Source organism: Arachis ipaensis, chromosome B9 (assembly GCF_059453495.1).
Source record: "Arachis ipaensis isolate K30076 ecotype BB chromosome B9, ASM5945349v1, whole genome shotgun sequence".
NCBI classification, from domain to species: Eukaryota; Viridiplantae; Streptophyta; class Magnoliopsida; order Fabales; family Fabaceae; genus Arachis; species Arachis ipaensis.
In genome coordinates, this window is record NC_142444.1 from 25,649,542 (window position 1) to 25,721,630 (window position 72,089).

The 72,089-nt window shown below is 34.8% G+C and overlaps 5 protein-coding genes and 1 pseudogene across 31 annotated transcripts; 3 read left to right on the forward strand and 3 right to left on the reverse strand.

Moving 5' to 3' along the window:
- The first annotated feature begins 11,930 nt into the window (after positions 1–11,930).
- On the forward strand, positions 11,931–14,070 carry LOC148544064 (zinc finger BED domain-containing protein RICESLEEPER 2-like; annotated as a pseudogene).
- Positions 14,071–14,637: 567 nt separating this feature from the next.
- Positions 14,638–21,584, reverse strand: LCD (Pyridoxal phosphate (PLP)-dependent transferases superfamily protein). 5 transcript variants are annotated; one of them, XR_002354767.2, is made up of 3 exons: positions 20,078–21,584; positions 15,905–16,012; positions 14,638–15,774 (listed from the first exon to the last, which is right to left on the reverse strand). XR_002354767.2 is itself a non-coding variant. In XM_088499867.1 (2 exons), exon 1 carries the CDS (start codon positions 21,515–21,517, stop codon positions 20,096–20,098), a length of 1,422 nt encoding a protein of 473 aa, XP_088355993.1. In that variant the 5' UTR covers positions 21,518–21,584; the 3' UTR covers positions 16,517–16,806; positions 20,078–20,095. The 5 variants fall into 5 exon arrangements, 3 of the variants coding, with proteins under 3 accessions (XP_088355993.1, XP_016175961.1, XP_020968187.1); XR_001615227.3 differs by having other exon boundaries at positions 15,905–16,025; XM_088499867.1 differs by lacking the exons at positions 14,638–15,774; positions 15,905–16,012 and adding an exon at positions 16,517–16,806.
- A 1,087-nt stretch (positions 21,585–22,671) lies between these two features.
- LOC107617617 (Ribosomal protein L7Ae/L30e/S12e/Gadd45 family protein) lies at positions 22,672–26,005 on the forward strand. Of its 3 annotated transcripts, none has more exons than XM_088499870.1 (7): positions 22,672–22,775; positions 23,322–23,387; positions 23,587–23,634; positions 24,043–24,103; positions 24,186–24,320; positions 25,227–25,394; positions 25,512–26,005. In XM_088499870.1, exons 2-7 carry the CDS (start codon positions 23,359–23,361, stop codon positions 25,554–25,556), a joined length of 486 nt encoding a protein of 161 aa, XP_088355996.1. In that variant the 5' UTR covers positions 22,672–22,775; positions 23,322–23,358; the 3' UTR covers positions 25,557–26,005. The 3 variants fall into 3 exon arrangements, with proteins under 3 accessions (XP_088355996.1, XP_088355998.1, XP_088355997.1); XM_088499872.1 differs by having other exon boundaries at positions 24,192–24,320; positions 25,512–25,805; XM_088499871.1 differs by having other exon boundaries at positions 22,696–22,775; positions 23,287–23,387.
- Positions 25,568–40,865, reverse strand: AGY1 (Albino or Glassy Yellow 1). 2 transcript variants are annotated; one of them, XM_016319419.3, is made up of 20 exons: positions 40,222–40,865; positions 39,807–39,879; positions 39,493–39,699; positions 39,081–39,184; positions 38,796–38,975; positions 37,614–37,832; positions 31,922–32,035; positions 31,725–31,838; positions 30,665–30,832; positions 30,240–30,415; positions 29,612–29,678; positions 28,287–28,433; positions 28,024–28,119; positions 27,877–27,945; positions 27,617–27,718; positions 27,287–27,538; positions 27,133–27,200; positions 26,463–26,580; positions 26,067–26,306; positions 25,568–25,968 (listed from the first exon to the last, which is right to left on the reverse strand). In XM_016319419.3, exons 1-20 carry the CDS (start codon positions 40,633–40,635, stop codon positions 25,831–25,833), a joined length of 3,066 nt encoding a protein of 1,021 aa, XP_016174905.1. In that variant the 5' UTR covers positions 40,636–40,865; the 3' UTR covers positions 25,568–25,830. The 2 variants fall into 2 exon arrangements, with proteins under 2 accessions (XP_016174905.1, XP_088355994.1); XM_088499868.1 differs by lacking the exons at positions 39,493–39,699; positions 39,807–39,879; positions 40,222–40,865 and having other exon boundaries at positions 39,077–39,095.
- LOC148544065 (uncharacterized) lies at positions 32,411–34,644 on the forward strand. Its single transcript, XM_088499869.1, has one exon. The coding sequence runs from the start codon at positions 32,550–32,552 to the stop codon at positions 33,486–33,488; it is 939 nt and encodes a 312-aa protein (XP_088355995.1). The 5' UTR covers positions 32,411–32,549; the 3' UTR covers positions 33,489–34,644.
- A 3,275-nt stretch (positions 40,866–44,140) lies between the features above and the next one.
- On the reverse strand, positions 44,141–50,398 carry LOC107618168 (Pentatricopeptide repeat (PPR) superfamily protein). Of its 20 annotated transcripts, none has more exons than XM_021112534.2 (5): positions 49,962–50,398; positions 49,359–49,424; positions 47,275–47,396; positions 46,250–46,511; positions 44,141–46,018 (listed from the first exon to the last, which is right to left on the reverse strand). In XM_021112534.2, the coding sequence occupies exon 5, from the start codon at positions 45,965–45,967 to the stop codon at positions 44,324–44,326; it is 1,644 nt and encodes a 547-aa protein (XP_020968193.1). In that variant the 5' UTR covers positions 45,968–46,018; positions 46,250–46,511; positions 47,275–47,396; positions 49,359–49,424; positions 49,962–50,398; the 3' UTR covers positions 44,141–44,323. The 20 variants fall into 20 exon arrangements, with proteins under 20 accessions (XP_020968193.1, XP_020968191.1, XP_020968192.1 ...); XM_021112532.2 differs by having other exon boundaries at positions 49,335–49,424; XM_021112533.2 differs by having other exon boundaries at positions 47,275–47,420; positions 49,335–49,424.
- Between the last annotated feature and the right edge of the window lie 21,691 nt (positions 50,399–72,089).

A 72,089-nucleotide genomic window follows, 5' to 3' on the forward strand; every position in this document is an offset into this window, starting at 1 on the left:
CTCAATAAGATATTTAGGTTGTTTCCTCATTGAGCAAGGTTAAACAGGTATCATATATACCTTCTTATTAACATCATTTCCCGGTAATAGGCTGTGTATATTAACTCTAGCTGCCAACTTGTCTCCAATACAAACAAGTTCCTCGTTACATGAGGCAGAAAATGTTAAGGCATTAATAGATCCACAATACACGAGTTTAAATATCGAGGCATGAAGGATTACCAGGAGTCAAGACTCCCGTCGAAGATATAAGTGAATAAGGCCAACTCATGGTTGTTGAAGTCCATTGCAGGAGTGATCCTAAACTTCATCTACGACACAAGTTTATGTTTAGGGTTAGTCCATTGTTGAATTTCGGTTCTCATGTATGGAGTCTGTAATGCAGTGGCATCTTACATAATGAATGATGACTCTATGCCTAAGCTGACAACCCGATATATAACTATAGAATGCCATAAAAAAGTTTTATTATCCTAACTAACTTTTTATTTTCATTTTAATCGGTATATAAGTTAGCGACATGTTTACCTTCTTGCTCGTTAATTGAGTTTACTTCACGCTGCTCGAGTCTGTCTGCACAGATATTTCTGTTCCTTCACTAGGTCATGGCTATTTCGCGTTCCTAGTTGCCGACGGTGGTGTGCGGAACAACTTTTGCATGATGCAGTCGATGTCCTTCACAGTTGGAGTACTTTTCCTAGCCAAATTTGGGGCTACAGGTATTCCACTTGTGATGCGTGACCTAACTTTCATAGACCACTGGGTTGACTATTCATCCGTCTCCCTGTCGGAGTCTAGTATGACAATGGTATTTGCATGGCTTTCACCAACTGGTTTGTCCGTTTCCTTTTCAAAATCTCTCTGTTAAAGGTCGCACATTAAACCGCTTAAGATACGTGACACATACAAGACGAGTGATATACCAAAACAAGTGGTTAAACCGAACCTGAACTTTTTCAACTCATCAAGTCCTTGACGATGACGTCGATCTTCAAAAATGACCAGTCATCCTCGTCCTGGTCTTGAACATCTTTGATAGCACTTATCTCTTTCGGCTGTGGAGATTCATCCGTGGTTTCGGTTGCAACTTTGGCTCCATGGGGAAGCTGCGTATTTTGTACGAGAAAAGGATGCGAAAAATTAGTTGTTTATTGAAAATTTTTATTTCTAATGGAGAGTTCGTCTACTTCACTCATCTGTTTACATATACTAGAAAAATGTTTACCTCAGAAAGTTGCGGGTGCTGCGATAGGTCAACGATTTCTTCGTCGAAGACCTCGTTGCCTACGTTCCTGCATGTACACCATACGTGGTTGTTATGGTGAATATTCGTCTAGCATGCATGTGTAACGTAATGCATTTTGTTATGTTCTAAAGGGCATAAATGCAACTTATCTAACCTGTTGTGTATGTCGTTGTCGGAGGTTGATTGTGAAGCTTTCTCGCCTATTGTTCTTTGTGTTTCAAGTAATGATGGTTTAGAAGGGTGGGTGGGTTTATTCATTTCGAATGCTTCCTATTAATGTTGATAGATTTGTGGTCCATTTGGTTGTGTGATAGACTGATAGTTGAATATCGTTGGTGGAGTCACGGGAATTCGTTTTAGTCGTCTCCTATGAAACTTTCACCAGTATGGTACCTTCGTGTGCCGGATCATTCAACGATTTGTTCCATTTCCGATTATAAAAGTTCTAAGTGCTTTGATATTATGAAATTTCCTTTTGCAATCACTTATTTAGAGACGATTACGGTCAAACCCATAAAGTCCTATCAACAGGCTTCCATTATGGCACAAACTCTGACCATGCTTTCGGCCTAAATCAATACATATGTGCTTTATTTTAATGGGTTACCTCGTAGTGGCATGGGACTGTGAGCTACATATGCCATAAGCGTAATGAACTTACCTTGTTAAAAGGCATCCGTTGGGAGTTGGGACAAAACAAAAATAGTTGGTATCAATATCGATGCTTTTTGCCTTTCAATGGCTTTAGCGATCTAATTTCCTTCCCATTGTACATGTTAATCGATTTGTCCATCGCTTGTCCCATACTTGTTTAACATGTAAATACAATATATTGTCCCATAACATATACAACATCTAATAGTTTCCCATGCTTTTAGTCAATGCATTATAATTTTGGCATCGTGAGCAGAATAAAGAAATTAAAAAATAAATTGCTTTTCACTATTTAATAAAAATATGTACAGAGGTTCATGTTAATTTAAATACTGACGCATTTTCTACATGATTATAAGTGTGGATGGTAGCGGAAAATATGTGTACAAGAGGCGACATCCTAAGAATACTTATAATTTAACAAATTTATTTAACAATTTTCTTGAATCGAACAGTCAGTGGTATTTAACTATTTGGTGCAGGAACCCAATCAAAAGAAAAAAAAGTATAGGGACTTAATTGAAAATTTTGCGAAACTATAGGGACCAATAGAGTAATTAAACCTAAATAAAAATAACAAAAATAAAAGATAAGATAACAATTAAAAGCTAAATTTCACTAAAGATGCTCCCTTGGGTGAGGTTGACCCGTACTACTCGCGTTTAGCGCCAGAATTGGCAGTGAGTTGGGCGCTGGTTTTGTTTTTCTGGGTGCTTAATGCCCAACTCGATGTTTAGCGCCCTTCATGGTAGTGATTCCAGAAAAAAAAAAAGTGTAGACTATTATATATCGTTGGAAAGCTTTGAAAATTGGCTTTCCAACACTGTTAGAACTGCGTCAATTAGACCTTTGTAGGTCAAGTTATGCTTGTTGGAATGTAAGGAGGTGAGGGTTGACAGCATCCACTTTCTTCCTTTGTTTTTGCACAAAACTCTGCCAAATTCGCCTGAATTTCACCTGAAATAATTAAAACACCAAAACATCTCAAATTAGCATCCAAAGAGGATTTTAACACTAAAATATAATTAAACTTACTAAATTCTAATTAAATTTAACTGGAAAATAAGCAGAAAATGGTTATAAGATGCTCACGCATCACCCAACAATTGAAAGATCCAACTGACACCCTATGCGTACAGGTGGTTATTAAATATGCATTTGAATACCGGAAAAGAACTGATAATTACTAAATTATCCATGGGTCAATGAGGCACATCAGAGACAAGTTTTTGCACTACAATGTCCTCAACTCCGCAGATGAATGATGGAAGCATGGGTACATAAATGATGCACGTCTGAATGATCTGGAAAGGAACTCACTTTTCCACCTTGAAAAGGCTATGCGGATCAATTAGGGTCGCCGTGACAAAACAGTTGCAACACACGTAGTCATTTTTTATGTAAACAATTTTTGTCTGGAAACGATTAAGATAGACCGTAGATTAATTCAGCACGTGCAGGTGATGGGGATGCACGATGGCAATCCATATCTGATCGAGTATGAACAAATCCACTTGGAATGACGACCATATGGTGCATGATTGACTTGCATTCAATGTGCGTTGCGCTATTCATCAAGTTAAAAGATGTTGGACAGTTTGGTGTTTCATGGAATCCTGTAATGATCAGGGATCATTGTATGATCATACTGCGTGAGATAAGAGGCGCGTAAGACATTGTATGAGACATGCTAGTTCCTTGATGGAGCGGCTGCTTGTGTGCGCCGATATCATACGCGGCGACTAGGCTGTAACGTCGTAAACTCGTCGTCGATATTTTGCCTTCAAGACTAAGTCATATGTATCCCATACTTATGCGGTAAATGTCATTATTGTTTGCATTCTGAGTATGTTTTATGCTTTTCACAAGAACGAAACATATATTGTGTTTTGCCTGATGTTAATCATACCATGCATGGGATACGGCTTCTCACACCCGCATAAAAAAGTTGACAATCTAATTATTCTTCAATAGTTAATAACATGCTTCCGCAAATAAGAAAAAGGTATATCTGATTCAAAAGATATAATGCTCACACAAACAACTTCACGTTACACTTTAATTCTGAAACACTAATTTCAAACATCCCAAAATTAAATTACAACATATCGATCTAGAAAAAAGGACAACTAACGACATGTAGTCAGAAAAAAAACGAACGCCAAGATCACAGATATCAACACGATCGCTGCTATTCCACGCCTCCTTATGGTCGTGACACTCACAAACATGTTCTCCTCCATGGCCAAATTTGCAGCAACAATAAAGTCGATTTCTGATGTCAAGCCATGCACCCACTAGTGCAAATAACGCACTTCGTCTAGAAGTTCCTGGCTTTTCTTCTTGAGCGCGATGTTCTCACTTCTTATGCCCCTGTTGGTTTCCATTGAAAGAACCAACATATCTTTCTGCTTCCATACCCAGCACACATCTGTAAAACCTTCTACATGGATAATTATATTTCCACGTAGTTCTGATGGGTGACCTCATGCCACAGTGACAGCGAGGCATCGGCGTCTCGACGGAGGATGAGCTCATGGAAATGAATTCCTGCATTGTGTGTTCAATGTTCACGGCGAGAGTGAAAGACTACCAAAAAAAGGGTCGCGCCATGTATGTTCATATTTCGTGTGTCTACCAACAGCAAGTTATTTCTTTAGTCCAACGGTCTTCTTTTAGACTGACACGTGTATCACTAAACGCGTTAAGAAAGGATTCAACATGAGTCACGATTTAAATCATAAATTTGAATTACTCCTAACAAGACAATAATAAAATAACTTCCCGTACCGTCGTGTGGAGAACCAGAGCATTTTTGTCCTCAATCTACACAATTAGCAACCACAGTCTACGTAGGGACCATTGGATGACATCCTTACCCATGCCACAAAAGATAAAATAAAGATGATAGGGGACGGATTCACTAAGGGAATCGTAATATAAAACTGTCATTAGCTTAAATGTCAATCCTATATTAGGCCAGCTTTTGCAAAAGGGTATACATGGGATGTCCTCAAAGTTGCCAAAACGGTGTAATTTCCTTAATCCATGTCATGTATCTTGTGTAGATGGACAACACTCAATCTAGATATCGTTAAGAAACTCAAAAAAGTGTTTTCATTTCCAATTTTTTTACTGGAGAATAAAGAGACAAGACGACCGTCTTAATACTGTACACGCTCAACGAAACACAATCAAGTGCACAACCAACGCGCACCGACATATTGAATGGCAACGATCCATACTGCCAACAATGCCTCAACTGATCCGCGCAACAACGTTGCAATAATGGACGAGCCCACTACGCCTGCTGCAGCCAACTACAGGATCGAGGTGATAGCTCAGGTACAGTTGTGTTGCAATGGCATGGTTTGCATATTTTTTTTTTATTATGCTTATGCTATTGGTGATGCTCAGATAGTTGATAACCACATGGTAATAACTCAAACTTAATGCTAGGAGGATAAAACACCACAAGGCCCAACCACCAACACTTCGAACAACGCATTGATGAATTTAATGCGTAAAGTACTTTAGACCACAAAGGTAGTAAGACTCATAAGCAAATAATTTGTCAACTCGTTCATTCGCATTTATATGTTTATATACGTAGACATTGGGCATACCAGTTGCCATCTATACATCTCCATACTCAAAAACAAACAATGCAGTTGCATGAGAATATAGTTCTTCATATATAAAATTTAATACCTTAAGAGTATCACCGATACACCCTAATTGTTTGGATAAATCAAAACATCTGACACATCGAATTCAATTTTTTCATGGAAGAACATGCGATGCCGAATGGCGAAGGTAGAAGCGAAAATCGTCACATTGCAAAAGTTGGTCAACGGTCTTAGTGAGTTTGTCGCTCATGTGCAAAATGGATTTGGTCTGCGGGAACGGTCACAGAACATCAACACCACGGCTGATCGAAATAGGATAGATAAACAAAAAATGTCAATGGGTGACAAAGAATGTGTATACAATGCATTGACACACGCCTCCAATTCAACGAAAGATAGGGGATGCTTCCTAGAACGATGAGGAAGAGACTACACCCTTTGTCGTCAAAGAACTGCGCTGGCGACGTCAACACATCTATTTTCGAGCACGATGACAATCAAAGACGGGTCGTGCATCCAAAGATATCCAGGTCAAACACGCAGAACGAGAACATGTACCAAGGGGTGCCGAGGCCACATGCTTCTTCAGCAAATTCAAGGCAAAGGTATACGGCGGTAACAAAGAGACTGTATCGGCTCAACAGAACAACAGTGGATACAACTCAATGGGGCATAAGGGAATGCCGACAACAAATAATAGAATTCGTAGCTTTCCATTTAACACAAGGACGTCATCGAACGAGAGCTCATTGATAAACCCCATATTTAGGGTTTATCTTATGCTTCATTTAAGGAATTTTATCACCTTTTACCCACATTTATTCAATGAAATATCATGGTTTCATGATTGTTTCCCAACTTGTGCTTAAGTGTGAAAACATGCTTTCTAAGTCCTTAATTAACTAAATTTGATTCACCTTTGATTCCACTAGATGCCTTGATTTGTTTGTTAAGTGATTTCAGGTTGAAAAGGCTAGGAATGAATCAAAGGAGTGAAGAAGAAAGCATACAAAGTGGAGAAATCATGGAAAAGCCAAAGAATTGGAAATGTGCATCCACGCGCACGCGCATGGTACACGCACGCGTGGATTGCAGAAAACGCAAGGGACGCGCACGCGCACTGTACGCGTACGCGCCGATGGGCGCACGTGATTTTTTTAAATAGAAAATGTGCCTAGCAATTTCTGAGAGCTGTGGGGCCCAATTTCAACCAACTTTGGTGCCAAAATGCATATAAGGACCAAGGATTGAAGGGAAAAAGAGAGATTCACTCATTTTTACTCATTCATACACTTTAGGATTAGTTTTAATTAGTTTTAGAGAGAGAAGCTCTCACTTCTCTCTAGGATTAGGTTTAGTTCTTAGATCTAGGTTTCAATTCATGCTTTTTTCTACTTTTTGATTCTCAATTCTTGTTGTTACATTCATCTTCCTCTATTCTTTTGTGGTAATCACTTCTATTTTGTTTCCATGCTTTGTTGTAGATCAACTTTTGTTCCTCCTCTTATCTTTCAATTCAATTAGAGGTAATTCATAATAATTGTGTTCCTTTTTATTGTTGTTATTGATTTCTTGCAATAAGTAGTTGTTAGATTTTATTGTTGTTATCAATTTACTTTGCTTTCCTTTTATGCCTTCCAAGTGTTTGATAAAATGCTTGGTTGGATTTTAGTATAGGTTTTATTCCTCTTGGCCTAGGTAGAGTAATTAGTGATGCTTGAGCTATCTAATTCCTTTGTTGATTGACAATTAGAAGTTGCTAATTGACTTGGATACCACTAAAGCTAGTCTTTCCCTTGGGAGTTGGCTAGGACTTGTGGAATCAAGTTAATTCATCCACTTGACTTTCCTCCATGGTTAGAGGTTAACTAAGTGGTAGCAATGAACAATTTGTGGTCACAATTGAGGAGGATAACTAGGATAGTACTTCTAGTTCTCATATCTAGCCAAAAGCTTTGTTAGTTGTTAGTTTATTTTCTTTGCCATTTACACTTCTTGTCTAAAATCTTAAAAACCCCAAATATAACTCATAACCAATAACAAGATACTTTATTGCGATTCCAAGGGAGAACGACCTGAGGTTCAATACTTCGGTTTATAAATTTAGGGGTTTGTACTAGTGACAAACAAATTTTTGTATGAAAGGATTATTGCTTGGTTTAGGAACTATATTACAACGAGCTTTCAATTGTGAATTCTAAACCATACAAAAGTCTAATCATCATTTATCGAAGACGGAAAGTAGCTCCATGCAGACATCCGTCGTCGAGAAGCTAATTCCGAGACGGTTATCGTCAAATCTGACTAAGGCGGGAGTAAACACCATGAATGGTTGGCCCATTTCTCAGCACAATTTGGACATATATTGGTAAGTCTACAACAAAGATGCTGACCCCACGTGTATCATGAAACATGCCGGAAGCACCTGTTGAAAGGGGTGAGGTGTATAACATCTTTCATTTATTAAACACAGAAAGATCGTTGTACCAATTGGAATGCAACGTGCAACTCGTTCTGACATGGAATGCCTGGTAGAAGGGCGGCAACCTACCCTGAAGGTACATAGCCATCGTATCTTCGTCGAATTTATGCATTTGTTAATTGACGCAGTTATAATTTTTTCATGCGATTTGTAAGACTTGTGTCATTCGATGATTTGCAAATAATGGAGTTGATCATGCTCATGGTAACATCTGACGAGGACACCGACGGAAATCACCCTCGGGCGGTATGGTGCCTGCATCCGAAGTTTGCGATATGATCAATACTAATTGTGTTGATTGATTGGAACCCATAGAGATGCTTTAACATTCTCTCATTTCACATGATCCCTAAACTGTTGACATGCATGATTACGTATTTGATCAGCTGACTACTAGCTATATAACCAGGCCGATGTCATGGATGGCGTCTCCTTTGAGATTTTGGCACAGCGATATGGCAACAACTACATGCACCCAACGAAGGACCTGTGTCTTGTAAGTTACCTACCAATCTAACTGTTGTACCCCGAATTCGGACCGGGGTGGAAAAAATTATTACTATCTTATTCGGCTTATCTATCAATCACAGGTCTATATGTCAATATTAGACGAAAGTTGTGACATGCATTGTTATCTGGCTGTGGTGGACCTATCGGACAAGCAGGTTTTTCAATTTGACACGAAAACAAACAAAGAATCCAATACAATGCATGGTAAGCGAATGACATCGATTAATCCAGTGAGCTATTTGAATACAAAAATAACATTTTTGGGGAATATTTGGCAGTTGACTGCGTTGGATGGAATCATTGGAACTGATACATATCGCATGTTACGTTCTAAAAATGCCACCGAATTTGCCAATTTGGATATCATGACCGCTCCGGGAGTACCAAACAACAGCAACAGTACAGACTCCAGCATATGGTTCATGCAATGGATGGAGATGGAATCGTGGTTCACATATGCAATATTGGCAATCATAAGTGAATACATGCATAAAAAATAAAATGTTTAGCGTAACATGAGTGACACCATCACTTAACGTTCAACTCGAACAATATAGTATTTTATGCATTTATTTATGCATCTGTGCATTTCTAATTCGATGGAACAATTATAATTACAGCTTGATGAAGAAAAGATCAGAATCAAAATTGCTGTTGAACTATTAATGGGAAAGTGCAACAAGAAAAGGGATACATTGCTTGCAAAGGCAACAGATTCGGTGAAGATGTGTGATCCGTCTTTAATCTATGTGTAAAGTAGCCCACTGCAACCCTTTTTTTTTTGTTAACCACTGCAACTTATGTCATAGAAAATTTTTTGCTAATAACCCGAGTTGACCATGTTGGGCCTCTTCAATAGTAGGACAATCTTAGTGGGCTCATTATATTATTATATTATTATAATATATATTATTTACCATGGTGGTGATGAGTATTGGTCCCTTTCACTCAATCGTCGAGAGAGATGATTGGCCCTGACGTGTTGGTCCCACTGAAGTTGCTGTTAACAAAACCAGCCTACGTGTCACTATCAGAGTAGCATAACGAAGGAATCTCCACGGTTACATCTAGATCCCCGGACAGGTTATCACAGAGCTGACACCAATGTAAAAACCAAATTATTAAGGCATAACAGTTAACTAAATCAGCTTAAAAATGATTAACCCACCATTTCAGTATCCATGAAATCCAGGTCATCTGCAACTACGCTTGATGACTCTAATGTGCAACAGTCTAGACACGTCCTATTGTGTCCCACCTCCCGGCACAAACGACAACGTTGGGTTTTCTTGCCACCATTAGCACCTTACCCTTTGTCTTGGCTTGCAGAGATTTCGTGCTGACTTCGTGCCACCTTCATTGGAGGGCCCCTTAGATAGAAAACTGGTGTCGGCTACATCTTCGTTCTTGAAGTGCTTCAACATCAGCATGGCAATGTCTCGTGCAAACTGGAAATTTTGAGTGCTGTGACAAGCAATTTTTTGCACACTTTCTATACTAATCCATCATGTACCAGTGTTGTGTTACTCGTACAGAATTCCAAATTACGCCGGTCGACTGCATCGCCCTCACTTTCGCATCCTTAGTCTATCTCAGCAATATCAGAGACCTTAGGCTCTCATGAACATTGTTAAGAACAAGCACCACAATTATATGTTCGCAAGGGACCCCGAAATATTCCATTCTCATACACGTGCATCTGACCTCACTCATTTCATATGTTGCAACCACACGCCAATCTTTCTCCGAAGTGCCTATCTAAAGACGATGGATAAAATACGAACCGTTGTCTTTAGAATTAACCATCCTCATTGCACAGGCCCTATTAAGAATGGGAACAAACAAATAGAATATTAACCAAGTGTAATTCTCAATTGCATAACCCTCCAACTGTTTCAGGTTAGTGGTCATCACAGGGTCACCCTTTGCACACTCAAAATCAGCTTCCACTTCCTTTGCACAAACAAACATCAAGCGTCGATGGTAATGATGTAAAAAAATCAGTGTAACTGTATCGATACTTGAGTATATCACGGCGTGCAAACCCTCACACCTTGAGGTTGTGCGAAAGCCAGCAAAAAACTTTTCTCGTATGTGTGCGGTTGTCCGACTATGCCTTCTCTCGTACATGTCTTGTACCCATCTCTTATCGCCTACGCCAAATTGCTCCAGCATCTCAAACCACTTTCTCTGGATTGTTCCGACCTCGTACTCGCCAAGCATGCAATTCTTAAACATCCTTGTGAAGTTAGGCTTTCCGATGTTGCTCGAAGTGTTTTAGAGGATGTGCCAAGCACATACTCGATGGTGTGCTTTTGGAAAAACTTGCTCGATCGCAGACTTTATTTGCCTATCACCATCGGTTATTATGGACACAAGAGTTTTCCCCTTCATTGCTATTTGCAACTGTTGAAGCAACCAGGCATATGTCTCTTCTTTCTCATCGGCCACGAGTGCAATGACAAAGACAACCGTTTGGTTTTGGTAATTTACACCAAAGAAGACTACCAAAGGTGAAAGTTAAACGTTTTTCTTGTACGTTGCATCAAATGCAACGACATCTCCAAATACCTGGTAATCAATTTGGCTAGTGCTATCACACCAAAACAAATGTTGTCACACCTAGGGTGAAAATAGGCCAGGCGGCCTGCCAGGGGCCTGCATCCTGGCCTGTATTTGGCCTAGCCTGACCTGGCCTGATAGAAAATAGGTCCAGGCTCAGGCTATTAAAAAAGCCTATATTCTTTAAAAGGCCAGGCCTAGGCTTTTAAAATAGCCTGTTAGGCCTGCAAATACATATATATAGTTTTATTATACTAGTAAAAATGCTATTAGAAGGAGTTGAACTTGGGTCTTCTATCATATGAAGATACCTTTATCCACTAAGTTATTTGTCTCTTTAATAATATATGTGTATTTTTATTACTTAATATCTTTAATCTTTGATGTTGGAATATCAAAAGTCAATCAAATAAAATAATTCTAAAAACTTTTCCTCCACATTAATAAAGAAATAAACATACACACAGTCATTCTCTTATCTTCTCCACTTTACACGCTCTTCTACCAGACTACAAACCACCATCCTCTTCATCTTCTTCCTTTGACTGCAGGTACTTCTTCTTCTTTCTCATGTCATTATTTTTTATTTTGTTGTTTTTTATATTTTTTGTTATAATGTTAATTATTTTTTCATCAATTAGGGTTTTATTCTGTCAAAGATCTTTTTTAAGTTTAATTTTTTCGTTTGTATTGTGATATTGTTTCTACTTTTTCGAACATAAAATTTTATCAATTTTTTTTCATTAAAAGGTTCTTACTTTATGCCATTGATATAATGAAAGTAAAAAAAATCATGAGATAATGTTATCTGTTAATTTTTGTTTAGGCATTACAATAGGTTTTAGAAATGGCTGAATCTGTAACTCCAAGTGATTCGTTGACCAATTCTATTTCTTTAAATGGAGAAGAAATTAATTGGTCAGTACCAACAATGCCAACAACAGATACACCATTACAACACCAACAACTACATCAGCACCAACACAGACAACAACTATTACAAGTCAACCAGTCACTGAAGAAAATGGTAGTAATGAAATTGTTATTACAAAAAAAAGGAAGAAGACTTCACCAATTTAGGACGATTTTGACCAAGTTGAAAATTCTGAAGGTACAAAAGCTATTTGCAAGTATTGCAAATCTGTGTTTTCTTATGCTGGAAAAGGAGCTAGTACTTCACATTTATGGAGGCAGTCTAGTAGTTGCTTACAAAGGAGATTGCATGTTGCTGCACAAAAGAAGCAACCATTGATTCCATTTCAACCTTCCAATTCAAGTGTTAATCCATTTGTGACACCAGGTGCAAGATATTCTCAAGAGAAGATGAGACAAATAATTGCTATAGCAATTATGGTTCATGAGCATCCTTTTAGCATTGTTGAGGATGAAGTTTGGATGTGGGGCTTCCAATACGCTAATTCTGAATTTCATAAAATTCCTCGCAAAACTGCTCGAAGTCATTGCTTGGCGATATATGAGGCAGAAAAGAAACAATTGAAGACTTTGTTACAAGGTGTTAGGAAGATAAATTTGACAACTGACATGTGGAGATCAAGCCATCAAATTTTTGAATATATGGTTATCACAGGTCACTTTATTGATGCAGGGTGGAATCTTCAAAAAAGGATTTTGAGTTTTGTTCAGGTACCTGCTCCTAGACGTGGCATCGATGTTGCAGATGCTATTTTCAAGTATTTGAAGATTTGGGAAATTGAAAACAAAGTCTTCTCAGTATCTGTTGACAATGCTTCCTATAATGATTCATGTCTAAGGGCTCTTAAGGATACTATTTCAGATAACAACTCATTACCTGTTGGTGGTAGTTTGTTTCATGTTAGGTGATGTGTACACATTCTGAATTTGTTGGTACAAGATGTGCTAGGTAAAATTAAAGGTATTATTCACAAAGTTTGTGAGAGTGTCAAGTATGTTAATTTTAATGATTCAAGATTTAAAACATTTGTTGAGATTGCTGAGAACAAGCGTTTGAAGGAGAAAAAACTCATCATTGATTGTCCCATAAGATGGAATTCTACTTACAACATGTTATCTGTGGCTTTGAAGTTTAAATCTGTGTTTGCTGTTTATAAAAAGAAAGAAAACCCCACTATAGTTACGAACCATCATCAGAGGATTGGAGGAAAGTTGAGAAGATTTGCAAACTTTTAAAAGTTTTTAATCTTGCTACTCATGTCATTTCTGGTAGTGAGTATCCTACTGCAAATTTGTACCTTCCTGAAGTTTGGAGAGTGAAACAAGTAATTGATGAAGCTATTGAAGATAGAGATTCCTTCATGAGAGAAATGGCAACCTCAATGAAAGAAAAATTTGACAAATATTAGGGAGAATGCAATATGGTAATGTCTCTTGCTTGTGTTTTGGATCCTAGGTGCAAGTTACATGTTATTAAATTCTGTTTTCCTTTAATTTACAAACCTGAGCATGTGGCTGCTGAAAATATTGAAAAAGTGAAGAATACATTGCAAGAAATGTATGATGAATATGCTGAAGAGTGTCATGGTGATACAATAATAAGTGGAGTTAACACTAATGGTCTAGTTGCTTCTTCTAATTTGGTTAGTTCTGAAATTAGTGGAATTGATGAAATGTTGAATATGGTTCGGAAAAAAGAAGCCATTCATCCAACAAAATCAGAATTAGAAGTTTATCTTGATGAGAGTGCTTACATTCCTGAAGGCAATTCTAAGTCTTTTAGTGCTTTGGAGTGGTGGAAAAACAATAGCCTCAAGTTCAAGATTTTATCTAAAATGGCAGCGGACATATTAGCAATTCATGTCTCAACAGTGGCTTCAGAGTCTTCATTTAGTGCTGGAGGAAGAGTTATTGATTAATATCGTTCTCGACTAAATCAAGAATCCATTGAAGTTCTCATTTGTGGAGGAGATTGGCTTCGGAACAAGTATGGTTTGAAGAAAAAACCAAATGTAAAAATCAACTTTCTAATATTTCTCTTTTTGACTAAGTAGCTATGTTATAGAAAATATTTTCTCTTTTTAAATGTGAGAACATTGATATTGGTATGATGTGAGTAGTTAGAATAATAAAGTTGAATTTCATGATATATAAATGAGGTATCATATAATTTATACTAAGATTATGACCACAATTTTATTTTGAACATTCTTTTTGTTACTAATAAAAAAAGTATTTGTTGCATTTATATTATTTAAAAATCTAATGATATGTGTATGTTTGCTTTTTTTTTCAAGATGTTCGAACAGGAAGATTAAATCACTTTCAAGTTTGGAGGGTTAATCCATTAATTGTTCAACATTTTTTTTACTGTATTTTGATTTAAGTAGTTATTAGCTTTTATTTGATGTTATGTTTAGTTGGTTTGTTACAACTCTTGATATTGATGAAGTCTTTTATTTTGATATGTTATATTTTAGAAGTAGCCAAGTAAGAATATATTCCATATATATTATCTTTTTTTTAATCAATGATAGTTATTTATCGATATTTTGTCTTTATTTTGTATTAATATTATCCATAAATTTATTATTTTATATTTTATAATTTTAAAAATTAAATTATATCTTAAATTTAATTATTATAAAAAAAAAAAAAAAACAGGCCTATTGACAGGCTTCAGGCCAGGCTAGATTTAACAACAGACCAGACTCAGTACTCATTAAAAAGTCTATACCAGGCTACAGGCCAGGCTTAGACCAATATACTCTATTATAGGTCTGGCTTGTTAAAATTAAAGTCTGGCCTGACCTAGCCTGTTTCCACCCCTAGTCACACCCTCTCCCGGTCAACAATTTTGTAGTACAATGCTGGATCATTTGTCTTACACTCGCAGATATACTTTAAACACGATTCCGCATCTAGACCACCCTCCCTTCGTTGCTTCACATTTACATTGTGCATCTCCCTTGTTGTGTAGGGGACATTATGATACCCGCCGGCTAGACTCACTATAAAACCGTGGATTCGTGATACGGAAATATCCCCTTTGTGCATGTCGTTCATTTGCTCAATGTCCTCTTAGCTCATCCTCCGATGGCTTGGGAGCATGGAAGAAAAACACAAATAGAAAACGGGGTGGTTATGCTCGTTTGAAAAGTACGCAACGTACCAACATCCTGATTCATCGTCCATGCGAACATGCATCCTTGCATGGCATCCACACCGTGTCTCGGCCCTTGGCCTCTTTTGCCGGTTAGGAATTGAGTAGAATTTCAGCAATCTGAATTCTTCTCGGTGGCACACAAATTCCTATATTATCCTTACTTCGCTACATTTTTTGCTCCTGTAATGTCTCCTGCTAAAACCATGGTGCTTTGCATATGCCTGGTAGAAGTCAAATGCAATGTTAACATCTGCGAAATTAAAGCGACTTCCACCCTACTCAGGTTCACAAAATCAATTGAACCTAGCAATTCGCCAGAATTATCAGCGTGTAAGTCATCATCCGCAAAATTGTCATACATTCCTCCGATACCGTCCAAATTGTCTTCCAATTCAACCCCATCTCCATTGTCGCCATCGGTCTCTCCAAGATAGTCGTGTTCTGTTTCATCTTCGTGTAACTCATACTCGTCTGACTCCATCCCTACAAGCCTTCACCCTCGACTGATCCAACTCCATGGTCTGCTCCGTCGTACAATTCTGCTTTGTCGGCGAGACGCAAGCCCGCAGGGATATCTTCATGCACAGCAACCCTTTGCCAAATAACAATACAGTAATTCAGCAAAACACACACAGGAATATCCTTGAACAAAGTTGACAAAATTTGGAAAAACAAAAGGGGATATTTAAAAATCAAGTGTAGAGTAATAATACAATATATACCTTCTTTCCATTGAGACGACGATGCCATCAACTACCAAAGACTGTCGAGAATGGAAGTCAGTACCGTTGTGTTCAAATATGTAGCTGGAGGGCGTCACCTTACAAACCCTATGGCCAGTTACTAAGCAGAACTAATTAAATTGGTTTATCAAAAGTGAACAGACATAAACTGCAATTTAAAAAAAATTAAAAAATAACCTCTCTATTTTCTATGCAATTGCAGAAAAAACCCCATAAAAACATTCTTATTTTACACTACCTAACTGACCAGTGAGCCAAATAAATTTTTGGCATTTCGGTGTCACAAACGTATCTCACGTACCGATTCCGTGCCCAACAAAAACCTAAAGGAGTCATCGGCTGCCATCTTATTGAGGGAAAAATATTAAAAATAAAACCCTGAATTTTGGGTTAGAAAAATCAGAATTCGTCTATTAAAAAAATAAAAAAGAAACAAAATAACACCTGAATTTTTGGGTTATGAGATGAGATTGCTATTGATCATCTTATATCACACTCAGTGGGCTTAAAGGTATGATTTAAGTGAGGGAAACAAGCAAATAACATCGGGGGAGAAAAAGGGAAGGGCTAGGATACAACTCTCTTTAATTTCATAATGATGGCCTTAATCTTTCCTTAGTCAAGAATTGATCGATACAGCAGGCAAAAACTACAAGTGATGCCAATGATCATTTCTGAATTCCCTACTTGGTTATGCGAATATGTAGTACAACCATGCCTCAGACCTTCGTACAAAACAGTCGCCAGTTTCGGTAGAATTCATCAATTCAACCACATGCTTTGCCCAAAAATTATCAAGCAAACCCCAAACACATGCTGGTTAAGCATGGTTCCATTAACCAGGAGAGAACAATGCCTCAAAAATATCCGGTATCTCAATTCTGTAATTAATATCTCAGTAAGATCCCATTTTATTCTTCAACAAGTACGAAATTATCTGTCAAATAAATAGCAGAAACACTTTTGGTTATCAACCAAATGCAGAGAGCAAAGAGTCAAAAAACGAAAGGTTTCAAGTACTTGAATTGAAGCTAACTCAAGGATTCAAACATAAACAGGCGCATGGTAGGACACATTAAGAAATTAAGAAATTAAGAAATTACACCTAATAACTCCTGCCTCTTGTCAACACATTAAGAAATTAAGAAATTAAGAAATTACACCTAATAACTCCTGCCTCTTGTCAACACGTAAAAACTGAAACTACAGGAAAAGTAAAACAAAAAATAAATAAACCAGCTAACCACAAAAACAGCCAGGTCAGAATTATCTTTACTATGGTCACAGCGTAAACAGGAATTGCAAACCATGTTTTGAATAGATAATATATCTATTAACTCAGAGGACAACATTCTCTGCTCACCTTTAGCATCATCTACCAATTTATACTGGTCTATGTCGTATTTACTTCTAGGATTTTGTTGGGGGGGGGGGGGGGGGGGGAAGTAATAGAATTCTGTTTGCATTTCCCACTCTCACCAATAACTTAACAAAATCCTGAAAAAACTAAAAATATATAGCAAATGAATGTAAAAACCAAACAGGTCCTAAATTTCATTTTTCATTTATTAATATTAACAAACCAGCTTCACTCTATTCTGAAAGTAAATGGTAAAGAATGAGATAAGTTATGAATCGACCAGTCAGTGTTGACATAAATAAAAGGGAGGCACCACTTCGAAGGACAATAAATTTCATATACTTCAGGAAACATCAACATATCCTGGCCAAATACATCAATTGCAACTGATGTCAGATACGACCACAAAATCATCTCATAACTTTGTGAACCCATTTGATGCACAGGAGGGAAAGGCCATAAGAAATCATTACATAAGTCATGATGCAGACTACAGAATTGGAAGCATCAGGAAACAAATATGGGTTTATTGAAGATAATTCATTTACTATAGCAATATGAATGATCCTCTTTCTAACTATTGACAAAAATAATAAATGCTCCATATAGCGATAATCAAACAGACACAGTTAAGGAAGCAAAGATTTCTATTAAGTGGCTAATTGGGATCATAAGTATCATGACTTATAATCATCTAGAGACCACAGTTATTAGAAAAACTGCATTAGGTCAAATTTTCCAACTGCATTTGGGTTTGGTTTGCCTCAAGATTCTCAAATCTCAGCAATGATTATCTTTTCAGGTACTAACGGATGGAGTGTTGACAATCATCTAAGTCACATACAGTCCAATTTATTTCAATAAAATTTCTTTCATTTGTACTAGGGTTGTGATTTCCTTTTGCCAATGAGTTTTAGTAACATCTATCATTTAATTATTTAAGAATATGTTAATTTGTGTTATAATAAACTTAAAAGAAATTACAGTGTACAAACCTGTTGCCTAACATATGAGAGTTAACAGGAAACAGGATATTAACTGGAAAGTTATTGCAACAAAATTAAGGGTGCGAGTATCTAATGACCACGTTATAGTATTGGGTTTATACGTAATTCACCTTAAGACCAAGCTGGAGGAGTATGTTTGCAATTCACTCCTATATACTATATAGTATATACTACAATTCAATTTAGTCATAACGAGGAGAACACCTGCAATCTATGTCTTTTTGGGAAGAGGTTTCTTTATTGATAGAACGTTTTGAATTCTTTGTTTATAAACTTACTATATATTATAGATATTATACACAATAAATGTTTGATACAAATGCCTAAGGAATAAGGCTGACCATTTATTCATATGATGACTTTAAAACTAATTGCAAATCATGTATATTCAATTTCTTAATCCACATTTCCCCTAGACGTGCTAAGAGAGTTATGTCAGGTAGGCCACAAGGAAGAATAGATTTATGGCCTTTATTGTTATTAACTTATTATTACTATTCCTATAACAGTAAAAACCATCTATTATGGAGCATGTTAAATAATTTTAATGGTCTTTGACTCTTTGTACGAAAAAATGAATTATCCTAGTGCATCCACCAAATAAAAAATTTTGCACGAAGTATTGAAAAAGGTATTTTGCACACATGTTGCTCTTCTTGATAGAAAGTCATGATCATTCTACAAGGGAACATATCATCAACAAGCAAGCAAGTTGCATTAAACAAGTAATCAACATACAACCCACCATCTGAATGTGGGTGCAAGTGTGCAACAAAAGGAACCACTTATAGACTGTAATTCATTCCACCATGGTAACTATTTCTTCCATTTAAAAACACATTCTCATAGTCCTAAAAACAGACACTAATTTAAACATTTCTATTTTACACGCAGATACATGATGTCTAAAGAAAACAGATAAATGCAAATATAATAACTAGGTAAACACCAATTCGCATGTTTCTTTATTTCTCCATTTACAATGTAAATGCAGTTTGCCTGTAGCACAGAGGACCCATATCCAAAAAATTTATATGAGCTTCAATGTAACTATAAAGTAGTCAAAGTGAATGCATCCACCAAAATTGAGTCATAAATCGACATCGTATATTGCTATCGTTGTTGCTGTGGCTAAATTTATGAGCTCCAATGAACTATACAGTAGTCAAAGTGAATACATCCATAATTTTGAGTCACAAATCGGTGGCTATGGCTCTTGCTTTCTCTATCGCTATTGCTATCATTATCACTATCCCTATCCATATCACCATTACTATTATGTAGTTATGTGGCAATTTTATCAGAATTCTATTCCTTATACTAATGGTTCAGTAGAAAGACCAAATTGAACTGAATTTAAACTGCAATTTTGGTTCAGTTTCTTAAAATAAAATTGCTTGAAGACAACCAAACTAGTTCTGAACTGGTTAAAAACCCAATGGCCAGTGGATCCTTAAATGCAAATGGTTCTTTGACGGGAAAGTTTCTCAAACACCACATGATCATTAAAGGATGTTGATCATTTGTACACTCCAACAACAGCTTGGTTTAATGGTTTCTTTTAACAACTTCAATCATAGGTACAATCAATTATAGACATACAGAGATCAGAAGCTATCAAGCTATGCTACATGTTAAATTGCAAAGCAACTAGGTGGAATACTTGTTTAACTCCAAGAGAACACAAAACAGGAAAATTGGGTATACTCATAAAATGTGCTCTTCAAGCATATGTTAGTTTAAAATCGAACAATTCAAAAGCGGGTGTTGTCATGGAAAAAATACCTATTCGCTCTTTTTGGATCACTCAACAGGAAGCATGCTGCAAATTTTCCCATCCTCCAAAATCTGATTAATTGCATTCTTAAGCCTATGATAATCCTCATCTGTGTTATAAATTTGACGAGATATCCTAACATAACCAGTTATAAACCCGTCCTTGTCCTTGGGATCCCTATCTTCATTCCTCAAAGCCTGGTAATATGTAGGAACCTCAATCCTGTGATACACCCTCAGGTGCGTCCTTAAACTCATGGCATCATCATCACTCGTCACACATAGCCTAGACGGCAATCCAACCATTATCATGCTTGCGCACATCTCTGGCGGCGACCCCAGCATTGTTCCCCATGATTCAGCCAGCATAGTCCCCATCTTCACAACCCCATCATGGTTCCTCTTCATGATCCCCTTAATACCACCTTCGAACCGGTTCACAAACTCCAAAATCGACGGCACCACGAGCTGGGGAGTATAGTCTCTGTTCCCAACCCAGGAGCTCTCTAACGCCAACCCTTTCCCATACTCTTGAGACACGACTGGGTGGTGCAAATCCACCAAACCTTTCGAATTCTTGCAGTGCAAGAAAGCCACAGCAGGCGGTGCAAAGAACCATTTATACAAATTGCTCACGTAGAAATCAGCATCAATTTCCTTCACGTCGACAGGCACGCTCCCTATGGAGTGGGCGCCATCCACGAAGACCTGGTCCACACCTTCCTCCCTGCAAACCCTAATCAATTCTCGAACGGGAAGAACAACCGAAGGCATCGAAGTTATGTGATCAATCATCGCAAACCTAACCCTTCCGCCATTAATCTTACCTCGCTCAAGCCCCTTCTTGAACTCCGCAATAATCTCCTCATCGCTGCGAACTGGAAAGGGAAGCCGAACCTCCACGACGGAGCCACCAGCGGGGCCGATGTATGCGCCGATGGATTTCTTCACCGCCGGGAACGCGCAGTGGAACATGATGACGGCGTCGTTCTTGCGGAAGCTTCCGTCAGCGAACTGGCGGCCGACCTGCTGGAGGACGATAGCGGCGGCGGTTGTAGCATTGTCGACGAGTGACACGTCATCGACGTCGTCGGCGTTGATTAAAGCCTTCACGGCGGCGCGTGACTCGAGGATCCCCTTTCGGAGCGAGTTGAAGAAAAATTCATCGGGTTGCTGCAGGAATCGGAGATGCCACGTGTTCTGGGCAGAGAGAACTGACCGCGGGCAGCTCCCAAAGCTGCCGTTGTTAATTCTGGCAAAGCCCTGTTGGTGGTGGGAGAACTCTTGCAGAATGTCGGGTTCAGAAATGGGTCGGGTCAGTCTGGGCTTCTTTAAGGGGCTTTGGTGGGCGTGGTCGTTTGCCTCTACGGCGCCGTTTCGAGGGTCTTCATCGTCGTCCTGAGGCATTGGTACTGGGTTTAGGGTAGGGTTATTGGAAAGTGTGATCATCGGTGATATTTTTAAAGCTAGGGCTTTTTGAGTAAAAAAGTGAGTGTCCAAAAGCAAGAGCTGGAAAAATAAAATAGTGGCGAGAACTGAGATGGGAAGTTATCAGCCTAGTGTTTGTCGTTATTCTGTAATCCGTATGACCGTATCCGATGAAACACCTGTAATTTTTTTTTTTTTGGACTTGAACACGTGTATTTTCCAGTTTACTTTTTTATTGGCAAAATGAATCTTGGGCCTAAAACAGAAAAAGAACCCGGAAAAAGTACTTATACCTGGCCAAAAAACCGCCAAAAAAAAAAAGGAAAGAGGTAACTAGGGTAGGGTTCATTTTCTGGCCTTAAGGACTTATTCGATGGTCAATCATATATGTCTTGCAAAAAGTATATAAGTACATTTATATTGGAAATTTGACTAAATCAACTTGTGGTAACCCTTTAGAGCAACTTTAATAGAATTAATTTTAGGTATTATTTTTTATTTCAAAAATATTATTCGTACATTAAAATTAGCCACTAAAATCAGTCACCACTATATTTGTATATAAATATGTGTATAATTTATTTTATTTTCAATCTGTATTTATATTCCAGCATATATTTTATATTGATGATTAATTTTAGTGGCTACTTTTAATATATACGTAACATAACTTTTTTATTTTTATTGTAATTAAAATAATTTAAAATTAAAACATACATTAAATACCATCTTTAAAATTATAAAAAAAAGATGAGTAAAATAATACTACTTATATAATTTATTAAACCTCTATTAAATAAACATTATAACTTTATAACAAAAAAATCTCACATTGAATTTTCAAGTTAAAATGAGACAAAACATTAGAGTAATATAATTATTGGAGATACTCTTAAGCATAGCATGTTATAATACCCTACCCAAAATTGAGGATTATCCCATTCATGTGACAAAAATAAAATTATATATGAGAAGTGATAGGAGGTCAATAATTTTGTGATTTATAACCATCAAGTAGTATTAATGATAATTTTAATGATATATATACTAACTAAAAATTACTCATTTTTCTTTTACTGATTATATACTAACCAAAATTTAATAAAGTTGCTGCGCTAGACCTTTTCATTATATATATTACCAATTAATGTTATTAATTAAGGAAAATTATATAAATATTACTCTGCCCAGTGCTTTGTGCCTCACTATCTCTGTTCTTCATATTGACGCTGCTCTCTCAACCTTGGCTTCGGCGGATTGCTGTTGTCTCGCAGTTCAGGTAGGCTCCTCCATCTCAACCTAGTCTTAGGTGGATTGAATCTGTTTTGAATGAATGAATCTGTTCGAAGCTCTTTCTTTTTCTGCGCTGCTCGTGTAGTCATGGTTGTTTCTGTCTTATGAACTTGTGACTCGTGACTGGGTGGCTTTTGAGTTAGACTTATTATGATTCAACATCATTTATGTGTTAATTGGTTTATTTGAGACTTATGAAAATACGAGTATATTTACTTTCCTTCTACACCAGCTTTCTGAATCTGAGGTAGAAACTACGAGTTTACAGCCTTGCACTCTTGCTTCCTTCTTCATTTTCTTTCCAGCGTATTTGTACAGTTTTAATTAAGATATTTATATTTTCAGATCTTTCCCCCTGTTTTGCTTCTTCTCTTCGTGTTTATTTTGTTAATATTATTGAGGAATTTACCCGCATTGGTGTGTTATTGGAAAGCAATGAAAATTCTTTTAGCTATTTACACGTTTTGTGAATTGATTTAATTTTTCTTTGTTGTTAGTTTCCTTTTCTGAATATAGTTTCCTGTTACTGAAGGCACTCAATGTGAGTCTGAAAATTCTGAGAGTAGAAAATGCCCAGTAAAGCCAGTACCGAAAATAAGTATGCAGCACTCCTTTTTCTTGGTATATTATATTATATTATATAAGTATCATTTTCCTATTGTATATGTTCAGCCTGTAAGTTGTAAAAAAATTCTAGCTAGTATATTTTAACTCATAATTCTATTGTTGTTAAATGTCCTTATGCATCAACGTTTTCTTGGACTAAACTGTAATTTAATCTTTGTTGCAATCTGCAGCTGCTATGAAGGAGAGCAACTTGCCAGTCTGCTGCAATCAACTAAGAGGTAGAATTCATCGATTTTCTAGTGCCTTCTCACCTGTGCTTTGATTTACAATTTCTGTCCATCTTTGTGTTCTGTGGATTAAGGAGAATGTTTAACGGTAAGAAAGCAATCAGTACAAAGTCACTCACAAAAACACATACAAAACTGGTACAGGTGCTATGTGGTTTTTATCCTTACCTCTTTGTTCGTCTATTTAGTCTTTGTACTTTGTATTTAAATAGCAAAGCTTTCTTCCAGCATGATTTTCTCGACAATACTGTTTAGTGAAGCCAAGGTTATAAAACCACCAATGATTTAATGTTATAATGTGTGAAGTACTGAATTGCTTCCTGCTTATCGCGGAACTAATCAATAAATAGTACATATATTCTCTCAGCTATTCTGACATGTGGTTACTTCAATGAGCAGGGGGATCGAATTAGCGAGATGCACGGATGGAAATTCTTTGCCAGAAAAGATATGGCTAAAGGTTTGTCTTTAAATTTGTTAATGGGACCTTAAAATGTATGACAAATTTAGCATGAAGCTTACATACCTATGGTTCCTTGCAGCAACAGTTTTCTATTGGGGTTAATGACGTAACCCGGGTCCTTGAACGAATGAGACCATGCACTGAGCTGGGAAAGTCTGCTCAACTTCCCCCTTTAATCAGCAGCACTCATAGATCACCTTTGGTTAAACTTCAGGTTGAGTTTCTGTATTCTGCTACGTAGATCATATGAATGGTTAACTTTTTCTTTTAGGAAACGAAAGTTGAAGCAAAACCCATAGGAGCTGTATCCCAATTGATGATTGGTTTGACATGATGTCACCCTTTCTCTATGTTAGATTTACTCCACAAAAAGACTTGGTTGATATGGTTTGACATGATGTCACCCTTTCTCTATGTTAGATTTACTCCACAAAAAGACTTGGTAGCTTTATCAACCTCATCACAAATTGATCTAGGCACCGAGTGAATAGGAAGGCATGACATAAATTGGAAGAGATGATACAAGATATTTAGCAAGAGTCAATTTTCCAGCCTTGTTAAGTAATTTGCCTTTCCAAATGATTAATCTTTAATTTTGTCAACAATGAAAGAAAAATTACTTTTATTAGGCCTCCTGGTTAATGAAGGGAATCCAAGATGGTCTGTTGCAAAGAGAATTGAAGAGATAGATATAAACAATCTTTTTCTGTGCCTGGAAACGACAGCAGAGCACATGCTCTAGACTTCTGCAATTGAATTCTAAGTCCTGCTGTTTTGCAAAATAAATCTCAAAAGCATCATCCACAACCTTCACTTGATTAGCAGAAGCACCCAAAAAACCAAAATATGTTAATCATTTATTAATGATGATAACCACTTAGTGACTAATGCACATATGGAAGTGGCAACCTTGTTTTCCATATTCAAATTCGATTATTTCTTATTTTAAATAAAATAGAATATCGAATGAGATAATTGTAATACATAATGTTTAGCATGAATGAATGCTGTGGTTTGTATTGTGTACCTCCTGGCTCCTTGAGGGTGTGGTTAAGTACTTCAGTAGTTTTGTTTTGTTTCCCTGAATTGACATTATTTACATTCTTTGTTACTTATGCAGGCTGTCCTTGTAGCTTCCGATACTAAGCCAAATTGGTTGACTAAGCATCTGCCAGGTTTGGCTTCATCAAGAGGGGTGCCCTTAATCTTTGTTAAAGATAACAAAGGTGGTTCTTTGAGATTAGGTGAACTTGTTAAATTGAAAACTGCCATTGCTATTGGAATTAAGGTGAGGTCTTTTTCTCGCAATAGATTCCAGAGTTTTGTACTTATGTTCACATAGTTTCTCGCAATAGATTCCATATTTTGAGGCTTGATTCACTTATTGATCTTTCAACGATTTCAGGAAAAAGGGAACCCCATCAATAAAATTTATGAAGATATACTTTAAAAGGCAATGAATTTAAACATGGAAAAGACAGGCCAGATTTCACTGCTACATTTGGCGAACAAATTGAGAAGAGTAACATGCCCCAGCCATCTAAATGAATGGCTATAGGTTTATAACCCATTCTTGAACTTGTATTCTAATGTAGTTCTTTATATCTAGACTAGATACATGTTACATTTTTTCATTTACAGTCATGGTCTATTGTACATTAAACTTTACATGCAAGCAGATCAGCGCCAGATTTTTAGTTATATAACTTTGTGGCGTGCTGGAATTATGCGCTAGCACTTGATGTTGAAGGTTCAACACTACCAACTGGATCAGCATTGGTATTAGCTTTCCGTGCATTTAGTTTCTCTGATTTCTGATTCCCCTTTTTGTCCTGATCTTGTTTTACCCGCACGGGTTGGAACTGCCAAATGCAATAATATAAATAACGGTTTAAGTCATGTATATTTCAAATGTTGCAACTAAAACAAAGAATGTATATGATGGGGGTCTGATGCAAACCTGATATATGGAATAGATAACATTTCTTCTAATCTGTGCCATCATCTCCAAGAAAAGGTTATATCCTTCAAGCTTATATTCAATAAGTGGATCCCTCTGTGCATACCCTCGCAAGCCTACAGCTTGCTGAACAAATTTTAGTGCTTGAAGATGTTCTTTCCACAAGCGATCAATATTGCTCAGAATCAAGAATCTCTCAGCTTCTTTCATCAAACCGGGTTCTTGTTGCTCCACAATATCCTACGGCAACATTTGTAATAATGAGATGCAAAATGAAAAAATAAAAAAAGAATTATGTCTCATCCGCTAAAGAAATGCCAACTTTTCAAATTGAATCCTATGTATGATGATAGACATCTTTGGACTGGTCAGGAAGATTTAATGTTAGTAGCTGACCCTTTTCTGCAAATATGCTTCACGACCACGGAGACGGAGATAATTTTTCAGCTCTTCATAATCTGAGCAATTGTTCCTCAGCAAATCAGGGGTTAGATCATTCAGAAAGTAGCAATACCTGAGAGAGAGAGAGGATCATCCAAATGTCTATTGTCAGCAAAATTAATAGATCTGAACTACACAAAGTTATGCACAGGTTATGAAACATATCAAAGATAACCCATGATCCCCCCCCCCCCTCTTTCTCTCTCTCTCTCTCTCCCCCCCCCCCCCCCCCCCCTCCTCTTTCCTCCTCCCACCACAAGTAAGAAAGGGATCTTCTAAGTTTTGCATGCACTTGCGAAAATTTAATCCTTTATATGCATCAACACACTAAATGATATGCTCCATAACCTTGAAAAGATGTTGCATCATTAAGCTAGGTAGTCATAGTACTATTACCCTGCAATTGCTAACCCAGTGCAATTCAATTGAGCACTATACGATCATAATATACCAGGCAGAATGAAACAAATGACAGGTAAGTTGCTTTTGGCAGTACCAGGTTCTAGAAACATACTAGTAAAAAACAAAGATATTACATGAATGTGCTATATGAACAAGATTAAATTCCAGCTCATGACTTAACCAAACACCGCATCAAGCAAGAGGATCAGATTATTTCACTTACTGCTGAATTTTTGCAATTAAGCTTTCAAGATCCCAGCTGTCTCTTGGAGTATCAGAACCAATATTTGCCTAATTCAAAATTCAATTCATCATCATATTGCCCAAGAAGGCAAGAGGTCACAATATAAATGAAATTGTTATTAATTAAAACTTACCTCTATAATATCATCCATTGTCAATTCAGCATATTCAATAAGAAGAGACTGAAGATTCTCAGATTCAAGTGCTCGTCTTCTCTCTGTATAAACACGATCTCTTTGGCTGTTGAGCACTTCATCATACTCAAACAACTGTTTCCGAATGTCAAAGAAGTAGTTCTCCACTTTCCTTTGGGCTTCATCTAATGCTTTAGTCAACATCTTTGACTCAATAGGTAGGTCCTCAACTCTGAAAGCTCGCATGAGACCCTACACATTCACACTGTTACTAATAATATTTCTGGTGATCAATGACCCTGCACAGCAGCTGCACATCAAATAGATTACCTGAATTCGGTCTCCACCAAATATACGAAAAATGTTATCTTCAAGACTTAAGAAAAAGCGTGAGCCTCCTGGATCTCCTTGTCTGCCACTTCGACCACGCAACTGAAAAAATAGAAATTGAAGTTTCAAGTTTAACTACTTATTCAACAATATATCCATGAAAGGAGTTGTGAGTAGAGGCTATGATAGCTGAGAATTATAATAGGCATTTGGCTGTGTAATGCCAGAAGCTATTCCCAAGAAAAGGAAAGAATGCAAACCTGATTATCAATTCTCCGGGACTCATGACGCTCTGTGCCAACTACATGCAGTCCACCAGCTGCCACAACCTAAAGTCACAATTATTATTAAAAATTTGCTAAGGGCAATAGATTAAGTATAGAGGTAGTCAAGTGTAAAAAATTAACCTTCTTCCTCTCCTCCTCAGTAAAGACTTTATATTCCTTAACAATCTCCAGAAATGCATTTCTCAGCTCAGCAATGACTTCATCTTGAGCAGGCCCCTACATAAACATACATGATTTAATGACACAAGATTAAAACTTTGCTTAAGTGATATCAAGAAAGAAGAAAACACCACTTAAGATATTCTTTTGGGAAAATTCATTAATAACGCATTCTCAATTATAGTGTTAATTCGATAAAAGCATGATCATCATCATCGTGTCACCTTCTCACATGAATAGGATAGGCGCTCCTCTGCTTCAAGCTCAGTTAATGATCTTTGGCCCCACGTTTTAACTGCTAACTGCACCGCCTTCTCAGCCAACTCAGTATTTTTAGTTGATAGTTGACATGGAAACAACTTTTCATTCACCTGGATATTGATACGTTCATGGGTATCAGACCAGGTATTGCTGAATAAAATATAAGAAAAATAAAATTCAAACAAACCCTTTTAACTTCTGAGTGTTTTTGAACCTTCACCCTCTCAACTAATGAAAGTAGGTATTAAATACTCAACTTTAAAAGTTACAATTTTCATCCAATATATTTGACTGTAATTGGTGAATATGCATGTGGAACTTTAACATTTTATTTATATATATTTATATAAATCCTCAACTAAAATATTTCGAATAAAAACTTTCTAATTTGAAAATAAATTAACTGATCCTTTTACAAATTTGGGAATAGAGCCGACAAAAATTGGATCTCTTTCCCCACCGTATATATTTCTCCTTCATCATTCAAACTTCATCAGCAATTGCTTTGTTTGATTTGCTAGTAACAACTTTTCTTTAGGTTCCCCTCATTTGATTTCACTGCACATGGAGAGACAGAGAGTGGCACACTGCAGTAGGTTATAAACCTAAGCTGAGCTGGCTGTTTCGGTCATAGATAGATTTAATAAGCTAACCTTAAAGTTCTGATTAAATTCCACCAGAAATGAAATTGCCTAACTGCAGTTGCATTTGATTTGCCTAAAGATTCTCAGTGATGATTACTCTTTTGGGGCACTAACAGATGGAAGTGTTGACAATAATCTCAATCACATTTCAGTCCAATTTCTTTCATTTGTACTAGGGTTGTGATTTCCTATTGACGATGAGTTTTAGTACATCTTTTATTTGATTATTCAAGAACATGTTATTTTCAGTTATAACATACAAAAGAATTAAAATGCACATGCCTAACATATGAAAGTTAACAAAATATTGACTGGAAAGTTAACTGCAATAAATTTTAAGAGTTTGAGTATCTAATGGCCAATAAATGGAAAAGTGGGTGTTAATGCAATTCATTCGAAGTTGCGGGGTATGTTTGCATTTAGATCAAGCTCCTCTAAAGTGAAGAAGTTGGTGAAGTGAGAAAGTGAGAGCCTAATCACCCTTGAGTCAAGGGAGTGGGGTCACACATGATAGAAATTACAAATTCAATGGTAATTAACCCCTTACTTTGTCACTTTACAATTTTCCTCACTAGAAGATCTTTTTCCTTGCATGTCACTCCTATATTACAATTCAATTTAGTCATAACAAGGACAGCACCTACCTTCCAAGTCTTTTTGGGAAGAGGTTTCTTTATTGATACATAGACTCCATCATCTGGCTTGACAACTCTGCAATCATATATTACCAAAAAGAATGAAATGCATGCTTGCAAGGACTTCCAGTTGTTTGAAGAGGAACTTTCAGTTCTAATGCATGATACGTTGATTCTTTCTAACTTGCTTGTTGGTTGTATCAATGCAATGTAAATACAAAATTCCGCAAAGTTTAAGAGTCTAATGGATCTAACTTGGGAGAAACCAAGAGATGCCAAGAGAGTTAATGGTTGGTAGGCCACAGGGAAGACAAATTTAAGGTCTTTATAGTTATTATTCCTATTCCTATAATGGTACATAGACCATTTTATATAATTTTAATTGTCTTTGTCATTGAGATTGTACCTTGAGAAAGTTTAAATCATCCTAGAACATACATCAAATGAAATAGTTTTGCATGAAGCATTGATAAAAAAGGTATTTTGCACACGTGTTGCTCTTCTGGATCATTCTACGAACTTTTCATCAACTGGCATAAAATTGCATAGGACAAGTAATCAACATACAACCTTCCACCTAAAGACCCTAACCCATTCCACTAAACTAATTCTTCTTTCATTTAGAAATAGAAAATACCTAGGCATCAGTATCTCACGAAGCTTTAATCTTGCCATAAATTCAGCATTACCGCCAAGAATTATATCTGTCCCACGACCAGCCATGTTGGTAGCAATTGTCACGGCCCCAAGCCGACCACTCTGAGCTACAATCTCTGCTTCCCTCTCAACATTTTCTGGTTTTGCATTAAGAACCTTAAACAATACAGGGACAGGGTTCATTATATTATATCCAAAAAACTATCGGATTAGAAAGAACAGTTTCTATCATTATGTCTAACTCTACTCTTTCAAATAGAAGAACAATTATTAATAGTGGCATCCGGTCTTGGGCAAAGAATACACTACCCTTCTCCATTAAAGACATTCAACACAGGTAAGATTAAAGAAAATAATGTGCGCTCACATCTTCCAACATCCCCATTAAAACGAAAAAGACTTTACCTCATGTGGAATTCCAGCTTCTTTCAATTGCTCTGACAAAGAATCGCTCTGCTCCACACTGGTGGTGCCAACAAGTACTGGACGACCAGTTTTATGCATTCTAGAGATTTCTACTACAACTGCTCGCCATTTCCCACTAGTTGCCCTAAAAACTACATCAGATTCATCCTGAGAAGAAAATAAAGGCTCATTAGACATGATAAAACTCTTCGAGTTTTTTATCAAGAAATATATTGCTAACATGAAGAGAAGAATGGCAGTACATGGGAGGGTAAGTGATACTCCTTACAAAAGGGGAAAACAAGCATACTATCAAATAAACAGTTGGGAGGACAAGATACTCCTTAAATAAGCAAAAAGCAAGCAAACAAAAAATACTATCAATGAAGCATAACTTTTGAATTACTAATGAAGGGAATGATGATTAAAGACGAGAGGTCAAGATATACACCTTATAGAAGCAAAAACAAACAAAATAAAATACTACCAGTGAAGCATAACTTTCCGATCTCTGAGCATTTAAGGGAAATGCCTCTAAATATATCATGGGCTTTACACCAAATAGAGACAAAAATCTACAGTACACCTATCCTGCAAAAGTTGTTTGTCTGAAAAATCTATCATCGACGGTGCAGAAGTTAGACACCAATTAAATACTCCAAACAACGGCTTATATAGCACATTGCAACAAAGAGCCTCCTCGCTTTCCCCGAAACCAGAAAAACTAGTAAATGGGAACTAATCTAAAATAGCAAGGCACACCTAACACTCACCAAAGATATCAAAACACAATATTCAAACAAAAGCATCATATTCAATGTGTGTAGTAATAATAAATGTGGGATTGGTCAAGATAGTAAGTACATTGGTTTCTTATCCAATGGTCTTGAATTCAAGTCTTAGGAAAGGCAAAAATATTTTATGGTATTTTAATATATAAAAAACAGTATCTTGACAACTACTTCATCTTGCGAAACTCTGATAAGTAAAAGCCAATACTCCATGTTTCACATTGCAAAAGCCATGATAGTGGTCTATGATTGACAAGCAAGATTTAAACCTTTCTTATCATAGGTTTATTTGTTGGAACAATTGTAACTTTAAGCTTGTAAATGCTCTCAAATTCTGTGCTTTCTGTTGCTGCTGTACCAGTCATACCACAAAGCTTAGGAAACTGCAAAAACACAGATTAAAAAGCATCAAGGTAGTTTCTTAGGTAAATGATTTCCTGATTTCTGAAGATGAAACATTTCCAACCTGCAGAAAGAAATTCTGATAACTAATGGAGGCCAGTGTAACTGTTTCATTTTGAATTGGTAGCCCTTCCTTTGCTTCAACTGCTTGGTGAAGTCCATCACTCCACCTTCTCCCCTATCAATAAAGAAAAATTGTATTTACAGAAGAAAAAAATGTAAATAAAAATTACTTAATGCTTGAGATGTCAACAAAATTTACTACTAAAAATTTTGAAGATAAGATATTGTGTCTTCATATTAGTTTCGTTCTTTGTTGTTTAAATAGTGGCGTTCATTGAAATAGTACATTTGATTTGCTATTAGCAAGAGAGAACATATAACAATCATGTTGACTAGGTCATATCAAAATCAGATTCCTAATTCCTTTCATGAATCTTTTATGTAAATAGAATTAATTATAAATCTTTTCCTTTTTTGGTTTAGCTTAATTTTAAGGATTTTATGATTAGAAATCTTTCCTTTATTTTAGACTAGTATTTTTCCCTTTTTTTCCATTTTCTAGTTATTTCTATTTTTGTAATTCCTCTATAAAGAGGATGATTCTCTGTACATTTGAAATAACATTATATTCAAACACTTCAACTTGGTATCAGAGCAGAATCTCTGCACTGTGCCTCTAATTTATAACTATGGCTAACAGTTCCTCAGTCATTAATCCTGAACAGAAGGAGAACACCACTCCTACTCCATCAAATTTAAAATCTGAGCAACGGGTACTAGTTAGTGGTGACTCCCATTCAGTTCAGATCACCACATTTCAACTCAATAGGTCAAACTACCTTAGGTGGTCTCAATCGGTTCAGATGTACATCCGTGGAAGAGGGAAGATTGGATATCTCACCGGTGAACGAAACCAGCCTAACGTCACTGACCCACAATATAATGCATGGGATACCGAAAATTCCATGGTGATGACATGGCTGGTGAACTCAATGGAAGACCATATCAGTAGTAACTATAAAGAATTGTGGGATAGTGTCAAGGAGATGTATTTTGATCTTGGGAATAAATCTCAGATTTATGAACTTACTCTAAAAGCTAGAGAAATTCAACAAGGAAGTGACAATATCACCAAATATTTTCACACATTAGAGCGGGTGTGGCATAGTGGCAGGATCTTGACCACTTCAATAACTACAAGTGGAATTCAGCCGCTGATGCCAAACACCACCAACCACCAACAAACAGGGGAAGAAGGGAGGATATTCCAATTTCTTGCAGGCCTCAACGTGGAGCTAGATGAAGTTCGTGGCAGAATTATCGGAAGAGCAATCCTACCCTCAATTGGAGAAGTATTTGCTGAAGTTAGAAGAGAGGAAACTCGTAGAGCTATGATAATGGGGAAAGGCAAGACTGAACGGACTTCTTTGGAGTCTAATGCACTCTTAGTGGCACTTGCTACACTTAAAAGTTCATCAAATCAGAAGCACCCCTCCAATCTTTGGTGTGACCACTGCAATAAACCTTGTCACACCCGAGAAACCTGCTGGAAGATTCATGGAAAACCAGCACATCTTAAAGGCAGCAAACCTGGTCCCAAAATACGTTCTACCCCCAACTGCTCATGAGGCTGAAAAATCATCATTGAGTAAGGAACAGGTTGAGTAGCTTATGAAGCTGTTGAATTCCAGTTCTGTGTCTAGTACTCCGAGTGGTTCTTTGGCTCAAACAGGTAATTTTAGTATTCCTATGTCCCTTAACTGCACCTCAAACTTAAATGCACCATGGATTGTCGATTCAAGTGCATCTGACCATATGACCAGTCTCTCTCCTTTATTTAAAACTTATTCTTCTTGCTTTGAAAATGAGAAAATTAGAGTTGCTGATGGTAGTTTTTCATCTATTGCTGGAAAAGGTACAATTAAATTGTCCAAAAACATTGACCTAAGAAATGTCCTACATGTACCAAAGCTTTTTTGTAATCTTCTCTCTATTAGTAAAATCTGCAAGTATTCCAATGTGTTGTGACATTCTTTGATACTCATGGTATTTTTCAGGACCGGACATCAAAGATGATTGGCAGTGCTAAGATGATGGATGGGCTCTATCATTTTGAGGATATTTCGGAGGATAAAGTAGCTCAATAATTTAGTGGTATAAGTTCTATGCCTACAAAGGACCAAATAATGCTCTGGCACAATAGACTAGGGACACCCTAGTTTCCCATATCTCAAACATTTGTTTCCAAATTTGTTTAAGAATATTGATTCTTCCTTACTTAAATGTGAAAGTTGTATTCGTTCAAAGAGGCATAGAGTTCCTTATTACTCTCAACCTTATCATGCATCTAAACCTTTCCACTTGATTCATAGTGATGTATGAGGTCCATCGAAAATAACAACTCAATTTGGAAAAAAATGGTTTGTAACTTTTATCGATGACCACACACGACTATGTTGGATCTATCTCATGCATGGAAAATCTGAGGTTTCTAAAATTTTTCAGTATTTTTCAACAATGGTAGAAACACAATTTAACACAAAAATTTCAATATTAAAAAGTGGTGATGACACTGAATACTTTAATAAAGATCTTGGTGAATTTCTTCAAAAGAAAGGTATTCAACATCAATCTACATATCCCAATACACTCCAACAAAATGGCATTGCTGAAAGGAAGAATAAACATCTTCTTGAAGTAGCACGTGCCATTATGTTTGAGGGTAATGTTCCAAAGTATTTATGGGGAGATGTTGCCCTAGCATCAGCCTATCTCATAAATCGAATGCCCATATGTGTGTTAAATTACTGCACACCGTTGGATATTTTCAACAAGAATTTTCCAGATTGCATTTTGACTTACCTTTAAAAGAATTTGGTCGCACTGTGTTTTTGCATACACCTTCATATCAAAGTAAACTTGATCCAAGGACAGAAGAATGCATTTTTATTGGCTATTCCCCAAGTTAAAAGGGTTATCAATGTTTCAATCCACACACAGAAATTTCATGTAAGCATAGATGTTACTTTTTTGGAACATGAAACCTTTTTTCAGAAAAATTCTCTTCAGGGAGAAGAGTCTAAGTGAAAAAATTTTTTGCATGAACCTTTACCCGCTCCTATCTTACATATTGAGGACAACTTTCACTGATCAAGTAAATTCTGAAACAATTGCAAAAAACGATGAGGAAACCGATTCTGAAATTGGGCCAGAATTAGTTGGAACCCAAACAGGAAAAGAAATACCAAAATCAGAAAATGAGCTTTGATGTTATGTTCAAAAATATCCCAAGAAGACTAGAGACCAGCCTATCATATCTGTACCAACCCGATCTGAAAACCCGGAAGCCAACCCCACTGTAGTACTTTAGGAACTTCCAGGTAAATCTAAAATTGTCACTTCTAATAATAACTTGCCAATAGCCCTTCGGAAAGAAACCAGAACCTACACCAAAAAGGTACTCAAAACCAACACCTCCTATTTCCAATTATGTCTCTTACCAAAATCTCTCAAAAACATCGAGCTTTTATTTCTAAAATTACAAATCTGTTTGAGCCTAGGAACATAGAGGAAGCACTAGATGATCCCAACTGGAAATTAGCAACGATGGAAGAGTGACATGCACCCAAGAAAAATGAAACTGGGGAGATTGTAGATCTGCCACATAATACAAAATTGGTTGGCTGCAGGTGGGTTTTCACCATCAAGTGCAATGCTGATGGAAGCATAGAGAGGTATAAAGCTAGGTTAGTAGCTAGGGGATTTACACAAACCTATGGAGTAGACTATCGAGAGACTTTTGCTCCAGTTGCTAAACTCAACTCTATGCGGATTCTCTCATCTCTTGCTGCGAAATACAAATGGCCTTTACATCAATTGGATGTAACGAATGCTTTCCTGAATGGGGAGCTAGAGGAAGAGCTGTTCATGAAACTTCCACCTGGATTTGAGGCTGAACTAGAGAGGAATAAAGTGTGCAAACTAAGAAATCTCTCTATGGATTGAAACAATCCCCAAGAGCTTGGTTTGAACGACTTGGAATGGTGGTGAAGGGACTTGGTTATACTCAAAGTCAAGCTGACCATACACTTTTCTATAAACATTCAGCAGTTAATAAAACTGTCATCTTAATTGTATATGTGGATGACATTATTCTGACAGGCGATGATATCTTGGAGCTAAAAGACTTGAAGGAGAAGCTTGCCAAAGCATTTGAAATCAAAGAACTTGGCTCATTAAAATACTTCCTTGGAATTGAATTTGCAAAGTCTAAGAAAGGCATTTTTATGAACCAACGAAAGTACATCCTAGATCTTTTAAAAGAGACGGGATTACTTAGTTGTAAAGCTGCTAAAACACCTATAGAGCCTAACTTAAAATTGAAGCCAGCTGAACCAGAAAATATAATGGACAAAGGGAGATATCAGCGGTTGGTAGGAAGGCTATCTACTTAGCCTTTGTTGTGAGCATGGTAAGCCAGTTTATGCATTCACCTGGTCGAGAACACATGGATGCTGTCTTTAGAATCCTAAGGTACTTGAAGGGGTCGCCTGGGAAAGGGTTACTCTACAAAAAGCATGGACATCTTCAAGTAGAAGCTTATACAGATACGGATTGGGCTGGGAATGTCATGGATAGGTGGTCAACATCTAGCTATTGTACTTTTGTTGGAGGAAACCTGGTTAGTTGGAGGAGTAAAAAACAGAATGTTGTAGTGGCTCATGGAATATGTGAAGCACTGTGGGTAGAGAAAATCCTACAAGAACTAAAAGTTCCCATTTCTCCATCAATGAGTTGTATTATGACAACAAATCTGCAATTTCTATTTCTCATAATCCAGTTCTGCACAATAGAACTAAACATGTTGAAGTTGACAAGCATTTATCAGGGAAAAGATTGAGAGAGGACAAATTTGCATCTCATATGTTCCAATCACGAAACAATTAGCAGATGTTCTAACTAAAGGATTACCCAAGAAGACCTTTGATAGCATAATAAGTAAGCCATTAATGAAGGATATCTTCAAGCCAACTTTGAGGAGGAGTGTTGACTAGATCAAATCAAAATCAAATTCCTAATTCCTTTCATGAATCTTTTATGTAAATTGAATTAGTTATAAATCTTTTCCTATTTTGGTTTAGCTTAATTTTAAAGATTTTATGATTAGAAATTTTTCTTTTATTTTAGGCTAGTATTTCCTTTTTTCCTATTTTCTAGTTATTTCTATTTCTGTAATTCCTCATTCCTCATTCCTCATTCCTCTATAAAGAGGATGATTTCTTGTACGTTTGAAATAACATTATATTCAAACACTTCAACTATCAGAATGTAATATAAATACCAAGCTCTTGGCATTATATTCACAAGCAAGTACGACATATTAAGAAGGAGGAAGCTCCATTATGGCATTACCAATTAATTTGAAGATATGGTAAAATATAAAATGTATCAAAACTTAGAAGGGTGGAAGCTCCATTAATAATTTGTATTTTAGAAAGGTATGGTGGATCGGTTTATAATGTAGACTAATATAAAATCTGCGTCAAAACTTCAACTCAAAGTCTCAAACTAGTTAATTTTCATAACAACTGTTGTTATCACAACAAATAGTTCAAAATGAAGAGATAATAATTACCACGTGCAATAAATCAAATAATACTAAGAAAATGCTATAGGTGCTACTATGCCTATTGTCTTTCCCTGGCAAATTATAGAATGTACTGTCATAAGAGAGTGTTAGAATGTCTGAATACCTGCATAACTCGACCAGTGAACTCATCGACAATTAGGACCTCTTTTCCACGAGTTATGTAATTTACATCTCGGAGAAATAGTTCTTTCGCTTTTATTGCATTTAGGATATATGAAGCCCACTGTTCTCGTGGATCGTATAAATCTTTGACGTTTAAAATTTCTTCAGCATCTTCATAACCTTGCTCAGAAAGTAGAACTGTCTTCTGTTTTTCGTCCACCTACAGTGACAGTTTTAGTAAAGATAAGATTAGAAGATTCACTTCTATTTTAATAAATTAAGCATCCACTCAAGCCATAAGAGAAGTTGTCAGCATACAAATTAAAGGTTGAAGTTGAATCATTTACCAAAAGAAATAATTCCAGACTGACTTTTTTCCTGAAATAGTTTAATGTATGCTTTTTTAGTTGCATTTTCATGCTTATTGGCATCTACAAAATCCCATGAAAGTCAATACATTTATTCCCCATCCTATCTTGTTTACTGTGTCCACTGTCCACCCATTATACACAACATATAACAGTCTTATTTCCTTCTTGACTTTTTACCACGCTATATTTAGTCAGGAGGAGTGCTAGGGGACAGCAACTTTTGTGATTTGTAGCCATCAAGTAGCCATCAATGATGATTTTAATGATGTGAGATTGGTGTGAGATTTCATCCAATGGTTCACTTTTCTTTTGCTGGTTACATGCTGGCTAGAATTTAATAAAGTTGCTGGCCCCCTAGACTTTTCCTTTAGTCTAAATACAACACTGTCGTTATTATGGTTCTGCATTAAAAATTTCCCTTTTCCATTTACATGTCACCACCAAAAGGGGGAAATATTAGTAAATGACAAAGCAATCCCTTCTATAATTTTCTAGCATAGGTAATATAGGATTATAGGCCCAAAAAGTAGACAGTCAGGCGATAAATAAATCTCTCTACTTTATACAAGATTGGCTGAACTTAAGTATGCCATATAACCTAGTTAATGCACATAGTTCCTAACTCCTGCAAACCTATACAGAATGCAGAATACAGACTCCTCTTTAGATGCTAAATTTTCTTGTCAGTGTCTATCTAACAATTAGTCAGTTAAGCACTGAGCCAGAGAGAAAGGCAGAAAAAGTGTATGATGATAACGTAATACTTTGCTATAGTTCAAAAAGCAAATATAGTTTAATTTTAGAAGACTTACAGTGTAGTGTATGTCTCGTTCAAAGGCAGCTGCTATCTTTGCAGCCTTATAATATCGATCACTAGGTTTTTCTGCAGGTCCTGATATAATGAGTGGAGTTCTAGCTTCGTCAATAAGGATGGAATCAACCTCATCAATGATACAGTAATTGAAACCTCTTACGACAAGCTCCTCAACACTCTGCAGATCCCATGATTTGAAGTTCAGTGTAATGTAATGGATAAAAACAACTATTTGCAAAGCATATAGTAAATGCAAGTAATAAGTACAGGAAGAATTACTTTCCGTGGCAAGATTGTCTCTTAAGTAATCAAAACCAAGCTCGCTGTTGGTGACATATGTTATGTCACATAAGTAATTTTCCTTTCTTTGCTCACTTGTCATATTCTCTGCCAATGAAATTCGTTGTAAGCTAGCAACAATGGCATAGATTTAAAGCGCGGTGTGCATTAAAAAGATTAAAAATATAAAAGCTCAATAAATAAAGAGCTGAGTAACATAAAATGCAGCCAAAATGAAATCAATATAAAATACATCATGAAATGGCTTAAAATTAGAAATGATACAGAGGTTGATAACAAGGAAGCAAGACAGAATCATCAAAACAACGAATGCTCCAACTGACCAAAAAAGGATAATATACAGAAACATAATCTGATATAAAGGGGAAAGCAAAGGATAAAAATATGAGACATACGCTGGATGAGGCCAACCTTCAACCCAAGAAAGCGAGGGACTTGACCAACCCACTCACAATCTCTTCTAGCCAGATAATCATTAACGGTCACAACATGAACGCCCTTTCCAGTTAAAGCATTCAAATATGCTGGCAAAATTGCAACCAATGTCTTCCCTTCTCCAGTCCTCATTTCTGCTATCTCTCCCTTATGAAGAACCATTCCACCTAAAAAAACCAAGCCAAATTTAACAGCTTTTCAGCTAGAGCTACAGTATCCTACCTCTGCAGAAAAATCCAAAATATTTCAAACAAAGCACAACAAAAAGTTTCACCTATCAGTTGAACATCAAAAGGACGAAGACCGAGAACCCTTTTTGAAGCCTCTCTTACAACAGCAAAAGCCTCCTGGAATAATAAAACACCTGACTTCATCCATATCATTGCTTACAATAAATTTAAATATCAAGAAATTTAGAAAAAAAAAATCAACAATAACAGCAGCAAAAATATTTCCTCGCTAGGTGCGGTCCAAAGTATGCTACAGTTTTTTATCACAAATCATGCATAAGTATAACAACAACAATACTTGCTACAATGTGCAACACTATTGAGGTAGTGAGTAGCAAGACAAACATTCTTGCTGTTAGATACTATGCGTGCACAAAAGCCATTTCCAATTTAAAAAGAAAAAATGCATATTTTACGACGAAAAAGAAAGAAAGAAATGTCTTCAAATTTTGGACTAACAGGCAAGAGGGAATCGAGTGTTTGGCCCTGCTGCGCGCGTTCCCTGAGCGCAAAAGTCCTGTCCCTCAGTTCCGAATCTGACAGCGCAGAAATTTCGCGTTCCAAACCGTTTATGACATTAACAGTCGCAGCGTATTGCTGCCTCGTCGACTCTCCCGTATCAGTGCCCTTGAAGATGCCGCCCAGCAACCCTCCAAGGGACGCCACCGCACCCGATCGGCGCCTCCTGCCACGCCGCGCTCTGCTCCCGGAAGCAGGAAACGATGTCGTATGTAGAAGCTGAAAGTCTCCGCGAAGAAAACCCGCTAGGGTTACGGTTTTGTGGTGCTTACGACGGCAACCACTACTACTACTACTCTGTGCGTTGCTCCATGCTTTGGTGGTGAAAGAGGAACAGAGTGACGACGCTGCCATGCTTCTGTTCGGCGAAATTTGAGCTTCGAATTTGTTGTTATTGCCGCGGAGGAACGGGAATTTAGTGAAGTTAGTTTCGTTCTATTTATTATTTATTATTGGGTGTTGGAAGTGAAGAGAGAGTAACGGCAAGAGTGCTCTTTGCTCTCTGCTTCCGAGTTGGGATGGATAGCAGTGGCCACCGGTATCAGGGAGATAAGGTAAGGGGAATCTAGTGTGTGTGCAAGTCTATTTTGGAAACATGCACGTGACATGAGCTTTGTGGAGCTATCATAACACGTGGCATAACTAGTGTAAAGAGAAGATTAAGGATTAACTTTGCGCTAAATGTCCAAATTATTCCCAAAAAATTTCATAGATATTTTAATTTATAAGAGCAACTTTAATAGAATGTTTTTAAAATACAGAAAATAAAATATTTTTAAATTGAAATTTATATTAAAATTAATAAATAAAATAAAATTTGTCTTGTTATAAAGATAATATTATTTTAATAGAGAACTAATAAAAAATTATCATTTTATATAATTCTTTAAGTCACCGAAAAAAATTTATATAATTCTTTTGTTTAGGTTTTTAATACAAATGTAGTTTAAATTGAACTGAGACAAACTATCGAAACGATAGATCTCATAAATACTAAAGTGATATTTTGTGAGACATAAAATATAATTAAAATGAAAGTTAAGATGAGGAATGCTCTAAACAAACTTTTATTCACACAAATTGGTTTCTCTTATTTATATTTATAGTAGTTAGAATTTTGATTTAATTTTTAAAATTTTTAATATTAGAATTTTAAATGAATTGACTAATTTTACAAATTTTTTATTAAATTTAGTAATTTTACGATTTAAATTTTGTTATAATTTTATATTTTGCATGTTTAATTTTACATAAAATTTTAGTTTTCTCTACTTTACTTTTGCTGCTCATAATCAAATTTTTAATATGTATAATGAATAAATAAATTTTTAATAAATTTATTATAAGATAATTAAATCTAAAAAATATCACTGTAAAACAAATTATCTATTTTCAAAACAATTTAGGCTACTATATTTGACAAAATCACTTTTCGAAGACTGTTGAAGAATAAAAATTTTTTTTTAAGGCCAAAATGTATGAGATTTCTTAAAAAATAGTTTAAGTGTTTATTTGTTATTCGACTAAAAATGTTCTAAAATTATCAAGTTGGAGTTAAAAGTATTCTCTAAACTTGTTAATGATAAAAATACTCTGAAAATATTTTTTAATGAAATAAAAATATCCAAAAATATAATTTTTTTTTAATAAGTGGTAAATGATTTTTTGTATTTATTAAAATTTTTGTCCATTTTATTCGAAATTTTGTGAAAATGTTTGGATAATCATTTATAAAGTATGCATAAAAATTGATCAAAATTTAATCTCTAAATTTTTTTTTATGTTAACCGCAAAAAACAGCCCAAAAATATTTTGATGCTGACAAAAAAAATATTTTTTATTATCAATAAAAATATCTTTAAATAATTTAAAAATATGTCAAAATTATTCATCCATAAAGAGAGACGTAGTTCCTTAATGTTTTAGTCTAATAAAAAAGTTAATGAACCGTTCCATTTATCACATGATACTAAAACTTTAATAAGCTACATTTATCTTCACATATGAATAATTTTGGCACATTTTTAAATTATTTAAAGATATTTTTTAATAATAAAGTGGAGATTATTTTTATTAGCATCAGAATATTTTGAGGATTTTTTTTGTGGTTGATCTTTTATGGGAAGACATTTGTTGTTCTTTCTTCATCGGTAATAACAAGTCATGGTAAAGTGTATATTGTTTGTGGGAGAATGTCAAAATACAACATCTTTAAATAGATTGGTGATGATAAAGATGCACCAAGTGACTGGTTTAAGCTATTAAAAAAAAGGGGTTCATTGCTTTTGCAGAGACACGTTTGTTTTCTAAAATTCTGGCACAATAAAGAAGTCAAATAGAAAATTTATTTCTTGCTTTAATAGGATATGCAAGTTTTTTGAATGAGTTGATAAAAGAGAAGACAAGACTGGTTCGAATCAACTACAAGGTGCAATAAGAAGACAAAAAATATAACAAAAACGTTTTATTTTAGTTACAATAGATAGGACCTAATTACAAAATTTAAAATGGTTTAAAAACTCAATTAAAAAAAATATAAAATTTAATTATAATTTTGGTAAAACTATATAAATTAATAGAATAATTAAACTTTTTATTTATATATAGATTTTGTCAATATTGCAAACCTTTATGGATAGAAATAATAATTTTTTTCTTTCATGAATATAAAATTTATTTCGTTTATTCATAGATAGTTTTATTAATATTTTGTACTTTTATGAATAAAAATAATAGTTTATTTATTTTTAAATAAAGACAAATGAACCTTTAAACTTAGACTAAACAACGAAAAATGGCTTTTAATTATTAAATCACTTCTAAATTTGTTAACAATTAAAATATTTTAATTTTAACATGTCATAAAAATAATAAAAAGAATGCACTTATATGGAACAAATACTTATGTATTTGCCTTCTTGAGTATTTAATCTAAAATTTTATGGTTATATTTGAATAACTAATTAAAAAATATATGTAAAAACGACAACAAAATTTAATCTCTAATTTTTTAAAATTATATTTGACTATTTACAACAAAAAACTTGCAAAAAAATATTCAAAATTTTTAATTTTAGAATAAAAATATTTTTTTTAGTCATTTTACAAAAAAATTATATTAAATTCTAATTTTTAAAGTCTTAATATATATTTAAAGATAAAGTACTCTTATTAATAATTTAGTAATGCAAATATCTTTAGTAATGTGCTCCTAAATTTATAAAAAGAGATACAAACTACCAAAACCTAAAAAGAGGCCACCATCTCTTTTCAGGCTTTTTTTTTTTTTTTTATACCTTGAGACAAGAGAATGATGGGTACATTGGCTCAACAGAGAGTTTCACAAAATTATGGGCGGAGACAAATCGAAGGTCGTCAAGTTAGTTCCTCTGTCGTAGTATCCTATTAACAAATTCCAATTATTATCCCGTGTGCAACCATCTTTTTGAGTTACTAGCTTAGCGTTCAGCTGTATGTAGTACGACATCATTGGTGTTGAGGTTGATGATGAAGAAGGTGGAAGTTTGGTCATTACGTTGAAGGTGACCAATAAGAAAAAGAAGGCATCCATACTAAGGCTGAAATTGGTGGTGGAAAAAGATGGTTGTAGGTTAGAAGAAGAAGGTGGTGCTCGATGGTTATAGACTTATAATTGTTGAAGCTGGTGAAAATAGAAAGAACCAAGATGAATGAATATTTCTATACAAAATTCTTTTTATAAATTATACAGATTTTTTAAAAATGGTTTGAAAATTGATAAATCTCTTTTTTACATATATTTTTTATTGAGAATAAGAATAAATTAACTTGCATTTCAACTATTGATATATACATTGCAGAAAATAGAAAAGGAAAAGTCTAGGGGCCAACAACTTTATTAAATTCTGGCATGTAACCAGCAAAGAAAAGTGAACCATTAGATGAAATCTCACACCATTAAAATCATCATTGATAGCTATTTGATAGCTACAAATCACAAAAGTTGCTACCCCCTAACACTCCACGAAAAGGAAAAGTGAACTAGCTTCTAAAAGGATAACCTTCACTTATGTATTACTAAAGAATCCATTTCGTTCTGAAGATGGAGGGCCCTTATGCTGTAACCCTTCTGCCTATAGCCAGCAATCAACGTCTTGTATATAGTAACAGACGGGGTTAGCGGCTGACCCTTCATAATCCATAGATATTTATCCGCATCTTCGAGCTTTCCACAATGACATAAACACTGAATTATTGATGTAAAAACAGATAATCCAGGAGACATAGACCTGTACTCCATCTCATAATATAACTTTAAAACTTCCTGAATCTCGTCCTTCTTGGCATAACCCTCTATTAGATGAGTGTACGTGATATCACTTGGTGAGAATCCCTTATCTAACAATAAAGTCAACCTGGAGTTAACTTGCTCCACATGCCCCTTTGCGCAGAGCTTTTCTACCATCGTGTTAAACGATAAACAACTAGGAATAAGCCCAATACTCAACATTTTATCGCAAACACTCAAACACCCCTCCAACTGCTCCAAATTAGCATATCCAATTATAAGATGATCAAAAGTCTCACCATATGGTTTCAAGCCTCTTTCTTCCATTGCTTGCATCAAAACATTCGCTTGTTCAATTCGGCCCTCTCTACAGTATGCACCTATAAATGATGTATATATAAAAGAGTTTGCTTGGAAACCTCTTCTCTCCATCTCTTCATACATCTCCCATCCGGAATCCAAACTTCCCAACCTAATCCTAGCATGAATAATCAGAGAATAAGCAACTGAGTGAGGAATCAAATTCTTCTGTAACAACCTTTTCAACAACACAACTACCATGCTTTCTTCCATTTTCCCCTGCTCTAAGACTCTGAAAATTAAGTTAGAATTTACAATCACTGAAGGACTAGAATTCCACTTCCCCATAATCCTATCTAATGCATCCACAATTTTCTGCAGCTGCCCATCCTTGCACAGTGCATTGATCATGATCCTCAAAGTTGCTAGATTAGGGTATGTCCGTTCTTGAATCATGTGCTCATAAACATCCCAAATTAGACCAAATTGATCTGATTTTTGCACAACATGAAGCAAAGTGTTGAAACTTACAAGGCTGATGGAGAATCCATGTTTCTCCACATATAGGCAAACCTCAAAAGCAACATCAGTCAGCCTTAGCTTTGCATAGGCCTGTATCAGCAAATCAAACACAATAGGATGTGAATCGGTAACCGGGTAGCAGCCAAGAAGTGTATCTGCGACAATAACCCTTGAGCTGCTTTCCTTGGTTTTGTTCAACAATGATTCGAGCAATGCACGAGCATCGTTAAGCAACCTAGCTCTAACCAAGATATGGATTGCTATGCAGTAACACCGAATTCCATGTTCAATATTTCTCCTCTTTGTGGACCAATGAAAGAAACCCAAGGCACACTTTGCATCACTGGGGTCCTTCAATTCCAGGAGCACTCGCTCAACCATCCAGTCATTCAACATGAACGTACCAAATTTGATGCTTATAGTATCCCAGTTCCACCCCCTTCTGAATGAGTTGCATATTGCAGTAACATCATCATTATTATACTTTGACACGGCTTGTGTATGAAGAAGCCGTAAATGTTGAAAGTGGTGTCTGGAAAAATTAATCCTAGTGAAGAGATTGAATGGTTTGGAACTCACTTGGTGAATAAAAGTCATTGTTCTGTGGCCAGCAACCCAAGTAAAGCCTTCACTTTGCTACTCAGTTTTCTGTACATCAAAAGACATTGTGGGTTCAATTAAGATGACAGTAAAGAAAATTGCTTCACTCTTTCTCATATAAACTCAAATTAAAAGAGACTGAATGAAGTTTGGAACACAAAAAGGTTTGGACTATAGTTTGGAAGAACAAGAGTAAAGAAGTGTATAAAGTGCTGAGTCTACTCCATATTCCAGTTTAAAATGAACAAAGGCAACCAATCATAAAGAAAATGCCTCTACCGGGTAATGGTCAAAATTAGGGCCTCAATTTGTGGGGTTTTGAATCAGATACATGTACCCAGCTCTCAAAGATTAAGCCTCTTGAAAGGCACCATTTTCTTATATGACCATGTGCACTGCTTGTGAAAGGGCCGGATGACCACCAAAACATTATGTATTTTGTACATTTTGACACTTCCAAAGCTTGTTCCGTCCAACTACTGTCGTCTGACACGGGAGTGTCTGTGTGTTCTTCTTAAGTATAGATTTAGGCAGAAGAATCCTGTTCGAACCAAGCCAATCAGTTACTGCACATTAACATCCATATTCAGCTTTAATAGGCAAACCAACAAAAACAAACTAAACAGAAATTTGTGTTTGGTTCAGTACTGTTCAGTTTGTGTGGTTTTATATAGTAACAGTATATACTATATTCTTGCCAACAGAACGGATCTTAATATTATTGAAATTCTCCGGTAGTTACAAAATTGTAGAGGATACCCATTGACTAAATTAAATCTGATCAGACTCCCTGATTTATTTCATTAACCTGTTCTATAAAAGTAGGCTGTACATGGTTATGGTTAATCCAAAAACCAAACCTGTTTTTGGTTAACAAAAATTTAATTTAGGTTAATTAACCAAATTGGTTTTACATGACAAAATCGGTTATTAACTAGTTAGGAAATTTAAAAACCGATTTTTAACCAGTTATTAAAATAAAAACCGGTTTTTAAAAAATAATCTGTTTCTATATAGAAAAACCGGTTTTTGCACAAAAATCAATTTTTTTACATACAAAAACCGGTTTTTGCACAATCTGTGTGATAAAGAAGCAGTGCCACACATGTAACCTGCACAGGAACATAAAGAGATTTTGTATACTGAAATAAAGATATAAAGCTAATAAAATGAAAGTTTCTATGCTTAAACATATCACAATCATCACACAGTAGTGGGATTTTCATAAATATATAAATTTTAATTTAAGTTTGCATATCTGCCTTTTCTACAATTTTTGAAACTCGTGGAATCTAAACACCTACCTATATATTGGGCATACAGAGATTGCATAAAGAAGGCAAGGTTGGTAGAAGGACCAGATTCATAAATGTAGGAGAACTTCTTAGAAAGCCATACCCTCTTCATATCGAATGCTCTGCAGACTCTGACATGGGAACATCACGATCAGCTACCTCATTTTGAATAAGAAGCCATAAAATCTAATTATTAAAGACAGAGTTTCAAACAATGCTAAACATTAATAGAAAAATATAACAAAAAAATTCTATCTCCAAGCTTAACATTAATAGAAAAATCAGAGTTTCAAACAATGCAATGGAATTCATGGCAGAAATTTGCATGCATACACAAGAAAATACATCTAAATTTTCGAATACAAAATGTAAAACAATTTGAACCAGAAATTATAATAACCAATAACATGCTTGCGAAACGTTAACACCAAAGCAAATTAATTAATGACATGAAATTCACGTGTAAATTAATTAACTGTAATCAATTAATCAACTCTCAAAAATGGAGTGTGCCCACCAGTGAGACAAAAAACAGCAAAGTACAAAAAACAGAACCTTCCTAGTCTACAAATACAGTAACAAGATCTTTCATGGAAGAAGCATACAACGGAGCAATGCTGGGCCGAAGAGCAAAATATCTGGAATGGTCGAAGTGAAATCAGCATAATCAAGTGTGTTATTGGGACTCTACTATCATTTCATTCATAAGCGTTTAAGTTAAAAGAATATTTGGACTGAAGAGTGAAGACACTTGTTTAAGCTCAAGTATAGGATATTTGGATTAGCAAGTGATAAAATGACCAACAGAAGAGAACACAATTATAGAATGCTCATAACAAAATCTGCTAGATACCTGAACAAGCAAAATTGTACACAATAGCAAATAGGAGTTAATCAAGCAGTGAATTCTTCCTATCCGAAAAATAAAAGAGAATCAGTGAATTCCAGCAAAATCCTCGAGCATCAAAAAATATCTAATGCACCCATCTTACTTCTCTAATGCTTTACTTTCTTTGCCATATCTGCTCCATTCCACTGAACTAACCCGCGTTTCTTCGTCTCTAGCTTGACATTACTCAACCCACTCAAAGCCCCATTTTTCACTTTATCTCCTTTCTTCATCAATTAATCAATTATAATTCATGTGTTGTTTGTAATATATTGTTCTTCCATCAAACAACAAAAAACAGCAAAGTACAAAGGAAGGGCCTCAATGCATACACAAGCATATGATCCAATCATTTCACAAATTGTGGAATAAAACAAACGGAGGAGTTGAAACAATCACAGTTTATTTTTTATCATATGCACCCAAAATAACCCTCTGTCCCACACACACTATCTATATGAAAAACAAGTATAATCCCCAATCACAGTTTATTTTCCTAACGAATTTTGTCTTAGGATCATAAAAATGGGGAAACATAATCACCAAAATTTCTATATGAACAAACAAGAATAATCGAAAACAACTGATGAACTTTGTTGGGATTATTTTACAAAAAATCAGCAATTCTGCGAACTGAACCGGTCATCGAACCGAACCGATCATCGAACCGAACCGATCATCGAACCATTCTGGTTACTGATTTACTAGTTTATTGGTTTAACCGGTTCAACCGTAATTCAACTGGAAAAACCGTTTTATAAATAAAATATATATTTTAAAATATCATCCAAATTAAAAGTACTACATATTCCACAATGTTATAATCTCATTCAAATACAAACTCAAAAATCAAATAACAAAAGAAAGAAGTGTCATATAAACTACAAAGAATATTAAATATTGTATAATGTATCTCAAGGGTTATTGTATATATTTGCAAATAAAACAATTGTATGTAACCCACAGCAACAATAATCAGATGGGGTAAAAATCAAGTACCAAACATTGAATTGAAAATTTAATAGCAATGAAATTTGTTATAGAATTTCATGATACTACAGGGGACATGGGCTGCAGTATATTCTTGGCATCTAGTTGACTACAGAAGAAACTTATTTTAGTAACAAAGATATCAATAAAATGAATCTAATGTCACTGCAGAATTAAAATATTTTGGCACCTTATCCACATCCATGTGACTTACAAGAGCAGCGCCAGCAGTGGGACCAAAGGCTGATACCACATTCAAAACACCTTCAGGAAGTCCAGCCTGCTAAGCAGATTATAAATTTGGAAGAAAGATTGATCATCAAAGCTATTTTAATTTAAACTATGCCTCTTTATATCTTCCAAACCAGTAAACGAGCACGGTTCCATTAACAGAGAATATGTCCACCTCATGAAATAGTTTTGCTGCGTACAAAGCAGACAATGGTGTCTGCTCAGCGGTTTTGAGAACAAGAGTATTGCCACAGGCCAATGCCGGTCCAACCTTCCAAGCAAACATGAGAAGAGAGAAATTCCAGGGAATGATCTGACCAGCAACACCGATCGGTTCGTACAATGTTTGCACATGATATTGCCCATCAGCAATGTTTTCAATGTTTGCAATGTTTTCAATAACAATATTGTAGGCTTACAACAACCCATTAATCTCAACATAGATAATTAGACACAGTGATACACAATAAAAAAATTAGCCGTAGCAAGGTTGGAATCAAGAATATCAGAATTAAATCACAGATTAACTGATTAACTAACAAACTAAAACCACAATTACAGTTACAAAAATAATTAAAAAAAATACCTTCGAGGGAAGGGCTGCGCGATGGAACAGAGCTGACGCCGCTGAAGGGACAGGAACGCAGTGGAACAGAGCTAGAGCGGCGGGACAGTGGCTGCGCGATGGAGGCTTCGACGTTCGAACGATGGCTGCGCGATGGAGGGAAGAAAGTTTGCGACGTTTGCTGCGCGATGGAGGGGAAGTGACGGAGCAGGCGGTGGCTGTTCGAAGTTGGAAGGTTGCGACGGTGGCTGTTTGAAGTTAGAAGTTGCGACGGCGACGGTAGCAGGGGGTGGCTGGACGGAAGTGAGGGAGGAGCAGGAGTTCAGAGGAGCTCTGGACAGTGGATGAGTGTGAGAGGCAGAGAGCGCGTTTTGGTTAGGGCTGGAATTAGGATTCGGGGTTCCTCTACACAGCCAAACGATGGCGTTTCAGCAAAATTCAAAAAACCGACCGAATTATGGTTCGATTCGACCGATCCATTTCAGTTCAGGCCAGTTCATGATTCAAAGACAGTTTTTAAAAACTACTGATTTGTTTTTTTGCATCGATTCACGATTCCACCGGCCAATTTAAACCAATTTTTAGAACCTTGCTTAGAATTTTGAAGTTTGGCTTTTGAAATCAGGGTTTTTCTAAATTTGGTTAGCCCGTTAAAAATTAGTTTTTTAAATTTAGTTTTAATTAACCAATTTTAAATAATAGAAATATAATTTTTAAAATTATTTTATTAAATTAATTAATTAAAATGTGATTATAATTTTTTAATCAATTAATTATATTTTAATTTTTTAATGTACACTCCTATTCAAAGAATATGCATATTTTATTTTTTTTAAATAAATTTATCATATTAAAATCGCATAGTATAGTTTTTCTTTTTTTAATAATTAAATATTTCTTTAAGGTAAATTGAATGCTCCAATTTAAACATTAAAAATTTTAAATTTTAATTTAATACAAGTTTAACTCTATAATTTCAATTCTCCTTAAATCTTACTGCACCAAATCGAATGATTTGATTTTTGCTCACAAACTATTTTACATTTAGGTATATAGCTATATTTTTAATCTTTTATACTGAATTTTTTTTTAAGCCAATAAAACTTAGACTTTAGATCTTTAAGTAGTACAAATTTTAATATTATATCATAATTAAAAATTTAAATTAATAAATAAAAATACATAAATAATTATATCTTAACACTGATTAATAATTTGCCAAAATTAGCCGACCTTTTAAAAATTTTTGTTATCAATTTAACTTTTAGATTTGGGCAATATATATGTGATGGAAAACAATGTCCTAAAAAGAAAATTTTGATAACATGAAAAAATTGAGACTTAAATAACTATCGAGTTTATAATTTTTATAATATATGAGTTTTATTATTCTAATTTAAAGGTAATTAGATCTTTATTATTTTACTTTATCTTTTTCACTTTAGAAAAGATTAATCTATATTGGATTAGCTCAATTCAATTTACAATTATGTTTAATTGTTTAATTGAAATGTTATTTATACAGTAAATTAAAAATAGTTCAAAATTATTTATATTAGACAATTTTTAATTGATAATACATGTAAATAATATGTTAATTTAATTTTATATTTAATTTTTTTTATTTTAGAAAAAAAAATGAGATAATTAAAATAAAGTTAAAAAAAATGAAAAAAGAAGAACGTATTGAGAAGAAAGAAGGAGAAGAAAAAATATTAAGAAGAAAGAGACGAGAGAAAAAAAAGAAAGGAGCTAACAAAAAAAAAGAAAAAACATAAAAAAGATCATGTAACAGGAAAAAAAGAGAAAAAAGAAAAAAAAAAGCCAAACATTAGAGGAAGAAAGAAAAAAAAAGTTTAATTTAAAACATAAATAAAAAATAGAGAAAAATTCAAAATAGTTCCTGACAATTACTTCAAAAGACAACAAGGCTCTTGACAAAAAAAACTCAATTCGGCCCCTAACAATTACCTCAAAAGGACAACGAGGTCCCTGTGCCAAAAAAAAGTTAATGTTGTTTTTTTGGCACAGGAGCTAATCCGTTCCAAACAAAAATTAGAGGTCGAATTGGGTATTTTTTTTTTTAGAGTCTCATTATCCTTTCGAGATAATTGTCAGGATCGGACAAAGTATTCACTAAAAAAAATAACTTATTGTTCATCTAAAAGCAGAGGAGAAATTTATATTATAATAGACAATAGTTTTAAAATTAATGTAATAAAATATAATCCTTTATCACTTAAAAACAAAAATTTGATAATAAAGTACAAAATTGATTAATATGTATTACAAATTATAGCATTAATTGATTAATATGTATAATCCAACAGCTTTTGTCAACAAACATAGCCATCTTTCAATAATAACTTGTATACACAAACATTTCAGATAAACACTAAATTTAACCTTTTTGCCAAATCTTGTAGGGAATAATAAAGAGAATCGAATAAAGTAGGGATCAGATTCGGACTCAATGCTATATGAGCTAGCAACTCTATAAATATCTTTATGCAAGAGCTCAGATTTTTGTGTCAAACTTGGAAGAAGCTCTTAAGACCATCTCCAGTCCCAACCTTTATTTATAGTTCACATGTCATAAAAAGTAATTCTATATCAATTTTTACATCATAAACATTAAATAAAAACTCAAAACATCTCTATCTTCTCTATTAGGAGGAACTAGCTTTAATTCCTATTGTGATCCCACTTGATTAATTAATTAAAGTAATTAATATTAATATTAAAAAATTATATAAAAAATAATACACAATATATAATTCGAGATTATATTAATTTGTAAAATTATTTAATATAAAAAAAAACATAGTTAAGCTCTATAGTTAACAACAAGTATTGTAAAATTGCCATATGTGTTCAATCAAATCCTCTTTCAACTGTCTATGTTGCTGCTTATTTCGAAGTTGGGCATTTCTTTGGAGAAATTGATGGTTTGGTGCAAAATCTTTCTCTCCCAGCTGAGGTTGTGATAAGCAGTTTTTGACATCGTCATACTATAAGTTTTGAGCAAAATTTCCTTCATAAGTGTCTCTTTCATCCTTAACAATCATATTATGCAATATAATACAAGCTCGCATTATGTTTGCAAGTTTCTTCTTTTTCCAAAAGAGCGTTGGACCACGTATAATTGCAAAGCGTGCTTGCAACACTCCGAATGCTCGCTCTACATCTTTCCTTTGCCCTTAACTTCTTGGTATTGTGCAAATAACTTGTGTTTCTCTCCTTGTATTTTTGAGATTGATTTGACAAATGTGGCCCATTCAAGATAAATACCATCTGCTAAATAGTATCTCATAGTATAGTTATTACCATTAATAGTATAGTTTACTTCCGAAGCACGATCATTTAGAATATCATCGAACATTGGTGAACGATCAAACACGTTGATATCATTATTTGAACCAGAAACCCCAAAGAATGCATGCCATATCCAAAGGTCTAAAGATGCTACAACCGCAAGTACTATGGTTGCAACTCCACGTTAACCACTCATGTACATACCTTTCCACGCCTTTGGACAATTCTTTCATTGCCAATGCATGCAGTCAATGCTACCCAACATGCCAGGAAAGCCACGACCTTCCGCCATTTGTAGCAGGCGTCGTACATCATTTGAATTTGGTTTTCACAAGTATTCATCCTCGAACACCGAAATGACACCTTCAACAATTTTTTCCAAGCATTCAATTGTAGTGTTCTCGCCTATACGCACATAATCATCTACGGCATCAGCAGCTACGCCATATGCTAACATCTGTATCGCAGCAGTGCATTTTTGGAGTAGTGACAAGCCCCTTCTCCCAGTTGCATCGACCCTCTGTTGGAAATACGGATAGGCATTTGAGAGAGCATCTACTATCCAAAGGAACACATGTCTTCTCATTCGAAATTTTCATCGAAAAATGTCAGCATTATACACCGGCTCACCTGCAAAGTAATCTTGAAAAAGGCGATCATGTCCTGCTTCTCGATCTTTGTTGATCCATCTACGAGGAATTGGGATAGAGCTTCTATTGGTATCTTCTTCTTCTGAATCATAAAGTAAATACTCATCGATCCAATTATCTAAGAGTGTGTTATCTCGCCGTCTTCTTTTACCATACAAAGCCTCATTAAACATATCATCAAAATTTCTAGCCATAGCTTGAGGTATGTTTTAGTATTCCTTTGAGGTGAGAAACTAGCTTTGGAATGGAGTTGCTGAATTATTGATAGTTGATATTTATAAGTGTGTCCACAACAGAGAGCTACTTCTCAACGACTAGTTTTGTAATGGCTAATTTTTTCTTGTCTTAGTTTAAAACGGCTAGTTTTTTATTGTCTAAGTTTAAAACGTCTAGTTTTGCAATGGTTACTTTCATAGACAATAACGGCACAATAATATTGACTAATTTAAAATGTTACATCAGAAATGAATAAAACAGACTACATCACATACCAGTAATACGCAATAAAAATAAAAACATACTACTTAACTCTACGAATACAAGGAACTATTAAGTAATCCACTTAATGATTATTTTCTCACATGCAATCTCATGAAGAGCTTGTCATTTTTCACTCATTGTAGACATGTCAGCATTAAATATTTGCATATCTATTTCTCTTTCCCTTTCCTTAGCCATCATTTCCATTGCCCATTTCTTTGTATTTATCTCTATTTCTTTAATATACCTCTGAGTTTATAATTATTGTTCTTTCATTGCAGCTTGAATCTGTAACTCCTTTTCTTTGATTGCCATAATCTTTTTCTATGTTCTTTCTCCTCTTCTCTTTCTTTTTTCCTATCCATTAGTTCCTTTTCTCTAACACTTTTAATATCTTCCATGAGAGATAGTTTCTTAGCAACCGATGATTTTTTCTCGCTAAGATCTTCAAATATTTGTGCTTTTTCCTTACCCTTTTTTTTGCTCTTCTTTGATCCTTGTGGACGAACGGGAGAGTTCACACCGGTTTCATCACACAACGCTGTTTCTGGATTTGATGATGATGAGTATACTCTAGTTGCACTAACTTTGGTTCTCTTTGAGCCTCCACTCTGTGTAGGTAGTTGGCTTCTCCATTTTTGCTCCAAACGAAGCATATTCCAATGCCTTTTGAAAGTGAATTTCTGACCATAATGTGTGGAATAAAATTTATAGGTCAACTCTTTTATATCATCAGCATTCGAACCACTCCTTATGTTTTGACTAGCTTGATCATAGCAACCAGCAAATTGTGCAACTGTTTTGTTGATCTTATATCATCGTTTCTTACATGCAACTACCCCCCTTTTTATGTCAGAGTTGAATTCCACACAATAACTGTGAATTCGACTCCAAAATGTTTCGCCCTTTTAGTCGGTACCAACTATAGGGTCGGTTGAGATATTTAACCATGCACTGATCAACATCTCATCCTCTTTTCATTGTCAGTGTTGAATACTATCTTGTCTACGATTTTCAAAGTCATCGTCATTGAGGTCAATAGCATCTAATCCACGAGGGTTGACAAAATTTGAATATTGTGAATTTAGACTACATTGTATCGGAGTCTGAGGGGATGGGTTAAAAGAGCCACCAACACCAATTAAGCTATGTCTCGATGTACTGAATTGAGTTGAAAATGGCAAAGATGTTGGAGCAACATTGCCGATAGAAGGATTAAATATGAATGAAAATAGAAAATGTGGTGTTTGTGAATTTTAATTTTATAGTTGGAACATAGGAAATTGATTATAAGGAGTTTGAAAATTGAAATTAGGAAGATTTTGTGGATTTGAATTTTGAAATGTATTTGGTAGTGTGAATTTTTGATTTGGAACTTGAGAGTTTAAGGTTTGAGATTGTTGGGTATTTGGAGTTTGAGAAAAATTTTGTAAGTAATTGAAAAAAGAGTTGAGTTAGTTTGGATCCATTTTTTCGAATAAAAAATAGTAGCAGTAGAACTTTGATTTTGTAAGATTTGAAAGAAGATGAGAAAGAGTAGAAGAAAGTGTGAGAATAAAAGTGTATGTAAGTAGTATATATAGAATAACAAAATATTAATTTATTAATAATAACGGTAATATAGTAACGGCTAGTTTTACAACGGCTAATTTTGTAGTGTGGTTAGTATTTCAAATTTCATACATAAAAATAAGCCACTCACCAAAATTTTTTTATAATATGTAAAAAATTAAAATTATTTTTTTATGTAAAAAAATTTAATTAATTATAATTTAATATAATAATATAAATAATATTCAATATTAATTTAATTATTTATATTAATTATGATTTAAATAATTAATATAAATTATTTTTAAATAAAATTATAATTAATTATTATAATTACTAATAAATTAAATATAATTTAATTATTTAATATAATTCTTTAAATAATTATATTAAATAAGTAAATCATATTTAATTTATAAATAATTATAACAATTAATTATATACGTAAAAAAAAAAAATATATATATATATATATATATATAGTTAACATATTATGTAACGGTCATCTTCTATATGTATATAAAATATTATTAATTTTATTAACAAAATATTATTTATTTTTTAATTTAATTAACACATGTTTGTTTGTCATGGTTATAATTAAAAGAAGTCAAGTCTCTTTGAGCAAGTTTTCTTTGTTTCGAAAATTATGATGGAACTCACTTTTATTTTCTTCCAACGATCGGTCTCCACTTTTTATCAGACGAATAGTAAATGAGGCCTTTATTTTATTATCATTAGACATGCTCTAATGCCATCATCATTACAAGAGTCATGCAGCAACGTAAAATTGGTATGTATGATATGTCAAGAAAAATATTAGAGAACACATAAATTGCTACATTGGTACAAAGGGTTTAGAAAAAAAAAAGAAGAATAATTTAAAAAAGTATCATATTCATTTCTTCACTTGATTACAAGATTCTTATCAATATATAGACTAAGAGTACGCTAATGAGTACGCTAATTATAGAATAATATTCTAATAAATTACATTGATATTTTTCTGATTCTCTTTGATATTTTTCTGATTTTGTTCTCTAATTATGATATTCTAATACTCCCCTCAAGGTGAGTAGTGGGATCACCAATACTCAGCTTGGTTAGAACTTTAGCAAGGGCTTGTCTTGAAACTGCTTTAGTAAGAATATCAGCCAACTGATCTTCTGATCTCACAAATGGAAGCTCAATAGTACTATTCTCAATTTTTTCTTTGATAAAGTGTCGATCCACCTCAACATGTTTTGTTCTATCATGTTGTAGAAATGCTTATTGCGGCTTTGTTGTCATATTTCAACTGGCTTGACAATTGTGGTGGAAACCCAATCTCAGCCATCAATTTTCTTATCCACAATACTTCAGTTATGCCTTTAACGATCCCTCAAAATTCTACCTCTGCACTTGAAAGTGCTACAACTTTATACTTCTTGCTTTTTCAAGTTATCAGGTTCCCTCCAACAACCCTAAAGTAACCAGTTGTTGATCTTCTATCGTTTGGGTTGCCCATCCAATCTGCGTTAGTGTATGCCTCAACCTTCAAATGGACATTCCTTTTGAATATGATTCCACTTCCTGGAGCTCCCTTCAAATATCAAACTATCCTCATAGCGACTTCCATATGATCTTCTTGTAACTTATGCATAAACTGACTTACAATTCTCACATCATAAGCTATGTCAGGCCGAGTATGTGATAAGTAAATTAGTTTCCGAACTAGTTGCTGATACCTTTCCTTATCTGGTAGGTGACACCTTCTACTATCTTTAACTTATGATTAACTTGCATTGGCATATCTATTGGTTTGTAATCCACCATTCCTGTTTCTGCCAGAAGGTCCAAAATGTACTTTCTTTGGGAGATAAAGATTCCTTTGCTGGATTGTAAAACCTCTATTCCTAAGAAATATTTTAGTCTTCACAAATCCTTCATTTCAAAGTCTGTAAATAGGTTCTTTCTCAATTTTGCCATTTCTTCAGCATCACTTCCCGTTATGATCATATCATCCACATAGATTATTAGGCAAGTGATTAAATCTCCTCGTTTTTTCAAAAAAAAAAAGGTATGATCAGAGTTGCTTTGTTTGTACCCATACCTTTTCATGATCACTGTGAATCTTCCAAATCAGGCACGTAGAGATTATTTAACCCCATAAAGAGCCTTCTTTAACCAACAAATTTCATGTTTTCTAAATCTTGTTGAGAAACCTGGAGGAGCATCCATGTACACTTCTTTCAACTCTCAATGCAAGAAAGCATTCTTGACGTTAAATTAATGGAGTGGCCAATCTTTATTTGCTGTTATTGAAAACAACACCCTAATGGTGTTAATCTTTGCAACCGGTGAAAATATTTCAGTGTAGTCGATACCATAGGCCTGTGTATAACCTTTGGCCACCAACCTCGCTTTGTACCGTTCAATGGTGCCATCTGCTTTGTGTTTAATGGTAAAAACTCATTTGCACCCGACTAGTTTTCTTCTAATCGGTAGGATACACTTCTCCCAAGTTCCATTCTTCTCTAGAGCTTGCATTTTGGTATTCATGGCTTTTTGCCATTCAGTTTTCTCATTGGCTTCTCGGATAGTTCTTAAAATGTCTTCTGTCAAGAGTGTGGTGGAAAAAGCCTGTGCAACATTTGCTATTCCTTCTCTAACCACCCTTATCGGGTATCTTGAGTTACGGAGAACATGTTCTGGTGAGTACCAATCAGGAGGCATTTCTCTGTTTCTTCTTGGAGAAAGAATAAAGGTATTGGGCTCTGGTTCTTCATGTTCCAGTGCTATACTATTATTGTTAGTGGCCTTATTAAAAACAAAGAGTAAATTACCAGATTGGCAATTACTTACCTCTTGTCTAACATTCTCAAAAGGACTTTCACTGGTTGTATGTACTGAGTTGTTTCCTACGTTGAGTGAAGTATGTTTGATGGCTCCATCTACTTACTTTGTATGAACAGTTTCTGGGCAACAAAGGTTATTTAACTAACTTGGTGGTTCATTATTGTTCTCCCCTAAATGCCATGTTAGCGATTGACGTAAAATTCGGATTCTAAAAAATCACAATCCATGGTCACATGAACACGATGAGTGATTGGATTGTAGCACCTATACCTTTTTTGGTGTTTATCATACCCAACAAAAACACATTTTTCTGCACAAGGATCAAGTTTGGTGCTATTGACTTTGAGGGTATGGACAAAGACGGAACATCCAAATACTCGAGGTGGTAAGGTTAGAATAGGCAGGTTTACAATCTGAGTAGCCAAGACTTGTAAGGGTGTTTTGTGGTGGAGAACTTGGGTAGGTAGGCGATTCAGTAAGTAGGCAAAGGTTGCTATAGCTTCAGGCCAAAAAATTTTTAGAACTTGTGCATCAAAAAATATGGCTCGAGTCATCTCAAGTAACTTACGATTTCGCCACTCAACCACACCATTTTGTTGGGGTGTATTTGGGCAGGAAGTTTGATGGATAAGATCATTTTGTATAAAAAAGTCGTGCATTGATTGGTTTATAAATTCTCCACCATTATCTGAGCGAAGTACTTGGATTTTTTTGTTGAATTGAGTTTGAATCATTTGGTAGAAAACAAAGAATTTATCATGTACTTCATATTTGTATTTTAAAAAATATACCCAAGTCATGCGAGAGAAATTGTCCACAAATAACACAAAATATTAAAAATTATTATGAAAAATAGGGGCTGGACCCAACACACCAGAGTGTATTAGAGAAAAAAATGGAATTGACTCTAGTGTTGGTGGGAGGAAAAGAAACTATGTGATTTTACAAGTTTCGCATTTGAGGGGTTTAGTGCTACTTGTAAAAAGGCTAGGAAATAAAAATTTGAGGTACCTAAATGAAGGATGTCCGAGACGCCTGTGCCATAACCAAAGTTGTCTAGTAACCGTTTCGTGAGCAAGCATGGCATGATCCTGGTGTGCTACTTCATTAACGTAGTAAAGGCCTTCTCACTCAGTACTACGCACAATGATCTCCTTCGTAAAAATGTCCTGTAAAAGACAAAAGGTAGAGTATATGAGTACCACACAATTTAGTTCCTTTATTACTTGACTAACAGACAATAATTTTTTATGATAGTGTAAGGACATAGAGGTAATTTTTTAATTTTAATTTTTTTGAAAAAGTAATGGAGCCTCCTCCTTTAACATCAATTAATTCTCCACTAGCTCTTTCAACATGAACTTTTGAGAGTATAGTCAAGCTATTGAAATCATGGAGGTCATGAGTCATAGTATCGGTAGCCTCACAATAAAAAATCTATTCATTTATTTTTTTAATTAGATTATGATTTTTTGTCTCCCTTTCTTCCTCCTTACCTTCTGGCACAGTTTCAACCCTTACTACCGCTGCTGCCTTGCCATTGTGACTTGCTTCCTCTCTTCTGGCCTCGTTGCCGTTGCTGTTGATGACCTCTGGGATGCTCACAGCGGTTCCCTTGCTTTGATTTTTTGATAACTTGGGATTGTTTTTCCACCAATCTGGATAACCCACAATCCTAAGGCAATTTTCTTTGGTGTGTTTTTTCATTCTACAGTGTGTGCAGGAGAGATGACTTTTATCCTCCTTGTCCCGTGGTGACGAACGCTTGAAGCGACTACATCCCGGTTTACTCTATTTTTTGCAGCTAGTCCGATCCCAATTTCTCCTTGTGATGCATCGCCTATACCGTTGATGGTAGGATTCAAGATCTGAAGTCCGGCCGCCTCCCTACGGATAGTGGCATAGGCGGATTCGACTAAAGGAGATGTCTCTTGCTTCAATAAATTCCTTCTGATTGTTTTGAATTTTTCATCAATTCCAATAAAGAACTAATACAACCTTTGTTCTTGTTTAAATCGGTTGAAATTAGAATATCTTCAAGACATTTCGTGGAATTTGGTTGTTTTCTGTCAATGACCATCCATATGGCTTGCAATTTGTTCTAAAATTCCTCTAGGATATACTGTTCTTATTTCTGAGTGTTGGCTCGTCGATGTAGGTAGTAGATCTGCATTAGATTGGCACCGCTTCCATAAGTGATTGTCAGACCGTCCCATAGTGCCTTTGAAGTTGAAAATTGAAACACGTTGTTCATTAGGTTTGCTTCGATGTTTTGGATAATCCAGGTTAAAACTGTTTGATCTGCTTGTTCCCATTGATCATATGCTACCATGCTGGTTCTGTCTCTGCCAGTGCCAAAGGTACCCCTGTTAGGTGAGCCTTCTTTCTTCTTTCATTAATTGTTTTTTTCATCAGAGTTGTCCATAATGGATAATTATTTCTATTTAATTTGAAACCAATTGACAAATTGTCAGAATTGGTTTGTAGTGATTACATTCCAAGACTATTGCGTAGCATATTTGTAATTTGTAATATCAATTCGTCAGAAATAGTTGATTTTGGATTGGTAGTGCTGCCGGTTTCTTCAGATACGGATATGTTGGATTTTGGTAATATTGTTGGGACAGTGATGATATTTCTGAGTTCCCAAAACCTAACTCTGCTCGGATACGCTGGTACAAAGGGTTTAGAAAAAAAAAAGAAAAATAATTTAAAAAAGTATCATATTCATTTCTTCACTTGATTACAAGATTCTTACCAATATATAGACTAAGAATACGTTAATAAGTACGCTAATTATAGAATAATATTCTAATAAATTACATTAATTTTTTTCTGAGTCTCTTTAATATTTTCCTAATTTTGTCCCTAATTATGATATTTTAATATAAATCTCTTAAAGAGTTTGTGCAATTAAGTTTATAAAGTTCTTCACCATTGTGCCTTGTCTCTTTCATTTTGTTCCCCTGCCAGATCAGACAAAGGAGTTCAGGATAGAGAGAATGTATAGCCATACACACTAAGAAACAAGTTAGTTCTAAAAGTTAAGTTCCTCAGTACTTCATCATATGGACATAAAAGAAGGAACAACAAATTTTTTTTAATCAAAGGAGTAATATAATTTTTAAAATAACTCTCAATAAAGGATATGACCAGCTGTGACATACACTGAGACCACCAGATCATTAAATCTATCTACCGATTTGAAGAACCTACATCAATAATGTTAAGAAATAAGCTGCTGAGTAAAAGAATATTACAAATAAAAGCAGTACACACAAAAAAGAATAATCATAAGATCAAATTTGCCTATTTAAAATTAGATTCTGTATCAACTTGTAACTCACCTAACGCTAGTAGTCCTGAATAATATCGAAAACAGCATGCAGGATAAACTGATGCAGCTGAGCAGCATCCTCTTTCTATCACAGAGTAGCATAGAAAGGTGTGAATACAAAATTATTATAAAGGACCTAACAAAATTTATTTAAGAATAAGAACCCAAAAAAAACTATTAGATGATAATAATATCTTTTAATGGAATCATCATCTCTTTTTATTTTAATTGTGTTTTCCTTTCATTTTATGTCCAGCGCCAAGTGCCAATTATCCGATTTTCTAAAGAATAATATTAAGTAGTCAAAACATTATAAACAATAAATAAAAATATATGATTAATAATATTTGTATTTATAAGAGAGTGTGAATTATTTTTTAAATTTAATTGATATAATTAATTTTTTTATAATTATTTTCTCTTATTTAATTACATTAAAAATCAACTCTAAATTTAATGTAAATTAAATCTCAAAAAATATTTTTTCATTATTATTACATTCATAATTCTATAATTTTTTTTGAATAAATTTTTTTAATTTTGATATTTTTAATCCTAAAAAAATTTCAAATCACCTCAATACATTTTATAAAAAAATAAAAACATATTATATTTGATTAGTCTCTATTTATTAAAAACATCCAAAGTATTAGTTTTTAACCTACAAGATAAAATAATAAATAATAAATTAACACTAATTCATTAATTATAGATATTATGTGTTTAAAATTAGGGATAAGTATTGTTTTTCTCCCTAACGTTTAGGGTCGGAGTCAAATTCGTCCCTAATATTATTTTAGATTTAAAATCGTCTCCAACATTTTAAAACGGTATTAAAGTCGTCTTTTTTAATAATTTTTTTAAATGACAAAAATGCCCCTTTTCCACTCGTTCACTCCTCCTCCTCCTCTTATTCTTCTCCTTCTTCTATTAGCAAAATTCAAACTACAAATCCTTCTTCTTCTATTAACAAAATTTAAAATTACAAATCTTTAAATACAATTAACAAAACTCAAGATTGTGATGAACAAAAACAAGAACAAAAATTAGGAAATTAGAAATTCTGATAAACAACATCAAATTCTCAAATCCAACAACAACAGATTCAGATTTAAAAACAAAAACAAAAAAATGAAAAAAATAACAGCATCCAGAAGCAATCCAGAAACAACAACAGAACAAAAATAAGCTTCAAATCTAACAACAACAACAACAACAACAACAATAACAACCACAACAACAATAACATATTCAGATTTTAAAAATAATAAAAACAGAAAATGAAAAAAGCAACAGCAATCTAGAAACAAGAACATAACAAAAACAAGAACAAAGATTAGAGAAGGTGGTTGCAGTAGCAGCAGCGACGTAGGGAGGGGAGCAACTCGGCGATGACCTCCTCCAGCCTCGACAAAAACTACTGCAGAGTTTGTGATGAATTTGAAAATTAGGGATTATGATGAAATAGAACAGAAATTAGGAACTTGAATCTTAACTTACCTATAATGGTAGTGACGGTAGAGCTGCATGGTGGTGGTGGCAGTGAATCTGGATAGCGGAGAGTAGGGAGGGAAGGGGAAGGGAGGCGCGGCAGTGATGTTAGAAATGCGAGGAACACGACGACTACCACCACCACCTCTCCGACGACGACGAGGAACAAGAGGCGAGGGCGAGGGCTAGGTGCGGTGAGGCAAGGTGAGGCGAGGTCGAGGGGGAGGGCGTCGGCGTCGGCGTCCGCGACCACGACGGCGACGGCGAGACTTTCTTCTCTCCTTCTCTCTCTCTGAGTCTCTGCTCTGAGTTTCTGCTTCTCTCTTCTCTGGATGTGAGTGAGAAGAAGTGAAGAACGAAGAAGAGCTTGCTTCTCTCTCTCTCTCTTGTGATATACCCAAGGGTAAAATCGTCCAAAAAAACGATTTTAATACCGAATAAAACGTTGGGGATGATTTTAAATCCAAAATAACATTGGGGACAAATTTGATTCCGACCCTAAACGTTAGGAACCAAAACAATACTTATCCCTTAAAATTATAGATGTTATACATATAAAATTATGGATGTAAAATTAAAAATTTTTAACAACTACTACTATACAACTCATATTTTACATATAAACTATTAGAAAGTAAAGTAGAAAATAAAATATAAACAAAAAATTAAAAAATAAATTATTAAAAATAATTATCAACTCATTATATTAAAATAAATAAAAAAATATACATATGAATATTAAATAAAAAATATTAAAATAATTAAAATTATGACAACTAGTGTACATATTAGATAATAATTTGAAAAATACAATAAGACACATAGTTTAAAATTTGGTAATATTAATTGTAAAAATTTATTAATTATGAACATCATATGTATAAAATTATGAATATTATGAGTATAAAATTATGGATGTTATTAATATAAAATTATGGATGTTATGTGTATAAACGTATGGATATTATGAGTAAATTTGTCAATTGAATAAATTAATTTAAGTATTTCATATTTTTTAAATCCAATTATGATAAAATTTGAAAATATTTGTGTTAAAAAATCAGAATAAATTATTATTCCACTTTGAAAACATAAAACAAATATTATGTAAGTGAGATAATAAATTAGTGATTATAAAAAAATTAATTAAAATTAATGACAATTAAAATTTAGATTATTCTAACGGTCCAATCTCTACAATATTAAGTAGGTGCAGTGAAACAATAAAGAAAAAATAAATTAGTGGTTACAAAGAAAAATCAATTAACTTTATTTAAAGTATGTTATTATGATTAATTTTTAATGCAATAATATATATATATATATATATATATATATAGGGACAGATTCAGAAATGATATTATGGGGGCTAATAACACATATAATATTAAAATTTATGTAAAAAAATTATATAATATAAGATGTATTATAAAAATATACGGATAGAGAATATATTTTAAAGTAAAAAAAATATGTGTATATTTTTTACTAACGAAGTGATCGATTCTTCGTATCATAAAATTCACTGATAATAGAATTTGTGTCAAAATTTTCAATAATTTTCTTTTCAATATAATTAAAAGACAATTAGCAAGAAATTCATCTTTTATTTTGTTTCTAAGTTATTTTTCACAATATTCATAGTTGAAAAAGATCTCTTAATTGTAGCAGTTGAAACAGAGAGAATTAATACCAAACGAATAAAAAAAAGGCCACAAAAAGAAAAAGAATTCACTTTATGAGATTTAAAAATTTTTATTTAATTAAAAAATATTAGTAATAATATCTATTTCATATTTTTTTAATATTGTTACTTATTTTTTAGATACTAAAAATTATTAATATTTAAATTAGACTGAACTTTTATTTATATTAGACTAAATACTAAATATTTTTTTAAAAAAAATTAAATTATACATAATAACTTATTACTTTTAAAAAAAGTTGGGGGGCTGAGGCCACCACTCGTCCCCCTTATGTCCGTCCCTATATATATATATATATATATATATATATATATATATATATATATATATATATATATATATATATATATATATTAAATTATAAAATATCTCATTAATATATGATATGTTATATCCTAATAGTTAGGAATATAATGTGATAAGTAGGGCTGGAAGTGAGCCGAGCTGAGCCGAGCTAGACCAAGCTCAAGCTCGGCTCACCAAAATTGAGCTTGGCTCACGGCTCGACTCATTAACAATCGAGCCTATTTCTTAAGCTCAAGCTCGGCTCACCAAAAGCTCACGAGCTGGCTCAAGCTCACGAGCTGGCTCAAATAATAGAAACATAAATACATAATCTATAATTTTATATCAATAAATTATAACTTATATATTTTAAAAAATATTTGAAAAGAACAATTTTATATATTGTTTATCTATCAATAAATATAAATTTTTTATTTATGTCCTACATCAAAATTATATGTAATAGATAAATATAAAATTTTAAATAATTAATATCATTAATATATATAATTATATATTACTATTTCATATGTATATATATAATATTAAAAGTATAGACTAGATGCATATAGGATATGTGTATATATATATATATATATATATATATATATATATATATATATATATAATCGAGCCAGCTCACGAGCTAATGAGCTGAGCTTATCCAAGCTCAAGCTCGGCTCATTTAATTTATGAGCTCAATTCCAGGCTCAAGCTTGGCTCACCAGCTCACGAGCTTAGCTTATCGAGCTATTAACGAGCCGAGCTCGAGCTGGCTCATGAGCTGGCTTGACTCACTTCCAGCCCTAGTGATAAGTTAAGTGATAAGAGAGTGACATAAAAAATTAAAATATAAATAAGTTATATAAGTAAAATCAAATTAAATTTTTTTTTTACTAACTATAAATTATTTTAGTTCCCAAACTTTTTTCTTCCCTAAAACCTATCTTAATTAGTTCCTTGGGTATCAAAGAGTTGTAACAAGGAGATTCTACAATCTCATCAATTGGGGAAAGCTTATATACATAGTCCCATGATCATCTTTTCTCGTTCAATTTTGCGTAAAGTTTATTATTTTTATGTTTTACACCCCTTAATTTTATTTTTTGTCCTCTTATCTAGTTATGTTTTTTATGTCGAGTCCTTCCAAAATCCAAACATAAATTCTAACTTTACCCCTGGTGCCATCCGATAATCAGAGAACCTTACTATTGGACATAAACCCTAACTCCACTACACTCCACCGCCTCAAACTTGCAATTGAAGATAATTATGACATCTCCGTTTTTTAGTAGCGTTTGTTTATCTCCAACAACCTTCAATTGAGCGGGAATTACGATTCTGCACTCATTTTCAACTTCGGCGTCAAACGTTACTCAACCTTAACCTTTGACGTTCACAATCAGAAAATTGTTTATTATATATAAATTTATAGATAAATTTGGTCTCTTTTATCAATGTATTTTGTCCTTCTATAGAAATTTTATCAGAAATTATTTACTGACAGATTTATTCTATCGATAATTTACTGACAGATTTTTTTCATTATCGACATAATTTTTTTTCGGTAATGGTCCCCAATTTTACTAAAAATTGTCAGAATTTTCGACAATTTTTTTACGATAATTTATCAACATATTTTTTTTGTCACGGACAGAATTTTTCTTGGTAATCATCACTTTAATTTCGTTTAAATCGTCACATTCAGCACACTTCCTTCGACAGTTCCTAAGCCACGATTTGACTTTTTCAATTCGAAGTCGCCACCAACTATGATAGATAGTGCTACTGTAAATTTGAGAATGATGGTTTCAGTGGCTAAGAGAATGGGAGATTGAATCTTAGCCCCCTTTTTCTTGCTAACACTTGCTGGATTTAGAGGAGACTTTTCTGTTTTTTTAGCTCGTCCCTAGCCACGAGACTTTTTCGTTTTGTCTCGTCACTTGGCACGAGACATTTTTGGTTTTTGCTCCTGTGTAGTAGAAAACAGAAATGGAGTAGGAGAGAAGAGAGATTACACCCAGATATATCCTGGTTCAGCTGCTAAGTGCAGTGCAGCCTACATCCAGTCTCCATCACAAACATGATGGAATTTCACTATAATCTTTCCAGATTACAAACTGTAAAGTGCTAACCCAACTTACAAGGGGATTCCCACAGAATCATGAAACACAACATAGATGAGCAAAGGAACTCTAAGACATCTATGGCTTTTTCTTTTAATTCTGCACTCTCTGCCTTTTTCCGCTCTATGGCTTTTTCATATAAACCTCACTGTTTGCCTTTTTCCATGAGACTCAAGACATGGCAAAATTAAACAGAAAAATACTAAACAGAATACATTGAAGGAGAAGAAAATCTGTAAGCTTAGGTAGCTCTGAGAATCCTGTGCCTTGCACTCTCACTGCTTACTTCTAACTCCTTGCTCCAACCAGTGGCTGTTCCCCCTTTTTATAGAAGAGAGAAGCCTTCACACTTGAAGCCAAAAATCCAAGCCAATTTTTTCTTCCTTCAAGAAACCGGTTCGGCCACACAGAGAGAGAAGAGATAACCATGCAAAACCCAACATGCAAATACCTCTAGTTCTTTCTTGATCATCACCCTTCATCAATCCGAGCTCTCCATCCTTGGCTTGCTCTCCAAGATGGATTTCTGGCCCTTGATGCTTCATGATGATAATGACTTCATCTGCTTTAATCTCTACCTCAACCATCACTTCGCCACTCTAGCTACTTCCTGTGGTGGTTGAGTAGAATCAAAGACAAGCCATGCTTCAAGAATCTCCCTGACTGGCCGTGATCTTCTTCTTCCTTTTTGAGCATGGAGAAGCCAAGATTACCTCACCAAATCTATCCAAAATTGGTGACAATCTCAGCCACAGCTCATTTTTATTTTAGTATGTTTTCTTGCCATCATTGTGATGGTCTTTAGGCTTGCTTTCTCTTCCTTTCGGTAGCTCATTTTTGCTTCCATGGCTACCAATGTTTCCTGTGTAATAACCGAAGAGAGAAAGAGATGAGAGAGAAGAAAGAATCTGAAGAAAAAGCAATTCATAGTGGTTAAACTAATTAATTGAAAATAGCTTGCTTTTGCTTCCCTTAGTTGGCGTGTAGCAATGATGCCTTTAGTCAAATCAATATTCTCTCACTTGCTTATATTCCCAATGCTTAAGTTAGCTTTGAAATCCTTCCAAGAGGTGTAATGGAATTCGTTGGAAGCATTGAGGCTTTTTCTTTGCTTCATGGATTCGGACAAAGCATGAGGAAATCTCATCTTCAAATAGAATTGGGCTTGGTTGCTATAATTATTAAATTTCTGGCCCAATTGCAACATTTGCTTTCCTGATGAGTTTTGGAACGGATCAAGCATAGGAAAACATTCATCAAAATTAAATATGGGCTTGGTTGCAATAACATTTAGCTTGGCCCATTAATACAACAATTCAGCCACATAATAGGAAACATGTAGCAAGGCTGATTGTTGGTTTTAATTTGGGCTAGCAACATTTTTATTTTCCGGCCCAATTAAAAACCTGCATCACAAAATTATTAATTAACATATGTTATGTGAAAGTCAAATTAATAATTTTGTAATTTAAATATTTTAATAATGTTTGTTCATCATCAAAATTAAATTAGAGTTTTCCAAACTCATCAATCTCCCCTTGATGACAAACATTATTAAAATTGAAATGGAAAGAAATTTGAAAAAATTGAGTATGAGTACTCCCTTTGAAGATTGAATTTCTCCCCATTTCTAAATGTCACATGGCTCCCCCTTAATATATACCATTGTTACCAAGGGAAGCACTAACCTGTAACATTTTAATCAAACTTCAAGAACAATGTTATTTAGCATGTTATATGATGCTAAATGCTTGATTTATGAGCAGTTTTAATTAATAATCAAAACTCATTTGATATCATAAACTGATTTACTGCTCAAACAATACCACAAAACAAAGTGGTTCAAAAATTTCAAATATTTTCCAGTCAAGATATCAGAGCTATATTATTCAAGTAAGGAAAATATTTTTGAATCACATATGATCACATCAAAACATGGCAGCTGTTAGATATCACAATTTAAAGGAACTGCCAAATATAAGTTTTCAAACCAACAAGTTTACCAAGATGAATAAGACTATTCCTATTTCAATACAAGCATGTTCATCAAGATCAACAATCAGGCATTCATATGATCAATACAAACATATTGTCAAACATCATCATAAACCAAATGCCAAGTGCATTTCCAACAGCAGTAACCATAGTGAAACAAATGCAATAACATGCGTTCTTTAAACAAAGGAGATCATGAATTTTCAATTTGAAAATTTCATCCCCTGTTTCATCAAATCCTCCCCTGTTTCATTAGTTTCAATTTCAATTTTGGAAACTAATTTTCCTCCCCCTTTTGGCATCAAGGGGCACCTGCACAAAATATGAACAACATAACAAAGTATCCATAATAAAGTAACAGGAGTGTATCAAAGTATCATAGAGCAGTGAGTATCAAGTCATGTTCCTACAAAAAACAGATTGAGCCTAATGGAGCCAATATCAAGTAAAAGTAAAGAAACAGTCATTAATCATCAGAAAGATTAAACTCTGAACTGGAATCATCTTCGTAATCCCCTGTCCCCATGTCATCATCAAAGTTTTTAATCATGAAACCAACTCTTTCGTGACATTTCTTCCAAGCCCTTTCCTGTTCATATTCCAATTTCCGGGCAGCCTTGTGAGATTTACGCATTAGCTTGGCCATGTTGCGAAACTCTTTGAGAACTTCCCGGATTGATTGAGTGACATCTGAGGGTTCAGGATGGCTCTCCAGATCGCTGAGAGATGGTTCAGAGGGAACAGACCGCTTGCCTTTCTTGCCCGAAACTCCTCCTCCTTTAATCATGAAAATCTTGTTCTCAACAGATTCATTAGACAAATCAACCTTAAAGTACTCAAATATACATGTGAGAAACATGCCATATGGAAGATTAGCCTTTTTAGTACTCTTTACTGCTTCCCACATATGACGTATCATAATATAAGCAAATGAAATTGGGGTAGAAGTAATGAGAGCAAATAGGATAATAGAATCAGAAACTGTTACTCTATAGTGAGAACCACTTTGAGGAGTGAGGATATGAGTGATGATACGGTGCAATAGAGAGTTCTCCAGGTCGAGTGCTTTGTGAGTTGGGATTAATCCATCTAGTCCAGAAAGGTTTGCACAGATGTGTTGCAAGACAGCTTGTTGTGTGACTCCTACTTGATCATCCCATTTATCAATCATGTAAACTTTTGGTCCTTCATCTTCATACCCAAGAGCAGCACCTATAGTTTGAGGATTGAGAGTGATGTAAACACGCTTGACGTAAGAATGGGTTGAGCCATCAATCAAACGCATGTTTGCATAGAATTCCCGGACCAGCCCCGGGTAAACCAGTTTCTGAATATGAACCAGAGGGGTCCATTTCAGAGCATCAAACAGAGAGGAAAAGTTGATTCCTTTGGTGGCCAGATTTTCAAGATTCACCAAGTAAGAGGGGTAGAGATGTCGTTTCAGCAAGACCTCTTTGTGAAATTCATAGAACGCACATGAGTAGAACCTAGAGGGATCAAAATGGGAATGAGGTTTGTGAAACTTGTTCTTGAATTCGAGTGACTCCAAATTCGCAGGTTCCTTTGTATCATTCAACACAAAGCTTTTCTGCCTCTTTTGAGAGCTTCTTGCATGTGGGGTGGATCTTTTTGGTGATGATTGAGGGAGCGAGGTATGTGACTCGTCTTCTTCCTCTTCAACACTTGGTTCCTTGGCCTTTCCAGATTTGCCTCTCCCTAACGTTTTCTTGGCAACAACCTTACGGCGCATGGTTTCGGTCCTTTTGGAAGGAGGGGAATGAGTAGAAGATGATGTAGAATGGAGATGGATATGTGTATGGGTTGGAGGTGATGAAAAAGGTGGGTTTTTTGGAATGGGGGTTCGGCTACTTCTCCTAAGTGCAGTTTTCTTTTTCATGGTAGGAGAAATGGAGAGGTTGAATATGAAGAGGTGAGTGCCGAAAGAGAGTGAAGGTGGAAGGAGGTTAGTGGTGCAATAAATGAGGATTGGAGAGAGATGATGGGGAAGTTATTGACCATAATGGCGCGGTTATTAACCAAATGGAAGTTTCAAAAAGTGATAAAAAGGGAGTTTTCCTTGAATCAAGGGATTAGTTGGAAAGAAAAGATATGATTTGACAACATGCTTCTTCCAACAAGATTTGAAAAGACAATCCAAGGGATTTTGTGATTTTATTTTTCAAAGAAAGAATAACTAACTAAACTGCCATGGTGGGGTCAGGAATTATTGGGTGGGCCCCATGAAAATTTAAATCTGCGTTGCCTCCCCCTTGATCATAGCTCCTCCATCAAGCCTGCATTTTTATCTCGTCCAAACCTACGAGACAAAACTAAACAGAGTTAAAAATTCACAAATTTTCAATGAAACTTAAATC

What these genes read in the sequence shown, in the direction of transcription:
- LCD (XM_088499867.1), bottom strand. Translation starts at nt 21,517, where the DNA reads ATGATCACACTTTCCAATAACCCTACCCTAAACCCAGTACCAATGCCT.
- LOC107617617 (XM_088499870.1), top strand. Translation starts at nt 23,359, where the DNA reads ATGCCCAGTAAAGCCAGTACCGAAAATAA. An exon ending in CACCTTTGGTTAAACTTCAG is followed by an intron (nt 24,321 to 25,226) that starts GTTGAGTTTCTG and finishes TTACTTATGCAG; the next exon opens with GCTGTCCTTGTAGCTTCCGA. An exon ending in CCATTGCTATTGGAATTAAG is followed by an intron (nt 25,395 to 25,511) that starts GTGAGGTCTTTT and finishes CAACGATTTCAG; the next exon opens with GAAAAAGGGAACCCCATCAA.
- LOC148544065 (XM_088499869.1), top strand. Translation starts at nt 32,550, where the DNA reads ATGGCTAACAGTTCCTCAGTCATTAATCCTGAACAGAAGGAGAACACC.
- AGY1 (XM_016319419.3), bottom strand. Translation starts at nt 40,635, where the DNA reads ATGGCAGCGTCGTCACTCTGTTCCTCTTTCACCACCAAAGCATGGAGC. An exon ending in GAAGGTTGGCCTCATCCAGC is followed by an intron (nt 39,185 to 39,492) that starts GTATGTCTCATA and finishes TTTCATTGGCAG; the next exon opens with AGAATATGACAAGTGAGCAA. An exon ending in TTGGTGGAGACCGAATTCAG is followed by an intron (nt 27,539 to 27,616) that starts GTAATCTATTTG and finishes GTGAATGTGTAG; the next exon opens with GGTCTCATGCGAGCTTTCAG.
- LOC107618168 (XM_016320148.3), bottom strand. Translation starts at nt 45,967, where the DNA reads ATGACTTTTATTCACCAAGTGAGTTCCAAACCATTCAATCTCTTCACT.